Here is a 69,173-nt window from a genome sequence, read left to right on the forward strand (position 1 = left end):
GCTCCCCTCTCCCCGCGGGCCGCCGGCTCCCCTCTCCCCGCCCCGCCGGCTCCCCTCTCCCCGCGGGCCGCCGGCTCCCCTCTCCCAGCGCCGCCGGTTCCCCTCTCCCAGCGCCGCCGGCTCCCCTCTCCCAGCGCCCCGCCGGCTCCCCTCTCCCAGCGCCCCGCCGGCTCCCCTCTCCCCGCGCCCCGCCGGCTCCCCTCTCCCCGCGGGCCGCCGGCTCCCCCTCTCCCCGCGGGCCGCCGGCTCCCCTCTCCCAGAGCCCCGCGGGCCGCCTGGCGACGGGGCCGGGGCCGGCCTGGACCAAGAGCAACCGGCACCTGCGGGCAGCAGCGGTGGATTGCACGCTCCGCCTGACACAGGCCCTCGCCTTGCACACTCCGCCTGCCATGCACCCGCCTCGCACATCAGCCTGAGAGGTGGACCTGCATCGCCCATGCACCCAGATTGCACACACACCCAGATTGCACACTTAGCCTGACACACTCCTGCATCACACACAGACAGATTGCACACTCAGCCTGACACATGCACCCGGATCACACCCACACACAGGATTGCACACTAATGCTGACACACACCCCGCCTTGCACACTCTGCCCAACACACACACGCTGCATTGCACACTCAGATCAACACACTGCATCACACGCCCACATTGCACACTCAGCCTGACACACCCCCCCGCATCCCACACTCAACCCAACACACCACATTGCACACATCGGATCACACACTCAGCCCAATCCACACACACTGCATTTAGGGTGACCAGACAGCAAGTGTGAAAAATCATGCCAGGTTGGGGGGGGGCGTAACAGGTGCGTATATAAGACAAAGTCCCGAATATTGGGATTGTTCCTATAAAATGGGACATCTGGTCACCCTAACTGCATCCCACACTCAGCCCAACACTGCCCCACATGGCCCAGATATCCCTCAGCCCGACACCCACACACTGCATCCCACTCAGCCCAACATACCCAGAGCATCGCACACTTGCCCCTCACGCCTGCCCACGCAGCCCTCTCCATGACCACGGCCACCCACACATTCACCAGCGCCCCACACACATGCAGGCGAGCCCTGGGCAGCCCTCTCTTTGCCCCTGCTGGGAGAGGCAGAGGGAGGGGATGGAGGTGCTGTCGTCGTCCCCCCCCCCCAGGGGTTACTCTGAGCTGCATGTAAGGAACAGGACCAGGAGCCAGGGAAGGAGCTGGCCTGCGGTGGGGGCCTTTCTGCAGCGGCTCCAGAAGAAGGGAGGAGAGGGCTGTCACTGGATACCTTAGTGACCCGCCGAACCAGTGCTGCAGACAAACTGGACCAGCATAAAAAGCAACCCTCCTCCACTTCTCCCCCCCCCCGGCCTGGGCCACAGCGCGTCTCCTCCCCTGCCAGTCTGGAGGGCTGGGGGCTGCAATGTCTTCCCCTGCCCCCTCCCCCAGCCAGGGGCACTGGCACTGGGTGTGTCTCCCCCCTCCCTTGGCCTGGGGCCTCCCTGCCTTGCTGGTTTCTTTCCAGCTGCCTCCCTTCACACTGTGAGTTTTCCCCTTTATGAAAATTCTTGTGTCTGTCTCCTCAATTGAATTGCAGAGAGACAAGAGTCCCCCCCCCACACACACTTCCCTCCCCACACCTGACTCTGCAGGCGCTCTGGGTGGACAGACTGGGGTGAAATCTGATGTTGACATCCCCTGCACCTCCTCACCCCCGGCAAAGAGAGATCGTCTTAAGCTTTTAGCTCAACATTTGGAGAAAAACTGGAAATGCAACAGTTGCATCCAAAGACACTTTGTGGGGGTGTCTGACTAGCATAGATCTTTGCATTGTACAGAACTGTCTGTGTCGGTCCGCACAGTGTGTGCGGGAGTGTGTGCTGTGCATATGTAGCTCTGCGTGTGTGTGCGAACTCGCACACCTCATCCAAATATGATGCAAAAATGTCTTTTTCGTATTGAATGTATTAGATGCTAAGAGGTGACTATTGTCTGACCAGGACTGCACATATCAACGCGGTTTTGTTTACCAAAGTGAATCCATTTTTTAAAAAACGATTTAAAAAAAAATGAGATTTAAGGAAACTGTGTTGGATTTGCTGTGCTGTATATAAAGTGTTTATTGTAAATATAGTATTTTACCTTGTCCGGGTGATCAGTGAGGGCGTTCTACCTCAAGCGAAAGAGTGGGAGCTTGGTTTGTTTCTCTGACAATTTCTGAGTTTTACTGGCTGTTGAAGATAAATAACTAAAGTTTATAAACGTTTCCTGCTGTTTGTAAGAGGATTTAATAGTATTTAATAATTTTAATAGGTATTTTTCAATCTTTGTATAACATAATTGTATTTTTTTTTGCATTACATATTTTTGGGATATTATTTCAATGGAGCTTTTAAAAAACCAGCCAACACCACAGATTGCGAAGTGGCTCACTATTTGCGTGTGAGAGTCTGGAGGGCTGTGACTGCCAGTCCGGGGGCTGTGGCTGTGATGTCCCGGCCTGGAGGGCTTGGGGCACGTGGCTGGGCCGTGGTGTCTGTTTTGCCAAGTGTCACTGAAGTTTTTATTAAAGAATAATACTGATGCTGACGATCCTGTTGAGATTTTTATTTCTCTGTTGTCACTGTTGCTGGATGCTGCAGTGCAGATGTTCCCCAGAAGGAATCACTCAAGTGATAAACAGTTTGACCAATTATTGCAAAGGCCGTTGGTGCGTCTGGTCTTTTGGTGCTGGGGGCAGGTGGGGAGCGAGGCTTGGAAAACGACCTGATGGAGCTAGATTTGGGTCTCCCGCAGCAGCAGCAGCTTCCCTGGCTTGTTCTGCTGCCAGTGGATCCCAGCAACCCCCCAACCTTTTGGGGACCTGCCAGGGGATCTCTTGGCAGCTGGGGTGCTCGGAGCCCTCAGTCTAGGCAGAGCCCCTGGAGGAAACACAGTCTGGCCAGGGTCTCGCATATCGTGGGGTTCGAACTCTGCTGGCAACCCACATGCAAAAATACAATGTCCTTGTGTAAGAGGACTGTCCCCTGCGCACACGCCCCCGGGGCAGCTCAGGCTGCCCAGGGAACTCCAGCTGGCCGCCGGTGTTCTGTCACGGGGGGTTGTATTCGGGACGCCCTCTGAGGCTCCCCCTAACTTAGTACCCGGTACAGGACTGGCTGCCTCAGGGTGCTGCTTCGGAGCTGTAGCTGGGGCCTTTCCCCTGTAGGGGCCTGCTTGACTCCTGCCCCGTTCAGCAGAGATTAGGGGATGTCGGTGGCCCCTGTATTTGGGGGTCTCAGCTCCTGCATCACACACTGACCTCCCCCCCATGCTCTGCACTGACTGGACAGAGCCAGCAGAGAGGCCAGGCACTGCCTGGGCCATGGAGACTGAACACACCCCAGGGACCCCTCCAGGGAAGGTTCCCACCCCCTGGCAGGGCTGTGAATGGCAGGGCTTGCCCAGCTGCTGCCCTGGAGAGATGGGGGCATCCCTCACCAGGACTGCCGGTCTGATGCCTTTACTAGCATTAACCCTGCCCCCAGCCGCCCCCACCCCATGCAGGGGTCCCGTCTTGACCCTGTACCGCTGCAGGCTCTTTTAGCTCTTGGAGCTAGAGGACGTCCCTTTGCAGCACAGGGGAGGGAGTTCTACTCCCCATGTTTCCTCAGACACAAGAAAAAAGGGGGACAGGCCCATCCTGGACCAGAAAGTTCAACACCTTTATCAGAGAGAGAAAATTCCAGCTGGGGTCCCAGGCCCCCTTCAGCCCGTCCATAGCCCCCAGCAGTGAGAACCCTGTTCCCCCAGGCCCCAGGAAACACCTCAGCTGTGTAGTAGGAGACCCCACTCCAGCAGGGCCTTCCCTCAGGCCCCGAAGCGCATGGCAGTGGTCACAGGCTGCCTGGTTCCGGCCGATCCGGGCGCCAGACGGGGTTCACCAGTTCCAGACTCTGTCTGCTCAGCTGGGGCTGAAGATAAACGGCGACCCTGATTCTGTCCCCTGCACAAAGAATCCTGCTCACTGCCCTCGACTCGAGGCCCACGCCAGGAAGGCTGCTGTCCTACAGACCCTGTGCCCTGCTCCGCCGGCTTGCCCGGGGACGACGCGGAGGGCTTGTCTCAGGCTGCTAGGACCCGGCGTCCTGCTCAGTATGGCCGGTGGAAAGGTGTGTCTGTTGGGGGAACCTTTGTCTCCTCTGCCAACCCCAAAGTAAGTGCTGGCTGGCCACGGAGCCTGGGGCCCTCATCTGGGCAGGAGCCCGACCCAAGCACTTCGGTCGGCTCAGGCGCCAGGAGGCCCCACACACCCCTTGGGACTGGGGGGCTGTGAGAACGGGTGCTCAGCCGGTGGGCACGCCCTTGGCTCCGCTCGCATCGCTTGGGGGGGCTCACCTCTGGCACCCCCTGCTGGGCCCTCCCTGGAACTGCAATGGCTTTTCTCCCAGTGTCTTCTCCCAGCCATCCCCCCAGGGCCTGCTGGTGCTGGACCCTCCAGCCAAGTCACGTAAAGACAAACCCCTTCGGGGGAACAAGTCCAAAGAACTATTCAAACCAGGCTGCAAATGACCAGCCCTTGTGCCCCTTGTTACCTGAAATTGGGCCAGCTGGTAAGCTTGGGGGACTAATGACCCACCAGAGTTTGGCAGAAAGCAGCACGTTTATTATACTGATAGCTAAGCTCAAAAGAAAGGGGTGTGTGTGTGTGTGTGTCACACTCACACTCACATACTCACGCTCCCGGGACAGGCCCTGCACTGGAGATGTCAGGATCCTTCAAGGGAAGCGTCCCACAGCGCGGCGATGGGCGGGGCGATGGAGGTCAGTCTTCCCGAGGCATGATGGAGTCCATCGCGGGTGAAGACCCAAGCTTGTGAGTGCCCTGCCGAGCACATGGCCCCTTCCCCGTTTTAAGGACCTGCTCTTCATGGCCTGCGACTAGAGATGACTTGGCCGGGTCTGGCTGGTCACACTCCACCCGGGCAGTGTCCACGCATTGGGCGTGTGACCAAGCCCCAGACACCTTGTCCACCTGGGAGCTCTTCTGATCTTCCAGCTGCTGGAGCAGCTCATTCACCCCACAAGCCTTCCAGGAGGGAGGGGGAGGGGGAAAGCCACTTCACAGGTATTCAAAGGGGGAGAGGAGACCACAAAAGGAGGAGGGGGAAGGTGTAACAGATCCTTTGAACCTACAGGTTATACAGAGCATACAGATCACTGCTGCTCCTCCAACACCCCTCTCTGGCCTCGCTGTGGTTTCCTCATGGATCCTGCCTGTTAAACCCTAGCCCGGGGCTTCTCCTCTGCGTCACAGTGACCGGTCTCCTCGGCAGTCCCTCCCCAGCTCAGCTCCCCCAGCCGGTGTCCCCCGCCAGCCAGGCGGCAACTGGTTACTCACCCCTCCCGCACCCCCCGCCGGGGCAGAGCATGGCCAGCGGGTCCTTTCCTTGCCTTGCAGGGATGGGGGCACACTGAGCACTCAAAGCTTCTCTCCCCTCCCCACAACCCGCCCCGGCTCACTCCTCCCCGCCCCGCTAGAGCTGCAGCATGGTCAGGCTTCGTGGGTGCCCAGCACGGGTGGCGGGGTTAATAGGCTTTGCCTTCCCTGGCGCTGCTGCCAACCCGCTGCCGGACAACTGGGCCATGGTGGCCCCCTCCTTCCCCAAGACCCCCACCGGCTCCTCCACTCCAGCCCCCACCCTCAAGGTCCCCACTGCTCCCCGCATCCCTCCTCCTCAGGACGGGGGAGTGAGGAGCCATGTGAAGATCCCACGGCTGGAGTGAGGAGGCTCAGCCTCAAGCTGCTGGGGCCGCAGCTCGGCCTGGTGCTGGGGGGGCAATGGGTCAGGGGGACTGGCTGGGGCAGGTGGGCCAGGGCTCCTCCTGTTGGGAGGGCCCCCTGAAGGCTTTTCCTTTTATGGGGGGAAGGGCCTTGTGCAGAAGGGATGGGGCCGACGGGCTGGCCTCCCCAAAGCGGGGGTTCACCGGCTGCCCATGGTGCCCAGGCAGGGAGAGCGGGGCCGGTGGGGCCAGGACTGAGTCGTCTGGCCGCCTGAGCCTGCGGAGGGCAGCTGGGCCTGGCGCGGGGCTGTTGTTGCTTTTCTGCACGGGATGGGCTTGGCTGTGTCCGCGGCTGCAGCAGGCCCTGCCCGCCTGTCCTAAGCGCCCGATCGCACGGCCTACCTGCGAGACCGGCCCCTCCCTTTGGAGACTCGTGGGGCCCCGCTCGTGCCACGGCCTCTTGCTCCGTCGGTTCAGTTGTCGACCGAAGCCCCTTCCGCAGCGGGGAGGCGGTTGGCTCAGAGAGCTGCAGACCCTAGTCGTGGGACCCCGCTAGACGGCCTTCCATGATGGGAAAAAACGGTGACCTACCTTTCGTAACGGTTGTTCTTCGAGACGTGTGGCTCGTGTCGATTCCATTGTGCGCGGACGGTGGAGATTTCTGCCTTGGCGGAAGCCGTAGGGCCGGCTGTGTTGCCCTCCGGAGGGCCGTGCCCATGCGTCAGCCGGCGCAGTTCCTTCTTGCCGGCAACTCCGACAGAGAGGCAGGAGGGCGGGTCATGGAATGGACGTGAGCAGCACGTCTCGGAGAACAACCTTGACAGGAGGTAGGGAACTTCTTCGGCTGCTTGCTCATGTCGATGCCATTCCAGGTGCCTCACAAGCAGTCCCCAGGGAGGTGGGCCTGCGGGTCACGCTCGTGCAGCTTCCACCACTGCTCGGCCAAAGCCAGCCTCATCCCGAGCTTGCTGGGAAGCGCAAAATGAGACGCGAACGTGTGGCCAGATGACCAGGCAGTGGCCCTACAGATCTCTTGGATCGGCACCAGGCAGGCCGCAGACGATGCTTGTGCCCTGCGCGAGTGTGCCGTCACGGTCACTGGGGGAGCACCTTTGCCAGCTCGTGGCGGTAGCGGATGCAGGCCATGATCCAGGATGAAATCCTCTGAGCAGACACTGGGCGACCTTTCATCCTGGCTGCCACTGTAATGAACAACTGCGCTGACTTACGGAACGGCTTCGTTCTATCTATGTAGAAGGCCAGCGCCCTCCTGACATCCAGGGTGTGTAGCCTCCGTTCCTCATCCAACGCAAGAGGCTTTGGAAAGAAGACAGGTAAGTAAATGTCCTGGCCAATATGAAACTGGGAAATTACCTTGGGCAGAAAGGCTGGGTACGGTCGCAGCTGGACCTTATCCTGGTAGAAGACCGTATAGGGCGGCTCCGAAATAAGCGCCCTGATCTCGGACACCCTGCGGGCCGACGTTATCGCCACCAGGAACGAAACCTTCCAGGAGAGAGCAGGAAGCCAGAGGCTCAAAGGGAGGCCCCCGGAGCCTCGACAGCATGTGATTCATGTCCTGCGGGGGACGGGATCCCGGACGTGCGGGTAGAGACGCTCCAGACCTTTCAAAAACCGTGCCGTCATGTCAAGAGCGAAGCTCGACCTGCCTTGGAACGGAGGATGGAAGCTGAGATAGCGGCCGGGTGGACCTTGATCGATGACCGGGACAAACCTTGGAGTCTGAGGTGCAGCGGATAATCCAGGATCTCCTGCAGCGAGGCCAGCTCAGCCTGGATACTCCGTTCCGAAGCCCAGCACGTGAACCTTTCCCATTTGGCTAGGTAAGGCGCTCTGGTGGAGGGTTTCCTGCTACCCAGCAAGAGCTGCTGAACATGGGCCGAGCATGCCCGTTCGTCCTCACGTAGCCATGCAGTAGCCAAGCCGTCAAGCGCAGCGCCGCCTGGCTCGGGTGCAGAGGGCTGCCGTGGTTCTGGGACAGCAGATCCGGCTGTAGAGGCAGCAGCGGGGCAGATACAGAAAGGCTCAGCAACATGCCTAACCAGAGTTGGCAAGGCCACGCGGGGGCTATTAGGATAAATTTCGCCCTGTCTTGCTTGATCTTCACAAGGACCCTGTGAATCAACGGCACTGGCGGGAAGGAGTATATTAGCGCCCACGACCAAGGGATGAGAAACGCGTCTGATAGGGAGCCCTGTCCATCTCCTGCATCGAACAGAACACCTGACATTTTCTGTTCTGCCTGAATGCGAATGGGTCCACCTGGGGGGTCCCTCACCTCAGGAAGATCAGGCTGACCACCTCTGGATGGAGCGATCACTTGTGGCGAGATGAGAAGGTCCTGCTGAGGTGATCCGCCAGGACGTTCCTGGTTCCAAGCAGGTGCGTGGCTATCAGATGAATGGCATGCCACACACAAAAATCCCATAGGCGGAGAGCTTCTTGACAAAGGGCCGAAGACCTGGCACCGCCCTGCCTATTGATGTAATACATTGCGGCGGCATTGTCCGTAAGGACCTGCATCACCTTGCCCTTCAGGTGGGGCAAGGAAGCCTGGCAGGCCCGGCAAACTGCCCTGACTCCCTGACATTGATGTGGAGGGCCAGATCGTCCCACAAACAGTGGCCCTGGTGGCTGAGCTTGACCAGGTGGGCTCCCCGGCCCGGGTCCAAAGCATCAGAGACCAGGGTCAGCGACGGGGATGGGGTCGCAAAGGGTACTCCCTCCGACACCGACCCGGGGTCCAACCACCAATCCAGGGATGACCCGATGTGATCTGGCACTCTGACTACCTGGTCTAGGTTGTTCCAGTTGGGGATGTAGGTCGATGCCAGCCACGCTTGCAGAGGCCGGAGATGGAGCTGAGCATGGCTGATGACGTATGTACGTGTGGCCACGTGGTCCAACAGCCGCAGGCAGGTGTGAGCCATGGTGAGCAGGTGGTTCTATACATGGGAGATCAGGTCTGACATGGCCTGAAAATGCACCTCCAGGAGGAAGGCTCTGTCTTGCGTGGAGTCGAGAACTGCCCCAATGAACTCTATTAATGCCAATGGCATTTTGGGATGTATAAGTAGGGGCATAGCGAGCAGATCGAGGGACGTGATCGTTCCCCTCTATTCAACATTGGTGAGGCCTCATCTGGAGTACTGTGTCCAGTTTTGGGCCCCACACTACAAGAAGGATGTGGATAAATTGGAGAGAGTCCAGCGAAGGGCAACAAAAATGATTAGGGGTCTAGAACACATGACTTATGAGGAGAAGCTGAGGGAGCTGGGATTGTTTAGCCTGCAGAAGAGAAGAATGAGGGGGGATTTGATAGCTGCTTTCAACTACCTGAAAGGGGGTTCCAAAGAGGATGGCTCTAGACTGTTCTCAATGGTAGCAGATGACAGAACGAGGAGTAATGGTCTCAAGTTGCAGTGGGGGAGGTTTAGATTGGATATTAGGAAAAACTTTTTCACTAAGAGGGTGGTGAAACACTGGAATGCGTTACCTAGGGAGGTGGTAGAATCTCCTTCCTTAGAGGTTTTTAAGGTCAGGCTTGACAAAGCCCTGGCTGGGATGATTTAACTGGGAATTGGTCCTGCTTTGAGCAGGGGGTTGGACTAGATGACCTTCTGGGGTCCCTTCCAACCCTGATATTCTATGATTCTATGATTCTATGATTCTATTCGCTGGACCGGCCTTAAGGTGGATTTTTTTCGTTTATTAACTGGCCTGGGTCATGGTAGGTGGAATACACCAGATCGAGGCTCCTCTGCACTTGTTTCTGTAGGGTGGAGTTCCCTATATATGTTTATTCATGCTTACTTATGCTTGTTTCACTGTTCACATTTGAATGTACTGTATTTGTATTAAAATAATTAGGTATAAGGCATTTTGGACAATGGAATCCATCTTTTAAAATGGAGTCCAGTTTTGGTTGTTTACAACTCACTTGTGCACCTTTTTGTTTGGCAGGTGTGATGTTGCACTCCATAATGTTTTATGGAAATATGCTAATGACTGTGAATATGATGTCACTGGAATATGCTTTATGCAAAAGGTCTCCTGTAAGGTATCATTACAAAGTTTATAATCTATTGAGTGTGGTCATCCTATTTGTATGAATGTTTCACTCTTGTATCTGAAACTAGGAATATGAAATATAACTCTGGGGTCCTATTGTAATTATGAAAAGAATGGGCCATTAATGGTGGTTTGGAAGCTTGATGGCTCCCATTGACTAGGACAATTGGTTGTAAATGATCTGTTTGCTTGCAAACCTTCCTGGGTACCTGTGGCCCAGCCCTGGAAGACTGGAGGCTGGGGTCTTACGGGACATGTGAACATGTCACCTGATATTATAATTCATTTTAAACCTGGTTCTTTGCCATTTAGAAGGAGGGGTGGGGACCCAGAGAGACAAAAGATTTCTGACTTGTGCCAAAGCTATATAAGGGGGTGGAACAGAACAAAGGAGGTTCCAGTCATGAGAAATCCCCTAGCTACTACCTAAGCTGGAATAAGGACTGTACCAGGAGAAAGGATCAGGCCCAGAAGGAGTCTAGTCTGTGAAAGAAGCTTATTGGAACATCTTTGAGGGTGAGATTTAACAGTATTCAGTTTCTTAATGTATTAGGCTTAGACTTGCGTGTTTTTCCTTTATTTTGCTTGGTGACTTACTTTTTTCTGTCTGTTATTACTTAAAACTACTTAAATCCTACTTTTTATACTTAATAAAATCACTTTTGTTTATTAGTAAACCCAGAGTAAGTGATTAATACCTGTGGGAGCAAACAGCTGTGCATATCTCTCTATCAGTGTTATAGAGGGCGAACAATTTATGAGTTTACCATGTATAAGCTTTACAGAGTAAAACGGATTAATTTGGGGTTTGGATCCCATTGCGAGCTGGGTGTCTGGGTGCTGGAGATAGGTGACCTGCTGAGCAGTTTTTGGTTAAAGTCTGCAGCTCTGGGGGCATGGACCAGACCTGGGTCTGTGTTGCAAGAGACTGGCATGTCTGGCTCAACAAGGCAGGGTTCTGGAGTCCCAGGCTGACAGGGAAAACGGGCTCAGAGGTAATCTCAGCATATCAGGTGACAGTCCCAAGGGGGTCTCTGTGACCGAACTCGTCACAGCAGGAAACAGGATTTGCCGCAGGAAACAGGATTTGCCGCAGAAACTGTCTCTGAGGAGACTGGATCAGACTGGTCTGGACTAGAACTTTCACGACACAGAAGGTACAAAAGGGCTGCACACCCTGTCAGCGGGGCTGGCCATCTGAGAGGCAGCCAGTGACTGTCACATTTGTGTGGGCATGGAGGAGTTCCTTCACCATGTTACCTGATCTACCCCACCTATCCGGGTATCTTCCACCTGAATCCACTTACCTTGTTCCTGGTTCCGGTGATTGTCAACCCCAGAGGTCTCCTGGTTCCTGCTTCCAACTCAGGGAAGGTCCTGAGCTCCTCCTGTCCCCGGTAACCACTGGGTGCACAGTTGCAGGTCCAGGTCCCTAAGAACCCAAGCAACAGAGAGATTGTCCCTTAACACCCGCAGTGGATCCCACTCAAGATCCACCCTTCAAGATACGGTCCCATTCTGGGGTACCTTGGTTTAGTTTGTTTTGTTAGACGTGTAAATTGCCAAGGGTTGTATTGGGGACCAGGCTTCAGGGCCATCTGTGGGCAACCACGTTGCTAGTTTATGGTTTTAATCTGTTTTATTCTCCCCCTGCCCTCCCTGACATTGGTAGTAACCATTTTAATACATTTCTTGTTTGTTTTCAAAGAATTTCCCTCTCTAGTCTTCTGTTACCTGCCTGGTGGGCGGTGGGAAGATTTTAGTTAACTTACTCCCCACGTGATTAGATGCTTGTATCTCCAGTCAAAGAACCTGGACCTGTTACCTGAGACCATGTAAAATTCCTGAGACCTGCCCTTGATGAGCCAAGCGTCGAGATATGGGAAGACCTGGACCCCTCGATGTCTCAGGTAAGCAGCCACTGGCATCATGCATGTTGTGAACACTCTCGGGGCCGACGGGAGGAGAAAGGGCAGCGCCGTGAATTGAAAATGGCATCCGCCCACTAGGAAACGTAGGGAACGTCTGTGACCTTGGACTATGGAAATAAGCATCCCTCAGGTTGAGGGCGGTGAACCAGTCTCCTGGGTCCAGGCAGGGGCTGGCGGAGGCCAGGGAGATGATGCAAAACTTCAACTTTCTGAGAGACTTGTTGAGGCGACACTGGGGCAGGATGGTCCTGAGGCCCCCTTTAGCTTTTGGGATTAGGAAGTAGCAGGAACAGAACCCTTTCCCCTCCATGTCCCCAGGGACCCCCTCCACCGCCCCTCTGTGGGTGCGATGTCCCAGCGGGGCTTTCAGCTACTGAGTCAGGCGGGGGTGCCTTGGGGGCACTGGGGAAGGTGGGGCAGGGAAGATGGGAAGCTAGCTGTTTAAAGGGGAAAGTGAGGGCCCTGGGGGAGCTGGGCTAGCTGAGGGGTGTGACCCCCTGGTGGGGGAGGGGTAAGGCCTGGGAACCAGGGCTAAAGAGGTGTCATGATTGGAAACTGAGAAGCGACATTCGGGCTGGATCTCAGGTGAGTCCCCCTCCCTGCTCTGCTGGCCCTGCAATCCTGTCCCAAACCCCCACGGCTCAAGGAACGAGTCCCCGCTTTCATCCAGTGGCCGCTGCGTTAACCGTGCTGCAGGCCATGGGGAGGCCGCTCTGGAGCCCCCCAGGCGGGACAGGAGGGCAGCTGGCCTGCGGGGAGCAGAACAGCCGGCTGAGCGGTGTGTGTGGGCTGTGAGTGACCACCCCACCCAGCCCTGGAGAGCTGAGACTGCTCTGGGCGTCAGCCTGAATCGCCAGGGTGAGGGTGACCCCTCAACAGGGCTTCTGCTCCCCGCACCCTGCCTTGTGGGGCTGCAGACCCCCCAGACCCAGAGGCGAGGGACCACGGGCATGTTGGGAAGGGCAGGAACACGCCACCAGCCCCCCCGGTGCGATTCCCCCCCCCCCGCGCGTATTTGTACGAAAGGGCATGCGCCATGCGGTGTGACCTCGTGTGAGGTCACACACGTGGGGGCGGGGTTCCCGCAGGCTCCTGCCCTGCTCCCGGACCAATAGGGCCCCCCAACCCTGCACTGCAAGCAATGCCGTGACTGTGATGTCTGCCCCAGGGGAACCTTAACTCTGCCCCCCTGGGGCCCAGCTAGCCCGTGCCCCACGGTACTCGGGCAGCGGGGGGTCACCAGGCGTCCGGCACGAGCCCGGCTGGACACACAGTGGAGGTACAAGGGCTCTGTGCTCTCCATGGCCATCCTGCCCCCGCCCACACCACGGGCAGCGCCCCCGTCGCCCAGGCCTGACCCTGGCCTCAGCAGAGCCGAGCCTTGGCACTGGGTGTGGGCCAGGCAGCGGGAGCCCCAGCCCTGCCCCAGGGGAGCAGGGGAGCTAGCTGCTCCCCAGCATGGGCAGAGGCTGGCAGGGCGAGACCCGATGCCAGTGGCCGACCTGACGGTCGTCAGGAGAGGATGGGGCCTGTTGACCAGCTGCGCTGCAGGATGGAAACAGCCCAGGAGTCAGACACCTTCGGGGCAAAGGGCCTGCTCAGGGCAGGCCTGGCTGCTGGGGCAGTGGGAGGCAGGTACTGCAGTCCCGCCAGACGCAGTAACCCGCAGGAATGTTGTGTCTACCCCAGACACAGGTCACCCTCCTCCACCCATCCCTCCGTCCTGATCAGTGCATCCCCCCCGTCCCGTGAGTCTATCTATCCCTCCGTCCCGCACAGTGCGTCCATCCGTCCTTCCATCCCTCATAGTGCGTCCCCCGTCCCTCCCATCCATCTATCCCTCCATCCTGCATAGTGCAGCCCCCCGTCCCGTGAGTCCATCTATCCCTCCGTCCCGCACAGTGCGTCCATCCGTCCTTCCATCCCTCATAGTGCGTCCCTCATCCCTCCCCTCCAGTGAGTCCATCTATCCCTCCGTCCCGCTCAGTGCGTCCATCCATCCTTCATCCCATAAAGAGCGTCCATCCGTCCTTCTGTCCCGCACAGTGCGTCCATCCATCCTTCCATCCCTCATAGTGCGTCCCTCATCCCTCCCCTCCAGTGAGTCCATCTATCCCTCCGTCCTGATCAGTGCATCCCCCCCGTCCCGTGAGTCTATCTATCCCTCCGTCCCGCACAGTGCGTCCATCTGTCCTTCCATCCCTTATAGTGCGTTCCCCCGTCCCTCCCATCCATCTATCCCTCCGTCCCGCTCAGTGCGTCCATCCATCCTTCATCCCATACAGAGCGTCCATCCGTCCTTCCATCCCTCATAGTGCGTCCCCCGTCCCTCCCGTCCATCTATCCCTCCGTCCCGCTCAGTGCGTCCATCCATCCTTCATCCCATACAGAGCGTCCATCCGTCCTTCCATCCCTCATAGTGCGTCCCCCGTCCCTCCCGTCCATCTATCCCTCCATCCTGCATAGTGCGTCCCCCCGTCCCGTGAGTCCATCTATCCCTCCGTCCCACACAGTGCGTCCATCCATCCTTCATCCCATACAGAGCGTCCATCCGTCCTTCCATCCCTCATAGTGCGTCCCCCGTCCCTCCCGTCCATCTATCCCTCCATCCTGCATAGTGCGTCCCCCCGTCCCGTGAGTCCATCTATCCCTCCGTCCCACACAGTGCGTCCATCCGTCCTTCCATCCCTCATAGTGCATCCCCCGTCCCTCCCGTCCATCTATCCCTCCATCCTGCATAGTGCGTCCCCCCGTCCCGTGAGTCCATCTATCCCTCCGTCCCGCACAGTGCGTCCATCCGTCCTTCCATCCCTCATAGTGCGTCCCCCGTCCCTCCCATCCATCTATCCCTCCATCCTGCATAGTGCAGCCCCCCGTCCCGTGAGTCCATCTATCCCTCCGTCCCGCACAGTGCGTCCATCTGTCCTTCCATCCCTCATAGTGCGTCCCTCATCCCTCCCCTCCAGTGAGTCCATCTATCCCTCCGTCCCGCTCAGTGCGTCCATCCATCCTTCATCCCATCCAGAGCATCAATCCATCCGTCCGGCCGCCCATCCCACCAGGCACAGCCCTCCCTCAGTGCACTCCAGACAGCCCCTCCTGCCCCCGCCCCCCCCTCCTGCCCCACCGCCCCGTGGACGAGCCCCCCGAAGCTGCTGCTTCGCCCACAACACTCCCGGCTCTGGCCCTGGCCCTGGCCCTGGGTCTAGGGCGGGGGGCAGCCTGGCCCGGGCCGCGGGTGGAGCCCCGCTCCTTGCCGCCAGGGGGCGCCCATGTCCCACGCCGGCCCTGGGGGCAGGTCCCCGTCCGCCCACGGGCCTGTCCCGCGCGCCCCGGCACGTGACGGGAGCTCCCCGGCCCAGCAGTGACGTCAGCGCGCCCGGCCCAGCCTCCCGGACTACAGCTCCCGGCATGCAATGCAGCCCAGCCGCGGCCCCCGCCGGAGCGGAGCATGCTGGGAGTTGTAGTCTCCGCGGCGCTCGGGACGGGCAGGGGCCGCCCGAGTTACGGGCTGCCGGGGTTAGTGCCCCGGGGGCGCGGCCCATTGCCCCCGCCCCGCCCCCCCATCCCTGGAGGCGCGGCCCATTGCCCCGGCCCTGCCCCCCACCTCCCCAGCCCCGGGGGCGCGGCCCATTGCAGCCCCCCCCTCCCCGCCCCCGCCTCGACCCCGCCCCCTCCACCTCCTTGGGGGCGCGGCCCATTGCCCCGGCCCTGCCCCCCACCTCCCCAGGCCCGGGGGCACCGCCCATTGCAGCCCCCCCCCTCCCCGGCCCTGGGGGCGCGGCCCATTGCAGCCCCCCCGGCCCCGCCCTCGACCCCGCCCCCTCCACCTCCTTGGGGGCGCGGCCCATTGCCCCGGCCCTGCCCCCCACCTCCCCAGCCCCGGGGGCGCGGCCCATTGCAGCCCCCCCCCTCCCCGGCCCCGCCCTCGACCCCGCCCCCTCCACCTCCTTGGGGGCGCGGCCCATTGCCCCGGCCCTGCCCCCCACCTCCCCAGCCCCGGGGGCGCGGCCCATTGCAGCCCCCCCCCTCCCAGGCCCCGCCCTCGACCCCGCCCCCTCCACCTCCTTGGGGGCGCGGCCCATTGCCCCGGCCCTGCCCCCCACCTCCCCAGGCCCGGGGGCACCGCCCATTGCAGCCCCCCCTCCTCTCCCCGGCCCTGGGGGCGCGGCCCATTGCAGCCCCCCCCTCCCCGGCCCCGCCCCCGCCTCGACCCCGCCCCCTCCACCTCCTTGGGGGCGCGGCCCATTGCCCCGGCCCTGCCCCCCACCTCCCCAGCACTGGGGGCGACGCCCATTGCAGCCCCCCCCTCTCCCCGCCCCCGCCCCCGCCTCGACCCCGCCCCCTCCACCTCCTTGGGGGCGCGGCCCATTGCCCCGGCCCTGCCCCCCACCTCCCCAGCGCTGGGGGCGACGCCCATTGCCGCCCCCCCCCCTCCCCGGCTCCGGGGGCGCGGCCCATTGCCCCTGCCCCCCCTCCCCGGCCCCGCCCCCGCCCGGTCCTCGGGGTGCTGCCTCCCATTGCACCCCGCCATGGGCCTCCCACCTGCGCAGCCCTGACACTCTGCCGTGATCACTGCCATAACAACTCCGGGGTGGCGTGTGCTCGGGGCTGTCTGGGCGCCAGGAGAAAGGGGCACCGACTGCAGGGAAATCCGGGCTGCCTTGGCTCCATTCCCACCTCCGCCAGTGACTCCTGACTGGCCCGGGCTAGGTTACTGCCCCTCTGTGCCTCAGTTTCCCAGCTGTCCCTAGGGATCAGGCTCCTTGTGGCGGGAGCGGGGCTCCAGAAGGCTTAACTTGCTTTCCTGGCCTTGGCGGCTCCCAAATGGCAGATGCTGGAGCAGAGGCCCTGTCTGGCCCTTCGCAGGCTGTATTCGGGGGTGTGCGTGTGTGAACGTGTGTGTGTGTGCGTGCGTGTGTGTTTGCACACTGAGCCCCCGGGCTCCCGGAGGCCCTGCTGTTTGCCAAGCAAAGTGTCATTTGCAAGTGATGCCAGTCGTGTCCACCCCATATCTGTATGGTACAGTCAGGCCATCAAGTGGAATTTGATTAATATGCAAATGGACGAGGGGAGAAGGAGAGGGAGTAATTAATCACTCGTTAAAAGAAATTAATACCAGCAGCAGAGGTTGTCAGGAAACAGCAGCAGAGTTAATCAGCCAGAAAATTGGAGGAGGAAAGAGATGAGCGAGTGACAGGAGGGGACAGGCTGGGGATGAGGCTGTCAGATCCCTCCAGAGACAGGCAGCCCCTCCGGGCTGATCAGAGACCCCGGGGATGGGCACGGCGCAGCCGCCTGACTGCAGCAGACAAAAGGCTATAAACCTCGATCAGGTAGCTAGATGGAAGTAGGTGAGGGGGGATAAACAGGTCTATGGGTGTGTATGGGGTGTATGGGTCTAGACAGCTGGGTGTATGGGGTGCATGCAGATAGAAGCGTGTGGGGATACATGGATGTATGTGGGCTGGGTGTGGGGATAGAGGGGTGTGTGAGGAGAGGGGTATATTGGGGAGTGTGGGGATAGAGGGGTTTATGCGGGGGGTGTGGAGATAGAGGGGTGTATCAGGAAGGGGTGCACGGGGAGCACAGTCAGGGTGATGGGAGAAGGGGAGAACCAAGGACAGGGCAGAGAGGAAACACTGGGCTGGGGCGTTTCTCACCCATTCCAACCCTTAAGAGACTTCAGCTGATCCTGCCAGGCTCCACAGGCCCCGATCTGTGTGGGTCAATCCGGGCCTCCAGGCAAGGGGCCCTCACTGCCACTGGGATGCTGGCTCAGCCCCTCAGCCTCTGTCGTCCAGGGGCGCTGGTCAGGCTAGAGAGGATCTGGCACTTTGTGGGGTCTGGAAGGTAGTGGGGAGCCCCCCTGTGGACTTCTCCAAGCTGTGTTTCCTTGGGGGTGCTAAGGAGGGCCCCACCATTCAGAAGGGCGGGGTGATGTTCTCAAATGCAGCGAAGGGAGGGATTTTGGGGCAAAGCACTCACTGCATAGAGCAGCTTCCCCCATCGTCCTGGAGTGCAACTTGGGAGGCTATGTGGTTGTGGATGGTTAGTTCGGGGGGGTGGGGGTCAGGTTGGTTGCTCGGGTCTGGATGGATGGTTGGCGTGACGCTGCAGGCCAGTTGCCAGCTCATGCCGAGGTCCCCACGTCTCAGCGGAGCAGGGACAGATCCCGGGCTGGCTGCCCTGGGTGGTGGTAGACGTGCGCGGTTACTCTTCAGACTTCCCTGAGTGCTGGTGAGCTGCTGCCAGCACGAATCTCACTTGCACCGTCTGCCCCTGCCCGGCACGGCGAGAGCTGTGTGCTCGCGTTGGAGCCTCTGGAGCTGTGTAACTCATCCGGCAGGAGAGCGGGTCTCCAGCGGAAGGTGTCACGTCCAGCCTCACGAGTCCTTGTGCGAGCTGCAGCTGGAATTGCTCTGTGTGCCCACAACGAGAGAACAAAATACTTTTGTTGTCTTGCTCTCCTCCCCTGGAAGATGGGTCCTGCCGTCAGCTCTGAGCACATGGTAGGAGGGGGATAAAAACCCCACCCCAAAGAATCAAAGCATCTCTTTGCTGCTTGGACTCTGGGGGCAAGGTTTTCTAGGCATAAGCAAGGGATCCTTGTGCCCTGACACTCCATATTCATCATCGTAATATTATTATGATATGATTATGGAATAATTTTGATGCATTTTTTACAAGATGGGTCCTGTCAGGTGTCATTGGAAAAGTGATGATTTGCTGAATATGGCCAGTCTTCTATGGATTATTGTGCATGGATCATTTTTGCATCTAAAGTTCTGAATACTGACCATGTATCCACTGAATGCATCCGATGAAGTGAGCTGTAGCTCACGAAAGCTCATGCTCAGATAAATTGGTTAGTCTCTAAGGTGCCACAAGTCCTCCTGTTCTTTTTGCGAATACAGACTAACACGGCTGCTGCTCGGAAACCTGACCATGTATCTGTATTTCAAATGTAGTTACACCTGGGTAACGCCCACTAGGGAAAATGCTTCCAGCCTAGACAGCAGGTGGGGAAGGGCCTATGCAAGGGAATGGGCCATTTGGGAAAACAATAGGCCTTTGGAGAAGCTCATCCCCCACCCAGTGAGTCTTCCTGAGAATGCTCCAGACAGGCTGCTCTGACTCTGCAAGGGCATGTGACCAGACCACATGACTCTGGACTCCATTTTGGGTACCTGTATTTTTCCACAAGCTGGGCTGGGAGCTGGTTTTGGAATAAGAGGTCCCACCATATGCTAAAGCGATATAAAGCAGGGAGTGACAGCCTCTGGGGTTCTTCAGTCCCCCACAACTGAACACCTAAGAGAAGCTCCAAAAGAAAAGGACTTGGAACAGGGTGGGGAGCCCAGGCTGCAAAGCCAGTGCAGTTGTGTTGTGCCTTGAGGATCTGCAAGCCTGCTGGTATCATCCGTCAGGGTGAGAGATTGTTCATTCAAATCCTATCCTAGGACGTTAAGGTTAGTTTGCGTTGTTCTTTATTTGCTAGGTAATCTGCTTTGATCTGTTTGCTTGCCCTTATAGTAATTTAAAACCTGTCTTTCGGAGTTAATAAAAGTGTTGTTTTGCTTTATCTAACAGCAGTGTGCTTTTGACGGAAGTGCCTGGAGAAAATCTCAGCTTGGTTTAACGCACGCAGGTTGGCATCTTCCTTCCCGCATCCAGGGGAGGGTGAACTTTATGCGCTTCCATTGTACAGACCCTTGTGCAGTGCAAGATGGTTCCCTTTGGGGTTTGGGCTCCCGAGGCGGGTGCGTGCCGGGGAGCGGCGAAATGGGCTGGTGTCTGCTGGTTGCGCTCAGGGAGCCCAGTTTGGGTGAATGGCGCCACCTGCTGTCATTGTGGGTAGTAACAGGGCCTGGGTGGGGCTGGCTGCGGCCCCAACTCAGTTGTGTGCCTTAGAGGGGCGCAGCGGTTTCTCAGGGCTCCCAGACTGCACCCCAGGGGTGACAACCCATCACAATCCCCAGAGTTTAGCCTGGGCTAGCCCTGAAGGACACACAGAGGTTGCTGATTACAGACACTTCTGTTAACTTTTGGAACCTAAAATTATAACCCATTTGAGTTTTGATGGTCACCTGCTTTAACCTTGTAAATAACTCTCCAGTTTCCTCTTCCTAGTAATAAATCTGTATCTAGTTCATTACAGGACCGGCTATGAGCCTTGTCTCTGGTGTGAGATCTGAGGTGCAGTCGACCTGGGGAAAGTGACTGGTCCTTTGGACTGGGAGTAAGTGGAACGTTGCTGTGAGCCTTGGTGCAAGGGAGCAGTTGTCACACAGGCAGGCTCAGCTGGGCGGCCAGACCGATCCGAGCGCCCAAGGGGACGTCTGCGACTCCGTGGTTGGGCTGTTACGGTGCCTGAGGGGTTTACACTTATAGATTCATAGACTCATAGATACTAAGGTCAGAAGGGACCATTATGATCATCTAGTCCGACCCCCTGCACAACGCAGGCCACAGAATCTCACCCACCCACTCCTGCGAAAAACCTCTCACCTATGTCTGAGCTATTGAAGTCCTCAAATCGTGGTTTAAAGACTTCAAGGAGCAGAGAATCCTCCAGCAAGTGACCCGTGCCCCATGCTACAGAGGAAGGCAAAAACCTCCAGGGCCTCTTCCAATCTGCCCTGGAGGAAAATTCCTTCCCGACCTCCAATATGGCGATCAGCTGAACCCTGAGCATGTGGGCAAGACTCACCAGCCAGATACCCAGGAAAGAATTTTCTGTAGTAACTCAGATCCCACCCCACCTACTCAGATCCCATCCCATCACAGGCCATTGGGCCTATTTACCATGAATATTTAAAGATCAATTAATTACCTGGTTGGTGAAATCTGAGCACAGAACTCACAGCCAATGTGGAGTTTGTGCCCTGGTTCCCAACAGCCTGTCCTGAGGCTGGTTCTCAGATCTTGAGTGACTGCAAGCTGCCTTGCAGTCTGCCGTGTGGGAGGGTCTATGGGTGTGGACGTGGTGGTGTGGGTATGTGGGGTTGGGTTGGGTGGCTGTGGTTCTGGGTTGGATGTGGGGATGTGTGTGAGTATGTAGCTCTGGAACGTTGGATGTATGTGGTTGTGGGTCTGGGGGATACATGGGTGTGATTGGTTGAGTATAGTTGGTTGTGGGGGGCTGGTTGTGGTTTGGCGTGGGTGTGGTTGGTTCATTCTGAGTGTGTATGTGGGTGTGGCTGGGTGGTGGTGGATGTGATTGAGGGATCAGCGTTGGTTGTAAGTGTTGTGGGTGTGGTTGGTTGTGTGTGGTGGTGGACATGGGTAGGTGCATGTGATTCGTTGGTGGTCGGTGTGGTTGTGGGGTCCGGTTGGTAGTAGGTGTGGCTGGTTGGGGGGTAGGGATGAGTAGGTGAGTCTGGTTGGTTGGTGGTAGGTGTGGTTGCGGGTCAGGGTCGGTTGTAGGTGTGGGTGGTTGGATGTGTTGGAGGGTGCGGTTGGTTGGTGGTAGGTGTGGTTGCGGGGTCAGGGTCGGTTGTAGGTGTGGGTGGTTGGATGTGTTGGAGGGTGCGGTTGGTTGGTGGTAGGTGTGGTTGCGGGGTCAGGGTCGGTTGTAGGTGTGGGTGGTTGGATGTGTTGAGGGTGTGGTTGGTTGGTGGTAGGGGTGGTTGCGGGATCAGGGTCGGTTGTAGGTGTGGGTGGTTGGATGTGTTGGAGGGTGCGGTTGGTTGGTGGTAGGTGTGGTTGCGGGTCAGGGTCGGTTGTAGGTGTGGGTGGTTGGATGTGTTGGAGGGTGCGGTTGGTTGGTGGTAGGTGTGGTTGCGGGTCCGGGTCGGTTGTAGGTGTGGGTGGTTGGATGTGTTGAGGGTGTGGTTGGTTGGTGGTAGGTGTGGTTGCAGGTCAGGGTCGGTTGTAGGTGTGGGTGGTTGGATGTGTTGGAGGGTGTGGTTGGTTGGTGGTAGGTGTGGTTGCGGGTCAGGGTCGGTTGTAGGTGTGGGTGGTTGGATGTGTTGAGGGTGCGGTTGGTTGGTGGTAGGTGTGGTTGCGGGTCAGGGTCGGTTGTAGGTGTGGGTGGTTGGATGTGTTGGAGGGTGCGGTTGGTTGGTGGTAGGTGTGGTTGCGGGTCAGGGTCGGTTGTAGGTGTGGGTGGTTGGATGTGTTGGAGGGTGCGGTTGGTTGGTGGTAGGTGTGGTTGCGGGTCAGGGTCGGTTGTAGGTGTGGGTGGTTGGATGTGTTGGAGGGTGCGGTTGGTTGGTGGTAGGTGTGGTTGCGGGTCAGGGTCGGTTGTAGGTGTGGGTGGTTGGATGTGTTGGAGGGGGCGGTTGGTTGGTGGTGGGGGTGGTTGCGGGTCAGGGTCGGTTGTAGGTGTGGGTGGTTGGATGTGTTGGAGGGTGCGGGCGGTTGGTGGTAGGTGTGGTTGCGGGGTCAGGGTCGGTTGTAGGTGTGGGTGGTTGGATGTGTTGGAGGGTGCGGTTGGTTGGTGGTAGGTGCGGTTGCGGGGTCAGGGTCGGTTGTAGGTGTGGGTGGTTGGATGTGTTGAGGGTGTGGTTGGTTGGTGGTAGGTGCGGTTGCGGGTCCGGGTCGGTTGTAGGTGTGGGTGGTTGGATGTGTTGAGGGTGCGGTTGGTTGGTGGTAGGGGTGGTTGCGGGTCAGGGTCGGTTGCAGGTGTGGGTGGTTGGATGTGTTGAGGGTGTGGTTGGTTGGTGGTAGGGGTGGTTGCAGGTCAGGGTTGGTTGCAGGTGTGGGTGGTTGGATGTGTTGAGGGTGTGGTTGGTTGGTGGTAGGGGTGGTTGCCGGTCAGGGTCGGTTGCAGGTGTGGGTGGTTGGATGTGTTGGAGGGTGTGGTTGGTTGGTGGTAGGGGTGGTTGCGGGTCAGGTCGGTTGTAGGTGTGGGTGGTTGGATGTGTTGAGGGTGTGGTTGGTTGGTGGTAGGGGTGGTTGCGGGTCAGGTCGGTTGTAGGTGTGGGTGGTTGGATGTGTTGAGGGTGTGGTTGGTTGGTGGTAGGGGTGGTTGCGGGTCAGGGTCGGTTGTAGGTGTGGGTGGTTGGATGTGTTGGAGGGTGTGGTTGGTTGGTGGTAGGTGTGGTTGCAGGTCAGGGTCGGTTGTAGGTGTGGGTGGTTGGATGTGTTGGAGGGTGCGGTTGGTTGGTGGTAGGTGTGGTTGCGGGTCAGGGTCGGTTGTAGGTGTGGGTGGTTGGATGTGTTGAGGGTGTGGTTGGTTGGTGGTAGGGGTGGTTGCGGGATCAGGGTCGGTTGTAGGTGTGGGTGGTTGGATGTGTTGAGGGTGTGGTTGGTTGGTGGTAGGTGTGGTTGCCGGTCAGGGTCGGTTGTAGGTGTGGGTGGTTGGATGTGTTGGAGGGTGCGGTTGGTTGGTGGTAGGTGTGGTTGAGGGTCAGGTCGGTTGTAGGTGTAGGTGGTTGGATGTGTTGGAGGGTGCGGTTGGTTGGTGGTAGGTGTGGTTCCGGGTCAGGGTCGGTTGTAGGTGTGGGTGGTTGGATGTGTTGGAGGGTGTGGTTGGTTGGTGGTAGGGGTGGTTGCAGGTCAGGGTCGGTTGTAGGTGTGGGTGGTTGGATGTGTTGGAGGGTGCGGTTGGTTGGTGGTAGGTGCAGTTGTGGGGTCAGGGTCGGTTGTAGGTGTGGGTGGTTGGATGTGTTGAGGGTGTGGTTCGTTGGTGGTAGGGGTGGTTGCGGGTCAGGGTCGGTTGCAGGTGTGGGTGGTTGGATGTGTTGGAGGGTGCGGTTGGTTGGTGGTAGGTGTGGTTGCGGGTCAGGGTCGGTTGTAGGTGTGGGTGGTTGGATGTGTTGGAGGGTGCGGTTGGTTGGTGGTAGGGGTGGTTGCAGGTCAGGGTCGGTTGTAGGTGTGGGTGGTTGGATGTGTTGGAGGGTGCGGGCGGTTGGTGGTAGGTGTGGTTGCGGGGTCAGGGTTGGTTGTAGGTGTGGGTGGTTGGATGTGTTGGAGGGTGCGGTTGGTTGGTGGTAGGTGTGGTTGCGGGGTCAGGGTCGGTTGTAGGTGTGGGTGGTTGGATGTGTTGGAGGGTGCAGTTGGTTGGTGGTAGGTGCGGTTGCGGGTCAGGGTCGGTTGTAGGTGTGGGTGGTTGGATGTAGGTGCGGTTGCGGGGTCAGGGTCGGTTGTAGGTGTGGGTGTTTAGATGTGTTGGAGGGTGCAGTTGGTTGGTGGTAGGTGTGGTTGTGGGTCAGGGTCGGTTGTAGGTGTGGGTGGTTGGATGTGTTGGAGGGTGCGGTTGGTTGGTAGTGGGGTGGTTGCGGGTCAGGGTCGGTTGCAGGTGTGGGTGGTTGGATGTGTTGGAGGGTGCGGTTGGTTGGTGGTAGGTGTGGTTGCGGGTCAGGGTCGGTTGTAGGTGTGGGTGGTTGGATGTGTTGGAGGGTGCGGTTGGTTGGTGGTAGGTGTGGTTGCGGGGTCAGGGTCGGTTGTAGGTGTGGGTGGTTGGATGTGTTGGAGGGTGTGGTTGGTTGGTGGTAGGTGTGGTTGCAGGTCAGGGTCGGTTGTAGGTGTGGGTGGTTGGATGTGTTGGAGGGTGCGGTTGGTTGGTGGTAGGTGTGGTTGCGGGGTCAGGGTCGGTTGTAGGTGTGGGTGGTTGGATGTGTTGAGGGTGTGGTTGGTTGGTGGTAGGGGTGGTTGCGGGTCAGGGTCGGTTGTAGGTGTGGGTGGTTGGTGGTAGGTGTGGTTGCGGGTCAGGTCGGTTGTAGGTGTGGGTGGTTGGATGTGTTGAGGGTGTGGTTGGTTGGTGGTAGGGGTGGTTGCAGGTCAGGGTCGGTTGTAGGTGTGGGTGGTTGGATGTGTTGGAGGGTGCGGTTGGTTGGTGGTAGGTGCGGTTGCGGGGTCAGGGTCGGTTGTAGGTGTGGGTGTTTAGATGTGTTGGAGGGTGCAGTTGGTTGGTGGTAGGTGTGGTTGTGGGTCAGGGTCGGTTGTAGGTGTGGGTGGTTGGATGTGTTGGAGGGTGTGGTTGGTTGGTGGTAGGTGTGGTTGCGGGTCAGGGTCGGTTGTAGGTGTGGGTGGTTGGATGTGTTGAGGGTGCGGTTGGTTGGTGGTAGGTGTGGTTGCGGGTTAGGTCGGTTGTAGGTGTGGGTGGTTGGATGTGTTGGAGGGTGCGGGCGGTTGGTGGTAGGTGTGGTTGCGGGTCAGGGTCGGTTGTAGGTGTGGGTGGTTGGATGTGTTGGAGGGTGTGGTTGGTTGGTGGTAGGTGTGGTTGCGGGTCAGGGTCGGTTGCAGGTGTGGGTGGTTGGATGTGTTGGAGGGTGCGGTTCGTTGGTGGTAGGTGTGGTTGCGGGTCCGGGTCGGTTGTAGGTGTGGGTGGTTGGATGTGTTGGAGGGTGCGGTTGGTTGGTGGTAGGTGTGGTTGCGGGTCCGGGTCGGTTGTAGGTGTGGGTGGTTGGATGTGTTGGAGGGTGTGGTTGGTTGGTGGTAGGTGTGGTTGCGGGTCAGGGTCGGTTGCAGGTGTGGGTGGTTGGATGTGTTGGAGGGTGCGGTTCGTTGGTGGTAGGTGTGGTTGCGGGTCCGGGTCGGTTGTAGGTGTGGGTGGTTGGATGTGTTGGAGGGTGCGGTTGGTTGGTGGTAGGTGTGGTTGCGGGTCCGGGTCGGTTGTAGGTGTGGGTGGTTGGATGTGTTGGAGGGTGCGGTTGGTTGGTGGTAGGTGTGGTTGCCGGTCAGGGTCGGTTGTAGGTGTGGGTGTTTGGATGTGTTGGAGGGTGCGGTTGGTTGGTAGTGGGGTGGTTGCGGGTCAGGGTCGGTTGCAGGTGTGGGTGGTTGGATGTGTTGAGGGTGTGGTTGGTTGGTGGTAGGGGTGGTTGCGGGTCAGGGTCGGTTGTAGGTGTGGGTGGTTGGATGTGTTGGAGGGTGCGGTTGGTTGGTGGTAGGTGTGGTTGCGGGTCAGGGTCGGTTGTAGGTGTGGGTGGTTGGATGTGTTGGAGGGTGCGGTTGGTTGGTGGTAGGTGTGGTTGCGGGGTCAGGGTCGGTTGCAGGTGTGGGTGGTTGGATGTGTTGAGGGTGTGGTTGGTTGGTGGTAGGGGTGGTTGCGGGTTAGGTCGGTTGTAGGTGTGGGTGGTTGGATGTGTTGGAGGGTGCGGTTGGTTGGTGGTAGGGGTGGTTGCAGGTCAGGGTCGGTTGTAGGTGTGGGTGGTTGGATGTGTTGGAGGGTGTGGTTGGTTGGTGGTAGGGGTGGTTGCGGGTTAGGTCGGTTGTAGGTGTGGGTGGTTGGATGTGTTGGAGGGTGCGGTTGGTTGGTGGTAGGTGTGGTTGCGGGTTAGGTCGGTTGTAGGTGTGGGTGGTTGGATGTGTTGGAGGGTGCGGTTGGTTGGTGGTAGGTGTGGTTGCGGGTCAGGGTCGGTTGTAGGTGTGGGTGGTTGGATGTGGTGGAGGGTGCGGGCGGTTGGTGGTAGGTGTGGTTGCGGGTCAGGGTCGGTTGTAGGTGTGGGTGGTTGGATGTGTTGGAGGGGGCGGTTGGTTGGTGGTAGGTGTGGTTGCGGGTCCGGGTCGGTTGTAGGTGTGGGTGGTTGGATGTGTTGGAGGGTGTGGTTGGTTGGTGGTAGGGGTGGTTGCAGGTCAGGGTCGGTTGTAGGTGTGGGTGGTTGGATGTGTTGGAGGGTGCGGTTGGTTGGTGGTAGGGGTGGTTGCAGGTCAGGGTCGGTTGTAGGTGTGGGTGGTTGGATGTGTTGGAGGGTGCGGTTGTTGGTGGTAGGTGTGGTTGCGGGGTCCGGGTCGGTTGTAGGTGTGGGTGGTTGGATGTGTTGAGGGTGTGGTTGGTTGGTGGTAGGTGCGGTTGCGGGTCCGGGTCGGTTGTAGGTGTGGGTGGTTGGATGTGTTGAGGGTGTGGTTGGTTGGTGGTAGGGGTGGTTGCGGGTCAGGGTCGGTTGTAGGTGTGGGTGGTTGGTGGTAGGTGTGGTTGCGGGTCAGGTCGGTTGTAGGTGTGGGTGGTTGGATGTGTTGAGGGTGTGGTTGGTTGCTGGTAGGGGTGGTTGCGGGTCAGGGTCGGTTGTAGGTGTGGGTGGTTGGATGTGTTGGAGGGTGTGGTTGGTTGGTGGTAGGGGTGGTTGCGGGTCAGGGTCGGTTGTAGGTGTGGGTGGTTGGATGTGTTGGAGGGTGTGGTTGGTTGGTGGTAGGTGTGGTTGCGGGTCAGGGTCGGTTGTGGGTGTGGGTGGTTGGATGTGTTGAGGGTGTGGTTGGTTGGTGGTAGGGGTGGTTGCAGGTCAGGGTCGGTTGTAGGTGTGGGTGGTTGGATGTGTTGGAGGGTGCGGTTGGTTGGTGGTAGGGGTGGTTGCGGGGTCAGGGTCGGTTGTAGGTGTGGGTGGTTGGATGTGTTGGAGGGTGCGGGCGGTTGGTGGTAGGTGTGGTTGCGGGGTCAGGGTCGGTTGTAGGTGTGGGTGGTTGGATGTGTTGGAGGGTGCGGTTGGTTGGTGGTAGGTGTGGTTGCGGGTCAGGGTTGGTTGCAGGTGTGGGTGGTTGGATGTGTTGGAGGGTGTGGTTGGTTGGTGGTAGGTGTGGTTGCAGGTCAGGGTCGGTTGTAGGTGTGGGTGGTTGGATGTGTTGGAGGGTGCGGTTGGTTGGTGGTAGGTGTGGTTGCGGGGTCAGGGTCGGTTGTAGGTGTGGGTGGTTGGATGTGTTGAGGGTGCGGTTGGTTGGTGGTAGGGGTGGTTGCAGGTCAGGGTCGGTTGTAGGTGTGGGTGGTTGGATGTGTTGGAGGGTGCGGTTGTTGGTGGTAGTGGTGGTTGCGGGCTCAGGGTCGGTTGTAGGTGTGGGTGGTTGGATGTGTTGAGGGTGTGGTTGGTTGGTGGTAGGTGCGGTTGCGGGTCCGGGTCGGTTGTAGGTGTGGGTGGTTGGATGTGTTGAGGGTGTGGTTGGTTGGTGGTAGGGGTGGTTGCGGGTCAGGGTCGGTTGTAGGTGTGGGTGGTTGGTGGTAGGTGTGGTTGCGGGTCAGGTCGGTTGTAGGTGTGGGTGGTTGGATGTGTTGAGGGTGTGGTTGGTTGGTGGTAGGGGTGGTTGCGGGTCAGGGTCGGTTGTAGGTGTGGGTGGTTGGATGTGTTGGAGGGGGCGGTTGGTTGGTGGTGGGGGTGGTTGCGGGGTCAGGGTCGGTTGTAGGTGTGGGTGGTTGGATGTGTTGAGGGTGTGGTTCGTTGGTGGTAGGGGTGGTTGCGGGTCAGGGTCGGTTGCAGGTGTGGGTGGTTGGATGTGTTGGAGGGTGCGGTTGGTTGGTGGTAGGTGTGGTTGCGGGGTCAGGGTCGGTTGTAGGTGTGGGTGGTTGGATGTGTTGAGGGTGTGGTTGGTTGGTGGTAGGGGTGGTTGCGGGTCAGGGTCGGTTGCAGGTGTGGGTGGTTGGATGTGTTGAGGGTGTGGTTGGTTGGTGGTAGGGGTGGTTGCGGGTCAGGGTCGGTTGCAGGTGTGGGTGGTTGGATGTGTTGGAGGGTGCGGTTGGTTGGTGGTAGGTGTGGTTGCAGGTCAGGGTCGGTTGTAGGTGTGGGTGGTTGGATGTGTTGGAGGGTGCGGTTGGTTGGTGGTAGGTGTGGTTGCGGGGTCAGGGTCGGTTGTAGGTGTGGGTGGTTGGATGTGTTGAGGGTGTGGTTGGTTGGTGGTAGGTGCGGTTGCGGGTCCGGGTCGGTTGTAGGTGTGGGTGGTTGGATGTGTTGAGGGTGTGGTTGGTTGGTGGTAGGGGTGGTTGCGGGTCAGGGTCGGTTGCAGGTGTGGGTGGTTGGATGTGTTGAGGGTGTGGTTGGTTGGTGGTAGGGGTGGTTGCAGGTCAGGGTCGGTTGTAGGTGTGGGTGGTTGGATGTGTTGGAGGGTGCGGTTGGTTGGTGGTAGGGGTGGTTGCAGGTCAGGTCGGTTGTAGGTGTGGGTGTTTGGATGTGTTGGAGGGTGTGGTTGGTTGGTGGTAGGTGTGGTTGCGGGTCAGGGTCGGTTGTAGGTGTGGGTGGTTGGATGTGTTGGAGGGTGCGGTTGGTTGGTGGTAGTGGTGGTTGCGGGGTCAGGGTCGGTTGTAGGTGTGGGTGGTTGGATGTGTTGGAGGGTGCGGTTGGTTGGTGGTAGGTGTGGTTGCGGGTCAGGGTTGGTTGCAGGTGTGGGTGGTTGGATGTGTTGGAGGGTGTGGTTGGTTGGTGGTAGGTGTGGTTGCAGGTCAGGGTCGGTTGTAGGTGTGGGTGGTTGGATGTGTTGGAGGGTGCGGTTGGTTGGTGGTAGGTGTGGTTGCGGGGTCAGGGTCGGTTGTAGGTGTGGGTGGTTGGATGTGTTGAGGGTGCGGTTGGTTGGTGGTAGGGGTGGTTGCAGGTCAGGGTCGGTTGTAGGTGTGGGTGGTTGGATGTGTTGGAGGGTGCGGTTGTTGGTGGTAGTGGTGGTTGCGGGGTCAGGGTCGGTTGTAGGTGTGGGTGGTTGGATGTGTTGAGGGTGTGGTTGGTTGGTGGTAGGTGCGGTTGCGGGTCCGGGTCGGTTGTAGGTGTGGGTGGTTGGATGTGTTGAGGGTGTGGTTGGTTGGTGGTAGGGGTGGTTGCGGGTCAGGGTCGGTTGTAGGTGTGGGTGGTTGGTGGTAGGTGTGGTTGCAGGTCAGGTCGGTTGTAGGTGTGGGTGGTTGGATGTGTTGAGGGTGTGGTTGGTTGGTGGTAGGGGTGGTTGCGGGTCAGGGTCGGTTGTAGGTGTGGGTGGTTGGATGTGTTGGAGGGGGCGGTTGGTTGGTGGTGGGGGTGGTTGCGGGGTCAGGGTCGGTTGTAGGTGTGGGTGGTTGGATGTGTTGAGGGTGTGGTTCGTTGGTGGTAGGGGTGGTTGCGGGTCAGGGTCGGTTGCAGGTGTGGGTGGTTGGATGTGTTGGAGGGTGCGGTTGGTTGGTGGTAGGTGTGGTTGCGGGGTCAGGGTCGGTTGTAGGTGTGGGTGGTTGGATGTGTTGAGGGTGTGGTTGGTTGGTGGTAGGGGTGGTTGCGGGTCAGGGTCGGTTGCAGGTGTGGGTGGTTGGATGTGTTGAGGGTGTGGTTGGTTGGTGGTAGGGGTGGTTGCGGGTCAGGGTCGGTTGCAGGTGTGGGTGGTTGGATGTGTTGGAGGGTGCGGTTGGTTGGTGGTAGGTGTGGTTGCAGGTCAGGGTCGGTTGTAGGTGTGGGTGGTTGGATGTGTTGGAGGGTGCGGTTGGTTGGTGGTAGGTGTGGTTGCGGGGTCAGGGTCGGTTGTAGGTGTGGGTGGTTGGATGTGTTGAGGGTGTGGTTGGTTGGTGGTAGGTGCGGTTGCGGGTCCGGGTCGGTTGTAGGTGTGGGTGGTTGGATGTGTTGGAGGGTGCGGTTGGTTGGTGGTAGGGGTGGTTGCAGGTCAGGGTCGGTTGTAGGTGTGGGTGGTTGGATGTGTTGAGGGTGTGGTTGGTTGGTGGTAGGGGTGGTTGCGGGTCAGGGTCGGTTGCAGGTGTGGGTGGTTGGATGTGTTGAGGGTGTGGTTGGTTGGTGGTAGGGGTGGTTGCAGGTCAGGGTCGGTTGTAGGTGTGGGTGGTTGGATGTGTTGGAGGGTGCGGTTGGTTGGTGGTAGGGGTGGTTGCAGGTCAGGTCGGTTGTAGGTGTGGGTGTTTGGATGTGTTGGAGGGTGTGGTTGGTTGGTGGTAGGTGTGGTTGCGGGTCAGGGTCGGTTGTAGGTGTGGGTGGTTGGATGTGTTGGAGGGTGCGGTTGGTTGGTGGTAGTGGTGGTTGCGGGGTCAGGGTCGGTTGTAGGTGTGGGTGGTTGGATGTGTTGGAGGGTGCGGTTGGTTGGTGGTAGGTGTGGTTGCGGGTCAGGGTTGGTTGCAGGTGTGGGTGGTTGGATGTGTTGAGGGTGCGGTTGGTTGGTGGTAGGGGTGGTTGCAGGTCAGGGTCGGTTGTAGGTGTGGGTGGTTGGATGTGTTGAGGGTGTGGTTGGTTGGTGGTAGGTGCGGTTGCGGGTCCGGGTCGGTTGTAGGTGTGGGTGGTTGGATGTGTTGAGGGTGTGGTTGGTTGGTGGTAGGGGTGGTTGCGGGTCAGGGTCGGTTGTAGGTGTGGGTGGTTGGTGGTAGGTGTGGTTGCGGGTCAGGTCGGTTGTAGGTGTGGGTGGTTGGATGTGTTGAGGGTGTGGTTGGTTGGTGGTAGGGGTGGTTGCGGGTCAGGGTCGGTTGTAGGTGTGGGTGGTTGGATGTGTTGGAGGGTGCGGTTCGTTGGTGGTAGGGGTGGTTGCGGGTCAGGGTCGGTTGCAGGTGTGGGTGGTTGGATGTGTTGGAGGGTGCGGTTGGTTGGTGGTAGGTGTGGTTGCGGGGTCAGGGTCGGTTGTAGGTGTGGGTGGTTGGATGTGTTGAGGGTGTGGTTGGTTGGTGGTAGGGGTGGTTGCAGGTCAGGGTCGGTTGTAGGTGTGGGTGGTTGGATGTGTTGGAGGGTGCGGTTGGTTGGTGGTAGGGGTGGTTGCAGGTCAGGTCGGTTGTAGGTGTGGGTGTTTGGATGTGTTGGAGGGTGTGGTTGGTTGGTGGTAGGTGCGGTTGCGGGTCCGGGTCGGTTGTAGGTGTGGGTGGTTGGATGTGTTGGAGGGTGTGGTTGGTTGGTGGTAGGTGTGGTTGCGGGTCAGGGTCGGTTGCAGGTGTGGGTGGTTGGATGTGTTGGAGGGTGCGGTTGGTTGGTGGTAGGGGTGGTTGCGGGGTCAGGGTCGGTTGCAGGTGTGGGTGGTTGGATGTGTTGGAGGGTGTGGTTGGTTGGTGGTAGGTGTGGTTGCGGGTCAGGGTCGGTTGTAGGTGTGGGTGGTTGGATGTGTTGGAGGGTGCGGTTGGTTGGTGGTAGTGGTGGTTGCGGGGTCAGGGTCGGTTGTAGGTGTGGGTGGTTGGATGTGTTGGAGGGTGCGGTTGGTTGGTGGTAGGTGTGGTTGCGGGTCAGGGTTGGTTGCAGGTGTGGGTGGTTGGATGTGTTGGAGGGTGTGGTTGGTTGGTGGTAGGTGTGGTTGCAGGTCAGGGTCGGTTGTAGGTGTGGGTGGTTGGATGTGTTGGAGGGTGCGGTTGGTTGGTGGTAGGTGTGGTTGCGGGGTCAGGGTCGGTTGTAGGTGTGGGTGGTTGGATGTGTTGAGGGTGCGGTTGGTTGGTGGTAGGGGTGGTTGCAGGTCAGGGTCGGTTGTAGGTGTGGGTGGTTGGATGTGTTGGAGGGTGCGGTTGTTGGTGGTAGTGGTGGTTGCGGGGTCAGGGTCGGTTGTAGGTGTGGGTGGTTGGATGTGTTGAGGGTGTGGTTGGTTGGTGGTAGGTGCGGTTGCGGGTCCGGGTCGGTTGTAGGTGTGGGTGGTTGGATGTGTTGAGGGTGTGGTTGGTTGGTGGTAGGGGTGGTTGCGGGTCAGGGTCGGTTGTAGGTGTGGGTGGTTGGTGGTAGGTGTGGTTGCGGGTCAGGTCGGTTGTAGGTGTGGGTGGTTGGATGTGTTGAGGGTGTGGTTGGTTGGTGGTAGGGGTGGTTGCGGGTCAGGGTCGGTTGTAGGTGTGGGTGGTTGGATGTGTTGGAGGGGGCGGTTGGTTGGTGGTGGGGGTGGTTGCGGGGTCAGGGTCGGTTGTAGGTGTGGGTGGTTGGATGTGTTGAGGGTGTGGTTCGTTGGTGGTAGGGGTGGTTGCGGGTCAGGGTCGGTTGCAGGTGTGGGTGGTTGGATGTGTTGGAGGGTGCGGTTGGTTGGTGGTAGGTGTGGTTGCGGGGTCAGGGTCGGTTGTAGGTGTGGGTGGTTGGATGTGTTGAGGGTGTGGTTGGTTGGTGGTAGGGGTGGTTGCGGGTCAGGGTCGGTTGCAGGTGTGGGTGGTTGGATGTGTTGAGGGTGTGGTTGGTTGGTGGTAGGGGTGGTTGCGGGTCAGGGTCGGTTGCAGGTGTGGGTGGTTGGATGTGTTGGAGGGTGCGGTTGGTTGGTGGTAGGTGTGGTTGCAGGTCAGGGTCGGTTGTAGGTGTGGGTGGTTGGATGTGTTGGAGGGTGCGGTTGGTTGGTGGTAGGTGTGGTTGCGGGGTCAGGGTCGGTTGTAGGTGTGGGTGGTTGGATGTGTTGAGGGTGTGGTTGGTTGGTGGTAGGTGCGGTTGCGGGTCCGGGTCGGTTGTAGGTGTGGGTGGTTGGATGTGTTGGAGGGTGCGGTTGGTTGGTGGTAGGGGTGGTTGCAGGTCAGGGTCGGTTGTAGGTGTGGGTGGTTGGATGTGTTGAGGGTGTGGTTGGTTGGTGGTAGGGGTGGTTGCGGGTCAGGGTCGGTTGCAGGTGTGGGTGGTTGGATGTGTTGAGGGTGTGGTTGGTTGTTGGTAGGGGTGGTTGCAGGTCAGGGTCGGTTGTAGGTGTGGGTGGTTGGATGTGTTGGAGGGTGCGGTTGGTTGGTGGTAGGGGTGGTTGCAGGTCAGGTCGGTTGTAGGTGTGGGTGTTTGGATGTGTTGGAGGGTGTGGTTGGTTGGTGGTAGGTGTGGTTGCGGGTCAGGGTCGGTTGTAGGTGTGGGTGGTTGGATGTGTTGGAGGGTGCGGTTGGTTGGTGGTAGTGGTGGTTGCGGGGTCAGGGTCGGTTGTAGGTGTGGGTGGTTGGATGTGTTGGAGGGTGCGGTTGGTTGGTGGTAGGTGTGGTTGCGGGTCAGGGTTGGTTGCAGGTGTGGGTGGTTGGATGTGTTGGAGGGTGTGGTTGGTTGGTGGTAGGTGTGGTTGCAGGTCAGGGTTGGTTGCAGGTGTGGGTGGTTGGATGTGTTGAGGGTGCGGTTGGTTGGTGGTAGGGGTGGTTGCAGGTCAGGGTCGGTTGTAGGTGTGGGTGGTTGGATGTGTTGAGGGTGTGGTTGGTTGGTGGTAGGTGCGGTTGCGGGTCCGGGTCGGTTGTAGGTGTGGGTGGTTGGATGTGTTGAGGGTGTGGTTGGTTGGTGGTAGGGGTGGTTGCGGGTCAGGGTCGGTTGTAGGTGTGGGTGGTTGGTGGTAGGTGTGGTTGCGGGTCAGGTCGGTTGTAGGTGTGGGTGGTTGGATGTGTTGAGGGTGTGGTTGGTTGGTGGTAGGGGTGGTTGCGGGTCAGGGTCGGTTGTAGGTGTGGGTGGTTGGATGTGTTGAGGGTGTGGTTGGTTGGTGGTAGGGGTGGTTGCGGGTCAGGGTCGGTTGCAGGTGTGGGTGGTTGGATGTGTTGAGGGTGTGGTTGGTTGGTGGTAGGGGTGGTTGCAGGTCAGGGTCGGTTGTAGGTGTGGGTGGTTGGATGTGTTGGAGGGTGCGGTTCGTTGGTGGTAGGGGTGGTTGCGGGTCAGGGTCGGTTGCAGGTGTGGGTGGTTGGATGTGTTGGAGGGTGCGGTTGGTTGGTGGTAGGTGTGGTTGCGGGGTCAGGGTCGGTTGTAGGTGTGGGTGGTTGGATGTGTTGAGGGTGTGGTTGGTTGGTGGTAGGGGTGGTTGCGGGTCAGGGTCGGTTGCAGGTGTGGGTGGTTGGATGTGTTGAGGGTGTGGTTGGTTGGTGGTAGGGGTGGTTGCAGGTCAGGGTCGGTTGTAGGTGTGGGTGGTTGGATGTGTTGGAGGGTGCGGTTCGTTGGTGGTAGGGGTGGTTGCGGGTCAGGGTCGGTTGCAGGTGTGGGTGGTTGGATGTGTTGGAGGGTGCGGTTGGTTGGTGGTAGGTGTGGTTGCGGGGTCAGGGTCGGTTGTAGGTGTGGGTGGTTGGATGTGTTGAGGGTGTGGTTGGTTGGTGGTAGGGGTGGTTGCGGGTCAGGGTCGGTTGCAGGTGTGGGTGGTTGGATGTGTTGAGGGTGTGGTTCGTTGGTGGTAGGGGTGGTTGCGGGTCAGGGTCGGTTGCAGGTGTGGGTGGTTGGATGTGTTGGAGGGTGCGGTTGGTTGGTGGTAGGTGTGGTTGCAGGTCAGGGTCGGTTGTAGGTGTGGGTGGTTGGATGTGTTGGAGGGTGCGGTTGGTTGGTGGTAGGTGTGGTTGCGGGGTCAGGGTCGGTTGTAGGTGTGGGTGGTTGGATGTGTTGAGGGTGTGGTTGGTTGGTGGTAGGTGCGGTTGCGGGTCCGGGTCGGTTGCAGGTGTGGGTGGTTGGATGTGTTGAGGGTGTGGTTGGTTGGTGGTAGGGGTGGTTGCAGGTCAGGGTCGGTTGTAGGTGTGACCGTGGCTGTGGCCTCTCTGTCCCTCTCTGGATCTCTCACCTTGGCCCTGCAATGCCGACTCCCCACCCCACGCTCTGAGGCTTTGTTTGCCGACTGGCTTCGTGGTTCCCCTGCAGTAGTGGATGGGAGAGGCCTCGGCCCACCTGTCCCAGTACCGCAGCAGGTGCCCACTTTCCCACTTCTGCTGCAAAGACGGCAGGGTCCTACTCACAGCAGCCTCCTTCCCTGCGCAGCCATGACTGCGCCCCAGAGCAGGACCAGCCTGTGCGCAGCGAGCCGGGTGCTGTGGGGAATTCAGCGCGCCAGCAGGTCCTTACGCCTGGTGGCGTCTCCCAGACGCTTCCTGGCTGGGCTCAGGCTACACGGGCCCCATTGTGGCAGCATTTCCTACCTGCGGAGGGGTTGAGTTTGCCCCACCTCTCCCCAAGGCTGCTCTGTCCCCCCATTGGGGCGGAGAGGGGCCTGTGTTCTGCCTAGACAGGGGAACGGGGGCGGCGCACAGAGCCCGGTGCCAGGGATCAGTGTTTTCATCCCAGCACCAAATAAAACAAATGCAGCAGCAGCCCTGTGATGTTGCACTCCATATGATTTTATGAAAATATGCCAATGAGTGTGAATATAATGTAACTGGAATATGCTTCATGCAAAAGGTCTCTTGTAAGGTATCATTACAGATCTTATAATCTACTGAGTGTATGCATGTATCTACTATTTGTATGAATGTATCATTCTTGTATCTGAAACTAGGAATATGAAATATAACTCTGGGGTCCTATTGTAATTATGCAAAGTGTGGGCCATGAATGGTGGTTTGGAATCTTGATGGGTCCCATCCCATAGCTACCACCTGGGCTGGAACAAGGACTATACCAGGGGCAAGGTCGGGCCCAGACTAGGAAGGAGTCTAGTCTGTGAAAGAAGCTTATTGGAACATCTCTGAGGGTGAGATTTTATCTGTAATCAGTGTCTTAATGTATTAGGCTTAGACTTGCCTGTTTTTGTTTTATTTTGCTGGGTAATTTGTTCTGTCTGTTATTACTTGGAACCACTTAAATCCTACTTGTTATACTTAATAAAATCACTTTTGTTTATTAATGAACCCAGAGTAAGTGAGTAATACCTGGGGGACCAAACAGCTGTGCATATCTCTCTATCAGTGTTCTAGAGGGTGAACAATTTATGGGTTTACCTGTATAAGCTTTATACAGAGTAAAACAGATTTATTTGGGGTTTGGACCCCATTGAGGACTGGGTATCTGGGTGTTGGAGACGGGAGCACTTCTTAAGCTGTTTTCAGTTAAGTCTGCAGCTCTGGGGATGTGGTTCAGACCTGGGTCTGTGTTGCAGCAGGCTAGTGTGTCTGGCTCAACCAGGCAGGGTTCTGGAGGCCCAGGCTGGCAGGGAAAACAGGCTGAGAGGTAATCTCAGTGCCATCAGGTGACAGTCCCAAGGGGGTCTCTGTGATCGAACCTGTCACAACCCCTCCCCAGTTATCCACGATCTGCTGCTTCCTAGCTCCCAAACCAGTTACACCAGAGCCCCAGCCCTCCGTCGATTGTGCATGTGAACACACACACATTCCTCCCCACTGAGGTGCACACTCACGGCACACTCGGTGCACACACACTCACGGCACACACATGGTGCACGCACATGCTCTCGCACACACGCACACACTACTGCACGCTTGTACCCGGTCATTGCTGGCTCCGTCCGCAGCACTTTGCCTGGGCCCGGCGGTGGGGGCTGGCCAGCCTGCGAGGAGCTGCCGGCGCGCGGGGCTTGTTTCTATCATGCTAATACAAGCAAGCAGCTGGAGGAGTCGCCCTTCCTCTGTGGTGCTGGGGGTATCTCAGCGCCTCCGCCAGGCTGGTGTTGCTCCCGCCTTCTCTTTCTAGTTCTTAGTGCTGGACGGGCCCCATCCGCCCACCCAGCAGGCCCCTCCCGCCTGCTTCCCACGGGGTCCCACCCCAGCGCCCCGGGGGCAATTCCCTGTCTCCTTGCCAGGGGTCACCCCTTGGATCTGGGCAGGGAGAGGCAGCGCGGGACAGTAGATAGCGCAGCGGTGCCGGCTGGCTCCAGGCCTGGTGCTGAGGACAAGGTGCCGCGTGGCCGCACGGGCGCCTTTCCTCCCTCTGCAGCTCTGCGCCCACTGGGAACGCCGCTGGCCTGGGTGTGGAGGCGGTGCTCTGCAGGGGTGCAAGAGGAGGCAGCGTGGTCTGGGGCCTGGGACTCCTGGGTTTTATTCCCAGCTCTGCCACTGTCACTGGGTGACCTTGGGCAGGTCTCCACCCCAACAGAAGCCTCAGTTTCCCCCTCCCCCTGGTGAAATGGGGAGAATAGTCCCGCATGAAGGCTCGGGGGTCCCTAGCTGGAAAGCTCCTGGCTGCTTAGTGCTGGATGGATTGTGGGGCCTTCTCCCCTGCGGGGTCGTGTCTGTTCAGCTCCCTAGCTTCCTCCCCTGGAGCCTGGCTCTCTGCTCTCCAGAGCCCCCCTTCCCTCTCCCCACCACCCCCGCAATGCCAGCCCCTTCCCATGCGCAGAGCTGTAGCCGTGGGGAGGAAGCGACTGCAGGGCTGGGCAGTGTCTCCCGGCTAGCGTGGGCCTGGAGTCAGAGCCCCGAGTCCCAGATGTTATTTCACTGATAGATGGTCCAGGCGCTGGGAAAGCTGCCAGGAACAACGCTCCCCCGTGCCAGTTCCCATAGCCGGCAGGCCCCTGGGAAAGAGCAGCCCCACGGAGCTACCCGCCTCCTCACAGCCGTCCCGGTGCCCAGGGACGCACCTACACACACTCAGCGACACACGGCCACAACTACAAACCCAAATGATAAACACACACGTGTGTACAGTCACAATCACACACACACACAAGTATAAACACAAGTCACAAAGTTATACCCACACACAACCACTTACTAGAGCCACAAATGCACAGCCCAAAGCTAACACATGACACTTTACAGAGACAAATAGAAACAGCTATAACACAGCGACACACAGCTACGGCCACACTTAGCCTGGCCTGAACACACACAACTGTCTGGCTGCAGACGTGCGATTCCAGCACCTGTCTTGCCACAGGAGGTATTTCCCTGGAAGCCCCAGCTACTGGAGTCCTGTGATTAGGGCTTAGCTCTCACTTCCCTGACCCAGGCAGCCTCTTGCTCGCTTGGCTGGGGACGGAAGCTGGGAATGTGACCCCATCTGGCTGGGCACTGGGAGGAGCTTTGGATATCGGACAAAAAACACACCCACAACCAACCCCACACCCCATAACCATATCCGCAACCAGCCCCCTGCCACCAGCCAACCCCCCACAACCAATCATATCCCTAACCAACCAACCACACTTCAAACATCCATAACCAACCTCCCCACAACCAACCACACACCTCATAACCACCCCCACAATCAGCCCCCTGCAACCAGCTCCCCCACACCTACAGCCAGCCCCACACCTCATCACCATATCTGCAACCAGCCCCCGCCACCAATCAACCCCCCACCCCCAGAGCCAGCCCCCTGCCACCAGCCAACCCCCCACACCTACAGCCAGCCCCACACCTCATCACCACCCCCAGAGCCAGCCCCCTGCCACCAGCCAACCCCCCACACCTACAGCCAGCCCCACACCTCATCACCATATCTGCAACCAGCCCCCGCCACCAATCAACCCCCCACACCCAGAGCCAGCCCCATACCCCATAACCACCCCCAGAGCCAGCCCCCTGCCACCAACCAACCCCCCACAACCAATTACACCCACAACCAACCACACACCCCACAACCGTGCCCATATCCCTCTGAACCAACCAACCCCCTACAAACACACCCCCAATCACCTCCCCACCCCCCAGAACTAACCATGCTGCTCCCGAGAGTTGCTGAGGAGCCAGCGGATGCTGCTGGAGGAGCCTAGATCCGAGGGGCCGGAAAGAGCCCCACAGCCACAGAGCATCCCCTGCCCAGCTCCTGCCCCTGGGACTGCTGGGCGGCCACTTGGCCGGCACCAGGAGGAGGGACGAGGGAGTCCTGCGACTTTGGGGGCCACAGAAGAGGTCTGCAGCTGCAAGGGGGCAGCAGTGCAGCCGGGAACCCCGGTGAGAAGTTCAGGAGGAGGCTGCAGCCTGACGCCCTCGGCATGGACTGGGCCAGTGTCTCCCTCTCGCTGCGCAAGGGGCAGGTGCCGGGAGGCGCCGTAAACCGCACAGACCAGTGGGACCAGAGTGGGGCATAGGCTGGCCCACGGGTTCCCAGCAATCCGCGGTGGGAGCAGATCCGGCCGCGCGTGTCTAGGTGTTCTCGGGAACCAGCCGGCCAGCCTGCTTGGGAGGCAGCGGGGGGCTCCCAGGCCAGCCCCAGCGTTCAGGTTGTTTGGGCCATGGAGCCGCTCTGGGGCTGGGGCGGGGGGCAGGGGCTGGCTGGGGAGGACAGGTTTGCAATGCTGCCCAGCGAATCGGAGTCTCTCTGCGCCCCTGCCCCAGAGTCCTGCGTGACGTCACCCAGCCACCAGCCCAGACGCTGGCCGGGTGGGTGCTACCGGGGCGCTGCTTGTTTTCTGGGCGCCTGACGTGGGACCCGAGGTCGGATCTGCAGCCGTGCTGAGCACTCGCAGCTGTGCGCTGAACAGACAAAGGGCTCGCTCCTGCCAAGCCCTTGGAAAGGCCAGGGGTCAGAGGTGGGGTTCCCCGACGTAGTGGCTACTTTTGACCTTAATCTCTCTGTACCTTAGTGCCCAGCTGTGAAGGGGGGTAACAGCCTGGCCTGACCCCCACAGCCAGACTCTGCAGTGACGTGCGCCCCAGGAAAGCCCAGGAGGGACTCACTAACTCTGCCTTCAGAGCGGGGCGGGGCAGTGGGCGTAGATGAGGCTGGGGCCGCACACTGACCAGCAGGGAGATCACAGACTAGTGAGCGTGCCCCCGTCCCCCCGCCCCCGTGGGCCGAATGAGGCAGGGGCCTGTGGGAGAATGAGACTGATCAGGTCCCACATGGGCATAAGGGGCTGACTCAAGGGTGCCCAGACACCCCTAATTCTGCTGTTTCCTGACCTGAAGGCTGGACTTTGCAGCCTGCGCACTGGGCTGCCGCTGTAGTTTGTGGCTGTAACACGCTCAATAGGATGGATCCATCCAGTTGTTTAGCCCCCCTGGCCCCCATTGCCGGGGCCCTGGGCGCTGCCCCCCCGTCCTGCAGGAGTGATGCGACTCACACGTGCCCTGTGTGGACGGAGCCCTGAGGCAGAGGCCCTGACTGGAGAGACGTGGCCAGGCTGGCGCGGGAGTAGCACCTGGGTCCGGAGCTCCTGGCCTGCTGGAGAGCCTGGCAGCAGGGAGAGGGACACCCCGGCGCAGAGAGCTGTACAGGGGGCAGGGACCTGGGAGGAAGCCCTGGAGGCTGCAGTACTTCCAGTGAGCCCAGGGTGGGGGGAATACGGGGAGAGCCCGGGAGCCCTCCTGGCTGCAGGGCGTGTGAGATGAGGAACAGCCTGGGGGCCCTGTGGGCAGGGGAGCCCGAACCCCTGGACTTGGGGTGCCCGTGTGACTAATGCCCTGTCATGGGCTCATTCCGCAGCCTGAGTGTGTGTTGAAGTGTCTGGGGAGCCCTGAGACAGGGAAACCAAGCGGGGCTCTGAGATGGTCCCTCGTGTCTGGAAGCGAGGGGGGGGGGGGCTCTGAGATGGGCACCCTGCTCTGTGCAGCGGGTGGGGGGGGCTGGCCCTTAGTTCCTGGGGGCTCATTCCGTAGCGTGGCACCGGCCTGCGACACACCTGGGGTTCCAGCACGCACGCTTGCCCTCATGTGGAGACTTCCACTGGAGCACGGGACGGGAGCTGCTGCCCCCGGGCTCGCCCTCGGGCGTTCGGCTCTTTTTAGCTACCCTGGGCTCAGGCTTCTCAGGGACACGGAGAGGCTGAAGCCAGTGCTGGTCCCCAGAGCTGGCTGCCTCTGCCGGGGGAAGGGCTTGCCCTTTGGGGGTCCCGGCACCATAGCCCCCTGCCACAACCCCGCTTCCCCCCCACCAGCCGAGCCGCCTCACACAGTCACAGCATTCGGGCCTGCAGAGGGCAGCACTGTGCGAGACTCACCCCGGGGGGTCTTACCCGGCCTGACCTGCCGGGTGCACAAGGGCTGAGACCCCCCACCCCGAGCAGGCAGAGAAGGGATCTCGGGGGGGCAGGGAGCTCAGCTGGTGAGCCAGGCTGGGATGGGGGTCAGAGAGCTGTGGGTGGTTGGTCACGGAGTGCAGCCCCCCCAGCCCAGCCCAGAACCACGGCTAAGGCTTGGCCAGGGACAGGCCAGGGCAGGTTACGGCTGACAACACAGACGCTCTTCCACCGTGGAGCCATGGCCCAGAGCCCATGGAGCTGGCACTGCTCACGCCAGCCCTGATGCCGGCCGCGCTGCGGTTGGGGGAGGGCAGGGGTGGGGCTGGCAGGGCCCGTGCACCTCGGTGTCACTGTGGGGCTGAAGGGGGCCGAAAGCAGCCTGGGCCTGGGGAGGATTTCGCCCGCTGGGCAGGCAGGACGGCCAGGCCTGGGGCAGGGGGAGGCTACGAGTCCAGCTGTGCGCTTGGTCCCCAGCGCGGGGGCAGCCGCTGACATCTCTCCTGTGGCTCATTCCCAGCAGCGGGGGACATGCGCGGTTAATTCTGGAGCCGCTGGGGAGCTGGGGCAAAATCCTCCCCTTGAGCTCCCCAGTGACGTGAGGGCAGCGTTCACCTTCAAGGGCCTGTTGGCCGTTTGCCCACGTTACAAACCACAGGCAGGGCTGGAGCCTGGGCACTGGAGCAGCCGGAGGCTGTGGGCCAGGATTAAGGGGCGTCACTGCAACTGGGGGGTGGGGCCGCCCAGGGGGTGGTGCTGTGTGTCGGGACACAACACCCAGGGGCACTAGGAAGGTTTGAAGCGAGACATCCAGGTCCATCATCGTAGCTGGTGAGGCACTGGGCAGCGGGGGCAGGGCTCGCTTTCCACCCTCCCGGTCCTGGGAGGAAGTTAGAGCAGCGTCAGGGCTTCTCCCACTGGTGCCTGAAGCCACTGTGCTCTGCCCCCGCAAGCCTGCACCCCAGACCGGGAGGGCGGGGATGGGTGCGTGCAGTGCCAGCCCTTACCCACTCACCAGTCCCCCAGCGCACCGGTGCTCTGTGAAGGGGTGGGACTTAGTCATAATATGTTGAATGAATGTTGTGTGTGCCTCAGTTTCCCCTAGTACTGCATAATTACTAGATGTGGAGGAAAAGGGTGTTTACTCTGTGCAGAGATCCAGGTGTGACTGTGCCTGGCTGGCTGGGCCCCAGGCCCACGGACAGTCCCAGAAGACAATGGCCAGCCCAATTGCCCGGACATTTGGCACCTGGCAACTAACAACCCTGGATGCCCCCCGCCCCCTTAGGAGGCTGGCCAGGTGTGAGCAGCTGGAGGACAAATGACTTAGGTGTGGCCAGGTGGGGTGGTTCCGTGGGGGCTGCTGGAGGCAGGGGAGATGCTCCTGGACTGGGACTGGTCAGGGGGGTCTGGACTGACCCTGCTGGACTCAGGGGTGACCAAACTTACTGGACCTCCGAGCAGCATACGACAAAAGTTCAGGAACCAGGGCGCGCCTGCTGGGTCTCAAGGCGTCAGCCCTGCAGGGAGGGGTTCTCGGGGCTTCAGCCCTGCAGGGAGGGGGGTCTCGGGGCTTCAGCCCTGCTTCTGCTGATGCCCCGAGCCCGCACTCCCTGTTGGGCAGAAGCCAGAGGTATCACATGGGGAGGCATGTGGGGGCCAGGTGCCCTCCCTCCCCCTCTTTTTGCCAGGGTTTGCTGACCCCACTCGGTCACATGGTGCTGCCGGGCCCCCTCGCTGCATCAGCTGCTGGAGCCGCCAAGCTGGGAGATTCAGGGAGGGGCTGCTGAGGGTAAGCGGGGGTGCCGGGGGGGGGGCCGTGCTCAAGCTATTGTGGGGGGGGATGAACCTTTAAATTGTGCCCCTGCACGCTCAGCGGGCACCAGTCGTCTCTGGCAGAAGCTCCTAGAGCAGGGGTGGGCAAACTTTTTGGCCCGAGGGCCACATCTGGGTAGGGAAATTGCATGCAGGGCCATGAATGTAGGGCTGGGGCAGGGAGTTGGGGTGTGGGAGGGGGTGCGGTGTACAGGAAGGGACTCAGGGCAAGGCGTTGGGGCAGAGGAGTAGTGCAGGGTGTACGAGGGGGCTCAGGGAAGGGGGGGTGCAGGAGGGGGTGCACAGTGCAGGAGGGGTGTGATGAGTGGCAGGAGGCTCAGGGCACAGAGCTGGGGTGCAGGAGGGGTGCGGGGTGCAGCAGGGCACTGGGGTGCAGGCAGGGGGCTCAGGGCAGGGAGTTGGGGTGCAGGGTACAGGAGGGGTTTGGGGTGCAGGCTCCAGCCTGGCCCTGGCCCTGGCCCTGGCCCTGGCCCCGCTCTGCTCTGGAAGCAGCCGGCACCACGTCCCTGCGGCCCCTGGGGGAGGGGGCCTGAGGGCCCCTCGCGCTGCCCTTGCCTGTGGGTACCTCCCCTGAAGCTCCCATTGGCCACGGTTCCCTGTTCCCGGCCAATGGGGGCTGCGGGGCAGGTACCCACAGGCAAGGGCAGCGCACTGAGCCCTCTGTCCCGTCCCCCCCGCCCCCTGGGCTGTAGCGACCTGGTGCTGGCTGCTTCCTGGAGCAGCGTGGGACCCGTGGGGCCACGGGGGTGGCAATCCCATGGGCTGGATCCAAAGCCCTGAGAGGCTGGATCCAGCCCGTGGGCTGTAGTTTGCCCACCCCTGCCCTAGACCCACTGTCCTGCATCAGGGCAGAAGCCCTGAGTCCCCGCCCCCAGTCTGGTAGATGGGACCTTGGGGGGAAGAGGCCACGCTGGGGTGGGATCTTGGGGTGGGGCGTGGAGGGGAAGAGACCAAGCGGGGGTGGCGCCATGGTCCAGGTACTGGGGCCCACAAAAGATTAATCCGGCCCTGGGTTTGGCCATCCCTAGCCCAGCTGTAACTTGCTGCTCTCTGTGGTAGCCAAGGCCTGGCTACGCCGTGGTCCAGGCACCGGCCCTGCCGACGGGTGGGGACACAGGGACACTGGCCGCGGGGCTCGCAGCGCGCGGGGTGGTGCCGGCGGGGCCAAGGCTGCCAGGCCAGCATGCGGAAGCCCTGGCCGTGCAGGAAGAGCGTGTCCAGCAGGGCCGGTGCAGTGCCTCCCAAATGTCAGGCAAACCTTCCTAGCGGGCCCATTGACTCTTCTGCCCTGGGCAGGGCCATTCCTGGGGAAGGGTGAATCGGGGCGACCGCACTGGGCCCCACGCTTTGGGGGGCCCTGTGGGCTGGCGTGATCGGCCAGTGCGCTCCGTCCAGGAAGTGACACATTCGTCACTTCCGCTCTGGGCCCCGCACCCCCCCGGCGCTGCCTGGTTATCCGGTGGGGGGAAGGGTTGTTTCGCTTCGCAGAGATCCAGGGGTGACTGCACCTGGCTGGGGCCTGGGGACGAAGACAATGGCCTGGACGTTGGGTACCTGGCAACTGTCCCTGGATGGTCCCCCCACCATGGGAGCCGGCCGGGTGTGAGCAGCTAGAGGACAAAGGGCTGAGGAGGGGCCCGGTGGGGTGGTTCCACGGGGGCGGCTGCAGGCAGGAGAGAGTTTCTGCACCCCACGGGGACTAAAGGGGTCGGGGGCTCGGGGCTAGACCAGCTCCCATGTCACCAGCAGAATTGGTAGCTAGGGTCTGCCAGGCAGGACACCTGTGCCAGGCATACTGCCTCCCGGCTCTGCCCTCCGGGACACTGGTGCAGCCCCACTGAGGCCTGGCACGGGGCCTACGGTTGGGGTGAATTTAGCCCGGGCCCGCGGCTAAGCCGGTTCCAGGCTGGCTTGTTGCAGGGCCCGGGCGCGTGCACGGCACCTGGCTCTCCAAGGCCTCACACCTGTCACATTAAACCCGATTCCCTGCAGCGGCTGGTCAAAGGCACTTTCAGAGCGAAATCTCATTGCTCAGCCCCCAGCTGTTCCCACTGCAGGGCTCAGGCGGAGTGGAGGCGGGCGGAGAATTCAATTAAAACCAAGCAAATCCTGGCAGAGGCTTGGCTCTGTTTGAACGCTCACGCCTGGGGAATTCCGCAAGGGGCATTGCTAGCCTCCAGCCTGGGCGGGGACACGGTGCCAGGCCGCGCCCTGCGCTTTGGTGGGTACCCAGCGCCCAGCCGAAGGGTGAGGTCTGCCCAGCGCCATGGACCTGAGCAGCCCTGGGGTCACATCGCCAGCCAAGTCCCCCGTGGGTTACTGGCCTCTCCGGCACCCCTCCCTTAGCCAGCCTGCTCGAGGAGGGGTCGCATGGGCGTCCTCAGGGACCTGTGCAGGGCTTGGCGTGATCACTGCCAGCCAGCCCGCCGGGTGTCCCCAGGCCCCTGCCGGGGCAGAGCAGCTGAGGGAGGGGGCACCCCAGTGGCCGCAGTGCGTGGGAGGGGCCTGCTGGAGCGCACATGTGTATTGCATAAGGGCTCCGGGCTCCCAATTCAATTGAAATCACTTTTTTGGCATGACAAGATAGAAACGGTGCCAGATTTAATCCATCACGCGAGGCTGGAACGTGGCCCTCTGCCCCCCATGCTGCAGTAATGCGGTTACCCTAACGCGTCGCCCAGAAACCGGCTCCCCGCCCCGCCTTCCACCCGTGGCACGCAGAGGGCCACAGGAGCGTCTGCTGCAGGTCCAGGGACACACACGGACACACAGGGACACACACGGACACACTCACACACAGCCACACACACACGGACACACACACGGACACACTCACACACAGCCACACACACACGGACACACATGCACTCGGACACACTCACACACAGCCACACGCACACGGACACACTCACACACAGCCACACACACACGGACACAAACGCACTCGGACACACTCACACACAGCCACACACACATGGACACACTCACACACAGCCACACGCACACGGACACACACACGGACACACTCACACACAGCCACACACATGCACTCTGATGCACATTCACTGACACAGACACCGAGGCACACACACTAATACACCGCCACTCACACGGACACACACGCACTCGGACACATACACTCACTGACACACACATTGACACAGACACACTGACATGCACACGTGCACACTGTGACACACACACACACACACATACACTGACACACACCTGGACACACATGCAGTCTGACAGAGACACACACAGACGCGCACACACACTGACACATGCCCTCTGACACAATCACACTCAGTGACACACATTGAAACACACACAGAGATACACACATGCCTTGACACACACAGACTGTCACACATGCACTTTGACACACCCAGACTCACTGACACACCCAGACACACAGGCACTGACACACACTCTGACACAATCACATTCAGTAACACACATGAACTCTGACACACTCACGTTCACTTACACACCCAGACACACTGACACACACACTGAGACACACACACACTGAGACACACACTCCAGCACACACACTGACAGACACTGACACACACAGGCACTGACGCACACACTGACCCGCACGCTCACACACACCCGCACGCTCACACACACGCTAGTGTGTTGGGAAGAGCTGCGCTTCCTGTGGAGGAAAGAGGACTCCCTGCCTGGAGAAGCCCCCAGAAGGGGGACGGGGAGGGAACAGAGCAGGAAGGGGGAGCTAGAGCCCCCCAAGCCCAGGGCCTCCTGGGGCCTTGTCCTGCGGCCAGTGGCCGGCCCAGATGCCAGCTCCTGCCACGCTGCTCTGCTTTGAGGTCACTCAGTTCACTCAGCAGCAGCCTCAGTTTCCCCCGGGCTGCCCGCGGAGCCTGGGGTGACTCCTGGCGGCTGGGGCCAGCCTGAGGCCTGTTGTCCTCTGTCCAGTTCGCCCCCCCGCTCCGAGCCGGGGCTGGCTGAGGCCAGTGGGTTGGGGCTCCCTGGCGCGCCCCCATCCCGCTGGCCACGTGTGAGTCCCACGGGCCATTGGTCACCCACCCAGCCATGAGAGCCCAGACATGGCCCTGCCAGCACCGCCTGCCCCATGGCCTGGCCACCAAGCGGCGGGGGTCGGGGGGGGGCTCTCCTGGGCCAGGGGAGCAGAGAAGGAGCTCGGTTAGCGGAGCCCAGCAACAGAGCCAGAGAGAACAAAGGGGCTGGAGCCATGACAGCCAGAAAGAGAAACAATAGGAAAGGGACGGTCACGTCAGGGCGGGGGCGGGGGGGGCGGAGCAACAGGAATCGGAGGGGGAGGGGGATCCTTCCCTCCTAGGCAGGGGCCCATGGTCAAGTGACATGGGGGGAGGCTGAGCGCCCTGATCTCCGGGGGGGGGCGGCCCCAGGGTGCTCTGGTCTGGGGGGGCTCTGATATGGGGAGGAAGGGCTCTGATCTCGGTGGGGAGCCTCTGATCTCCGGGGGAGCCGCCCCAGGGCGCTCTGATCCCCTCCCGGGGGGGGGCCCGCGAAGCTTGGCCGAGGCCCCCCGCTCCCCCTGCCGCGAGGGGCGAACAAAGGGCCTTGACACCCCCGCTGCCTGCGCCCCCCCCAACAGCCTCTGCGAAGTACTACCCATGGGCCGCGGCTGGAGAAAGGCGGGGGGAGCCCGTGGTGGGTCCACAGATACCCCCGCAGGCCCGGGGCCGGCCGCAGATGCTGGGGGGTGGGCAGCTGCGCCCCCCCGGATTAATCACCCGCCTGGCGGGGCTGCGGGGACTCGCAAACCATATGGAGCCTGGCCGGCTCCTAATCGAACCGCTGAGGGAGCCGACACGCCTGGAGAGGAGGCCGCGGCCCGACGCCGCGGGGGAGGGTCCGACCCGGCCATGGGGGGCCGCCCCCGCTCCGCACGGTCACCCCGGTCCGAAAGTGCCTCTCGCCCGGCAGCAATAAGGCCCGCAGCCGGCTGTGAATAAGGTGTCTCCATTTATTCAAACTATATACACCCAAAAGGGGGGGCGGGCCCAGGCCCACTCACCCTCCCCGGGGGGAGAGCCAGGAGCAGGGGCCGGAACTGCGGACCACGGAGGGGGGCCGGGCGCCCCCCTGGTTCCTTTCACCGACTCCCAGAGCCCCCCGTTCTCACTGAGCCGCTCCCCCCAGGCCAGCCCCCCCCCCCAGCCCGCGGCAGGGAGCAGCCCAGAGATAGGGACACACCCGACGGGATCAGACGACACTATAAAATAAAATAAAATAAAATAAAATAAAATAAAATAAAATTGCACCAATTCCCCCGCGAGGGCGACTGGAGGGGGCGGGGGCCAGGGCAGGTCTGGGGAGGTGGGTACCCCCCGCCCGGGGAGGAGGCAAGGCGGGGTGGGGAGGAGGAGGGAGTAGGTGGGGTGTACCCTTGCGCGGGGGTGAGGAGAAGGGGGTAGGTAGGAAAGGCGGTTTGGTGTGGGTGGGTACCCCACGCCTGGGGGGGGGAAGAGAAGGAGAGGTAGGCAGGGGTACTCGTTCCCGGGGGTGGGCACGCAGGGGGGGGTGTGGCTAGGGTACGGTAGGGACGGATGGGGTCGGGGAAGGGTATCCCGCGCCCCGGGGGAGGGGGCAAGAGGAGGGGAAGGCAGGAGGAAGGGTACCCGCGCCTGGGGGCGGGGGAAAGAGGGGGTTGGCGGGGGTGGTAGAAAAGTACCAGGCCCCTGGAGAAGGAGGAAGGGGTGGGGGTGGGGAAGGATACCCCGGGCCCTGAGCTGGGAAAGAGGTGGGGGTAGGCGGGGGAAGGGTATCCCGGCCCCGGTGGGGTAGGCGAGGGAAGGAGGGGGTAGGCGGGGGAAGGGTATCCCGGCCCCGGTGGGGTAGGCGAGGGAAGGAGGGGGCAGGCGGGGGGGAGGGTACCCGCCAGAAGGGGGGAAGAGGTGGGGGGAAGGAGCGGGGAAGGATATCCCGGGCCCAGAGGGGGGGAAGCCCTGCGGGGAAGCGGGGGGCAGGTGGGACGAAGGGTACCGTTCCCCGAGGGGGGAAGGGGTGGGGGTAGGCGGGGGAAGGAGGGGGCAGGCGGGGGGAAGGGTTCCCGCGCCCTGGGGGGGGTAGGCACAGGGGGCTCCCCCCTCAGTGAGGTGTATTTGGTAAGTCCTAGGCTCTCAGTACAGAGGGGCGCAGGCAGGGGGCCCGGCCCGGCCCCCCAAACCGGCTGCCTGGAGGGTCCCCGCCGCGGGCCCCGGGCGCTCGGCCCCTGCCCCTAGTCGTCCACCTCGATCTCCTCCTCAGAGCAGGGCTCGGGGCCCGGGGGCTCGCCGAGCTCGGCCATGCCCGCCAGGCTCTCCAGGGCGGCCGGCGGCAGCTTCTTGAGCGACTCCACGTCGGCCTTCATCTCCTCCAGGTCCCGCTTGAGCTTGGCGCGGCGGTTCTGGAACCAGGTGATCACCTGCGCGTTGCTCAGCCCCAGCTGCTGCGCCAGGTGGTCGCGGTCGGCCGGCGCCAGGTACTTCTGGTAGAGGAAGCGCCGCTCCAGCTCGTGGAGCTGGTGGCTGGTGAAGGCCGTGCGCGACTTGCGCCGCTTCTTGGAGGCCGGCCGCGGCCCGAAGGCGCCCAGCGGGTCGCGACCTGCGAGGGGAGAGGGAGAGGCGGTCAGGGCGGCTGCTGGCCGGGGGCACCTTCCCTGCACCCGCCCCCAGCCGGGGCCTTTTCCTCGGCGCCCCGCGGCCATGGGGACGCGGCTCCGGCTCCCTGTGGCGCGGCCTGCGAGCCCCCCACACGCTGCTCTGGGCCCTCGGCCCCAGATACGGCACCTCGCAGCCCGGGCTCATTTCGGCTGGGGGGGGGGAGAAGAAACCCCCTCCCCCGCTCTGTGGGGAACAAAGAAATCCGGGGCCCGGGAAAGCAGCTGAGATGGGGGCAGCGGGGCGGGAGGGAGAACTGGGGCAGGGCCCCGCCGGCGCTGGGGTCTCGCACCCACGGCCTCCCTCTGCCCGTTTGCGGCGGACCCAGCGCGTCTGCCCTTCTCCCCCTGCAGCCCCGAGGCCTGTCCATGAACCCCGCGGCCCCGGGGAGCGGCCCCGTTCCGTAGCGCTGGGGGCTGTGCCCCGCACCCGCTGCCAGGGGCAGAGCCGGCTGCTGTGACTTGTCCCGCTCCCTGGACTTCACCGGGGCTGGGGCAGCTCGCAGCAGCGGCGGATCTGGCCCTGCGGGCAGCCCGCGGATTGTCCTTCGGGCTGAGGCCGGGCCAGCGGCGAGGGGCCGCGGACAACTGGAGACAAACTAGGCGAAGACACTGGAGTGACCCGAAATCTCCCGGCCCGGCCCAGACTGACACAGACGCTCCCGGCCTCGGCGAAACTCTCTTCTCCGCGCGGATTCATGTCCAGGCGCCGCAGCCCTGTAGCCCGGACCCAGGCAGGGCGCGGGTGCAATGCGGGGAGCGAGCCGGGGCTGGGGGTTGCGGGGACAGGGGCCGGCGGCCAATCTCGCTCTAACACACCGCGGTCGCTGCGCTGGTTACAATCCGTGCGTGTATTCGCCGACTCTGAAACGAAAATCCCCTGGCTTAGAGACCCAGGCCGGTTTAAAACAGCCCGCACGTTTCCTCCTCTTTCTTCCGTTTTAGAAATCCGGGCGCGTTTACTTGGGAAGTAAAATCTCCCCGAGGAGACCGCTGCGGTGGCTTCTGCCCCGGACCGTCCCCGGGCGCCCGACAGAGTAACGGGCCCCGGCTGACGATCTGAGACGCGTTTGTGCAGAAGACCGAATATTGGGTCTTTCTGTCGGCTAGCAAGGCGTCTGTCCCGACACCGCGCTCCAGCGGGTACGAAACAGACCCGCTGGGGAGACCGGAGACCGGTGTGCGGGGACCGGATTGTCTGAAAAGGTCGGGCACGTTCGAGTCTCTTCCTGAACTTTCGGAGGGGCGCGCAGGGGGATTTCTCGGCAGTAATGTGCTGGCTCCGATACAGTGAATACACCCCGCTCTGCCTGTAAACCCGCAAGCGGGAAAATACAGCAGGACTCAGCGGGTTCGTATGAGCTTAAGGGGTCCTGCGGAAGAAACGATTTTAGACACCCCTTGGCCGGTGTCTGCCAGTGGATTGGGTAGTTTCAGCGCACCCCGCGAGCTGAGTCGAATCACACATTTCCCGGGACCCGGGTCGATTGGGTGTGCCAGGTAGAAAGTCCGAAATAAACTAGACGATGCGGGTTAGCGCGGGATTTCTCGCGTCCCGCAGTCTATTTGCTGCAGCTCCTTGGCGGCGCATCCCTGGCTGCTCGTGCGGCGAGTTACGCCGGGCTCTGTTCGGAATACAGACGTGTGCGTGAGTCTCAGAAAAACGAAAACGTGGTGGAATACGCGGGGCTCTGACCGCAAATTCAGAGCCCGCGTTTCGCACCGCTCGGCCCGGGAGAGCGGACTCCAGCGCGCGTTAGTGTAAATCTCGGTGTTCTCACGCGGGCTGCGGAACAAAACTTTGTCCCAGCGACACGCGGAGTATGTATTTAACCGGTCCAGTTATTGTAACGACGTCTGTGTAAACCGAAACGGGAACCTGCCGCTCATTCCTTCGCGTTGGGAGGGTGCAGCCCCGCGGAGAAGCGCTCGGCAGCTGCACGGACATCGCTGGGATCCGTCTGCCGGGGTCGGTCTGTCTGGTTGTCCGTGGGTCGGTCTGTCTAGGAAGCGGGGAAGGAGTCTTCCACGCAGACAAGCCCCGGCGCAAGCTAAGGCAGCGGCTCGCGCCCTTTCCCGGCCGCGGAGCCGCTCCGGAGTCTGATCTGTCTGGGGCACCCCAAATCCCAAAGCCAGAGCTAAGGATACAGAAGCGTCCCTGCTCACCGGCACCGAACAATGGCTGCCTTCCTCATTGTTACCACGGAATTACAAAATAAATCCGTTGGACTAGAAATAGGGCGCTTACATTTCAGCCTACAGCGGCAAAAGCAAGCCATTGTCTGGAGGAAATGTTCGGTTGTCCTGGCTTCGCTGGTGCTTTTGTTGTCCCTGTTGGACAACTAGGCAAATCTCTAGAGAGTTGCTGTCCCCCTGGCAGACCCCTGCGTACCCCCGGGGTACACGAACCACCCGGCTGAGGATCTCGAAAACTCAGCCCCGTCTCTCTAGCTTCCCCGCTCCAAGCGCGCAGGCCCCGGTCCCTGCGACTTTCCCCTGCTCGACTTTCCCCAGGGCTGCATTTCGTTCCCTGGCCGCTCTGGCTGCAGCCCCAGCCCGGCCCGGTTTCACCCTTACCGGCCGTTGCAGGAACTCCCCTGCCCCGGGCGCTTTCGCTTTCTCCGGGACCGAAGTGTCCCAGGCCCCGGGCTGGAGCGCCGCGGGGCCGCCAGGGTCCCGGAAAGAGCCCGGTGCGATTCGGGGTCGCCTCCCCTTCCCTTCTCCCAGGGATCGGCCGGGTCACCGCGGTGCTCCCCGCCTGGCAGCCAGGGTCGGCAAGGCCCGGCTGGGGAGCGGGCAGGGCCAGGAGCCCAGGGGGGGCTGCCCTGGCCCTGCTTTCCCCGGGCCCCTGTCCCGCCCCGGCCGCGCCCCGGTACCTTCCGCAGCCTGCAGCACGTTCACCTCCAGCCCCTGGAAAGTTTTGCTGGCCAGCTCCTCCAGGGCGCAGAGCGGGGAGGACGGGGCAGGCACGCCGTTCCGGGGCGCTCCGGAGTCGGCCGCTTTGTCCAGCAGCCGAGGCGAGGGGGCGCAGGGCGCTTTCCGCACCGACGGCTTGCTCAGGATGTCCTCGATGCTGAACGGGGTCAGCGGCTTGTTGGAGTTGGCCGGGGGCGGCAGCTGGTCCAGCGGGCTCCTCCGCCTCTCCTGGCCGGAGGGATACAAGAGGGGGCCCGCCGCCTTCCCTTCCTTGGCGGAGGTCATGGCCCCAAAAGAGGGGTGCGCCCGCCAGCCCCCGGGCTCCTGGCTCCGCGTCCTCCGCCGGGCAGGGGCTCAACAGCCCCCCCGGGCCATGGGGCCGGGTCCCCCCTAGGAGACTCCGCTCCTGGGCTCCCAGCCTCCGCCCCACTCCAGCTGCTGCCAACTCTCACACTTCCCCGAGTCCCCCCGGCGCGGGCCTAGGAGCGAGGGCGGCGCGGGGCCCGGCGCGCCGGGCTCCCAGCTCCGGGGCTCCCCCCAGCTCCCCGCTAACGAGTCACTGCTGATTCGGAGAGATCAGTTCTCGCCAAAGCTTCCCCCTGGCTGGCCCGGCGCTGGAGCCTTAAAGGGACAGGGCCAGAGTCACTAATTGGGCACCGGGGTAGGAGGAGCCTCAGCTGGAGTGTTAGCAAAGTTTGGGAGTGGGAGGGGGACCCCCCTTACAAGGCCCCGCTGCGGGGGGGTCCCCGAGGCTCAGGCCCCGCTGCGGGGGGGTCCCCGAGGCTCAGGCCCTGCGGGGAGGGGGGCGGTCCCGAGGACCAGGCCCAAGAAGCCCTTTGCAGACACAAGCGGCCCAGTTGGTCGGGAGCCCGAACCCGCGGCCTCTTGACCTGGGATCCCCGCAGAGCTCACGGCCCCCCCTCCACGGCGGTACCGCCGGCCAGAGCTCACGGCGCGGCTGGGGTTAGGGAGCCGCAAAGCGGCCTGGCCCAGGCCCTTCGGCTCTGTCCGGCTGAGCCCCACTAGGTGCCGGGAGCTCGGTCTGGCGGCTTGTGGGAGGCCTCGCTTTCCGGGCCCCCGGGGACCCGCTGCCCCGGGCCTCGCTCTGCACACGCCCAGCGCCTGAGCACTCCGGGCCGGCTCCGGCGGCGGGATGGGAGCTGTGCTCGGGCCCCCGGAGCTCTGCGGGCAGCGGTTCCCAGCGCGCCCGGCTGCGCTGCTGGCCTCGGGGTCAAGGAGGCTCTTGCGGGGGCGACCGTCCCTGTCCTGGGAGCCAGCGCGGGCGGGGCGGGCCGGGCCGACCCTGGCTGGTGGCCACTGCTGTTCTCGGGCCGTTACCGACAAATCGGCGAGCGGAGCCGGGCTGGGCCAGGCGCCCCGCGGACCCTAGCGTCCAGGGGCGGGATCGGGGCCGTTTGGGCTCAGGCGCTCGCCCCTTCGCCGCAGCGGCTTTGTCCGGAGGCTCCTGGCAGCCGCTCTCCGCCTCGCTCCGGCGGGGCCCTGGCTCGGCCTCCGCCGGGGTTAGCTGCACGCGGGGCTCCCGGCTGTTGGCGGGTTAGTGCCGGGGCTCCGGGTCCTTGTCAGCCTCCCCGGTGGTGGCGCGTCTGACCCGGGCCCGGGGGCGACCCGGGGCGGCCCGGGCTCTGCCCGTAGCTGCCCTGCGGCTGTCGCGAGTGGGACTTGGGTCGTGTGGACCCCATGAGCGACCGAGCCGTCCCTGCTCGCCGCCTGCCCCTTCCAGCCCTCGGGTGGGAGCCGCGGCTGCAGCCTGCCGAGCCCCAGGCCCGGGCCCAGCCTCCCCCGGCGCCCCGGCCTCTCCAGCCCGCTCGCTAATGCAAGGCAGACCCGGCCCCAGCCATATAAAAGGCGAGCGATAAAAGGCGAGCGATAAAAGGCTTTTCCTGGACTATCGTAAAGAGCTTTTCAAAGTTCCTGCGGCCGGCGGGCCCGGGCCATGTGCGGCGCGTCTGGGCCGCGCCTCCCCTCCCCACTGCAGCCGGGTGCTCGGCTCCCTCCTGCGGCCCTTCACCCCGGCTTCCCCGTCCCCCCTGCGGGGCTTCTGCCGTCCCAGAAATTTATTAGCTCCCTTGCTCTAAATGCCCCATAAAAGCGCAGGGGCCGCCGCGTCTGGCAGTGATTAGGGCTCCGGGCCCGGGGCTCTGCGCTGGTTTTGGGTTTCAGTGAGCGGCCCGGCTATAAACCCGCTTACAAATAGCTTTATGATCCAGCGCACTTGTAAACCCCCCTGCGCTGCGCCAGCTGGGCCGGCAGCCGGGGACCCGCGGCCAGGCTGTCTGGGGCCGGGACACACACAGAGCGCGCCCGGGACAGGTGAGCGCCCTTCTCGGCCCCCGGGGCGGACAGGGAGAGTGCCCCGCGCCCCGGCCAGCCCGGGCCCAGCTGCGATGCTGGGTTCAGAGCGGCACTGGGAGACAGCCCCCCCGCCCCCGTCCCCGCCCCCGCGTGCAGGGTCTCTCCGCGGGGCTGGAGCAAACCCGCTGAGCAAGGATCATCCTGCACCCAGCGACCCAGGGAACCCGCCATCGACCCCCGCCCGCGTCTCAGTGCACTGACCCCCAGCCAGACCCCCTCCGGCTGCACGGCTGCCCCGCACCCCCCCACACACTGCTACAGACACCGCGATCTCCCCTATTCCCTAGACGGGTTGTGTTTGCTGCGCACTCCTGCGTCTGCCCAGCGCGCACGGAGACACACACACAGACCCAGACAGACAGACAGACAGACCCAGACAGACAGACAGACACAGACAGACACACACAGACCCAGACAGACAGACACAGACAGACAGACACACACACACACACACAGACCCAGACAGACAGACACACACAGACACACACAGACCCAGACAGACAGACCCAGACAGACAGACAGACACACACAGACCCAGACACACAGACCCAGACAGACACACACACAGACAGACCCAGACCCAGACAGACACACACAGAGACTCAGACAGACCCAGACAGACACACAAAGACCCAGACAGACAGACACAATCACTGCTATTCCCTACACGCGCAGAAGCACAGATAAATGTTAATGATCTCTCTAGCAGTCCGATACACATCGATCCATCCCCATAGACACCCGTCGGTCCCATCGGTCTGTCATGTCCCGTACACATCTCCGAGCTACCTTCTATCCCCAGCCACCCCCTTTATCTACCTACCTACCTGCCTGTCTGTCTAGTGAGCTGTAGCTCACGGAAGCTCATGCTCAAATAAATTGGTTCGTCTCTAAGGGGCCACAAGTCCTCCTTTTCTTTTTATCTATCCCCAGCCACCCCCTGTATCTATCTCTCTATCGATCTCTGTCTGTCTGTCCGTCTGTCTCGGTGTCTCGTTCCCTTTCTCCGTTCCGGGCTGGACACGGCTCCGTTCTTTGGTGAGCCCGGGTTTTTCAGGCCGGGCCGGGCCTGGCGGGATAAAGGCGAAGCCGCAGCAGGGAGCTCCCGGGTTTTCTCTCTGGTGCCTCCAGTCTGGACGCAGCAGCCGCTGGGCCGGGGACAGGACCCTCCCGGGCAGGGTGCTGGGCAGCCCCCGGGCTGCGGGGTCGGGGAGGCAGGCCCCAGCGGTGTCCGGAGGGCTGGCGGAGAAGCGCCCTCCCGCAGAGCGGAGCCGAGGCCAGCGGGACGGGTCCCGGGACCGGCGCTAGCGGTTGTTGGCCCAGGCAGGGGCCGGGCAGGCAGCGCGGGCGCGGCTGTCGGTCCCGGTGCTCGTGCCTGCAGATCTGAGGCCCGGCGGGTCTGGCCCTGGAGCCCGGGCCCCGCTCCTTCCGCGCCGGCTGCTCTAGCCGGGGAGACTCGGACACTGGGCCGCACCTGGCCTCCACGGAGTGGACTCGTGTCCGGCCTGGGGGTTGCAGGCCGAGGCGGGGCTGGGCTCTCAGGTCTACAGCGCAGGGAGCCCCCAGTGCCTGGCAGGGGCCGGGAAGCCCCCAGCCCGGTGGGGCGCAGCGGGGTTCAGCGCCCGGCGCGGCAGGAGCTGAGGGACAGACAGACACCCGGAGAGACGTGCCCGGCCCCGCGGTCGCCGGGATGCCGTCCGGCCACAGCCCCCGGGGGCGCACGGCTGCAGGGGCCGCTGGTGACGTTTGATCTTGAGCACCCGGGGAGCGGGGCTGGGGCCCCGCGTGGCAGCCCCCGCCGGGCCCGGTTGGGAGACCGGGACCCCACCCGGGACCGTGCGGGCCGGAGAACGGCCGCCGCGGACGCCAGGGACAGAGCCACCGCCCCGGGCGTGGCTGGCTCCGGCCTCCCCCCGGTCCCATCGGCGGGGAGAGGGGGAGCGGAGCCGCTGGGGCCCGAGCTGCGCCCCGCGGTCTGGCGGTGAAGGGGTTAAAAGCTGCCGGCACTCAGCCGGGCCGCGGCCCCGCTCCCCCGCCCCCGGGGCTCGGAGGCTCGGATAGACGGGGCCGTTCACACGGGCCATTGGGGGCGGCTGGGTCCTTCCGCAGCGCGCGGGGGGAGCCGCGCCATATGGTGACAGCGGTGCGGCCCCGCCGGGGAGCGGGACAGACAGGAGCAGCCGGGGGAGAGGGGGTGTGTATACACACACACACACACACACACACAGAGACAGCCTGGGGGTGTGTATACACACACACACAGACACACAGAGACAGCCCAGGGGTGTACACACACACACACACAGAGACAGCCTGGGGGTATATACACACACACAGACACACACACACAGACAGCCCAGGGGTGTGTATACACACACACACACACACACACACACACACACACAGAGACAGCCTGGGGGTGTGTATACACACACACAGACACACACATACAGAGCCCAGGGGTGTACACACACACACACACACACACACACACACACAGAGCCTGGAGGTACACACACACACACACAGACACACACACACAGCCTGGGGGTATATACACACACACATACAGAGCCCAGGGGTGTACACACACACACAGACACACACACACAGCCCAGGGGTGTACACACACACACACACAGACACACAGAGACAGCCTGGGGGTATATACACACACACAGACACACACACACAGACAGCCCAGGGGTGTGTATACACACACACACACACACACACACAGAGACAGCCTGGGGGTGTGTATACACACACATACAGAGCCCAGGGGTGTACACACACACACACACACAGACACACACACACAGACAGCCCAGGGGTGTACACACACACACACACACAGACACACACAGCCCAGGGGTGTACACACACACACAGACACACACACACAGACAGACAGAGACAGCCCAGGGGGGTACACACACACACACACAGACACACAAACACACACACAGCCCAGGGGTGTACACACACACACACACACACACAGAGACAGCCCAGGGGTGTACACACACACACACACAGACACACAAACACACACACAGCCCAGGGGTGTACACACACACACACACACACACACAGACAGCCCAGGGGTGTACACACACACACACACACACACACACACAGAGACAGCCTGGGGGTGTGTATACACACACATACAGAGCCCAGGGGTGTACACACACACACACACACACAGACACACACACACAGACAGCCCAGGGGTGTACACACACACACAGACACACACACACAGACAGACAGAGACAGCCTGGGGGTACACACACACAGACACACACAGCCCAGGGGTGTACACACACACACACACACAGACAGAGACAGCCTGGGGGTACACACACACAGACACACACAGCCCAGGGGTGTACACACACACACAGACACACAAACACACACACAGCCCAGGGGTGTACACACACACACAGACACACACACACAGACAGACAGAGACAGCCTGGGGGTACACACACACAGACACACACAGCCCAGGGGTGTACACACACACACACACACAGACAGAGACAGCCTGGGGGTACACACACACAGACACACACAGCCCAGGGGTGTACACACACACACAGACACACAAACACACACACAGCCCAGGGGTGTACACACACACACAGACACACACACACAGACAGACAGAGACAGCCTGGGGGTACACACACACACACACAGACACACAAACACACACACAGCCCAGGGGTGTGTATACACACACACACACACACACACACACAGACACACACACACAGCCTGGGGGTATATACACACACAGACACACACAGCCCAGGGGTGTACACACACACACACACACACAGACACACACACACACACACACAATGCAGGCCCAGCTAGCCCCAGAGCCTGCTCTGCCCCCATGGCCAGGGCGCTGTTGCAGGCCTCCTGGCAGGGTGGCACCCAGGCCCCAAACCATGCAGGCCTCAGGCACCGCCTGCCCCAAGGAGCTCACCGCCAGCAGAGGGGTGGGGCACGCACGGGCGCAGGGTGGGGCAGGGTGCTCGGCGGCCCAGGGAGTGGGGTTGGCAGGGCGGAGTGTGGCGGGGCGGGCGGGGTCCTTGCGGGGTCGGGGTGGCCTGGGCCCAGTGCAAGGGGCCGGGGAGAAGCGGGGCCTGGTACAGCAAAGGGTGCAGGTGGCATCATGAGCTGAGATCAGTGTGTGGGGCGGCCTCACCTCCTTGGCACAACCCCTGAGTGCCTAGACCCCCACCCATGGAGTACAGCGTGCAGCACACCCAGACACACACATCACACCTCATGCCACACACATCACACCCAGACATGCACAGCACACCCCAGCACACACCTTGTATCACACCATGTCACACATATCACACCCAGACACGCAAATCACACCCAACACACACATCACACACAACACACACCTCGTGTCACACACATCACACCCCAGCACACACACTTCACACCATGTCACACACATCAGACCCTGTCAGACACACATTATACCCCAGCAGAGTCCCCCCATGTCACATGCACGTCACACCCCAGCACACACAGCCATGTCATGCACACCACAACCCAATAAACATGTCACTCCCGACACACACACCTCACACTGTGTCATGCATATCACACCCAGACACACACATCACACCCAAGCAGACACCCCCATGTCACACAGACACACACACACAGAGCACCCCAACAGACACACATCACACCCTGAGAGACACACATCATGCACATCACACCAGGCACACGTTACACCCCAAAAGACACCCGCCCATATCACGCAATCGCACTCTCAACAGACACACATCACACCATGTCTCACACACCCAGACACACATCACAGGATGTCACACACATCATACCAAACTGAGTACACCTCACATCACACCATGTCACTTACACACACACACACACACACACACACAGCATTGTATCATGCCTCACTTCCAAGCCGCAGAGTGAGGAGTGCTGTGTAAAACCCTGTCTGGAATAGAATGGAACAGGTTCGACCAGAACACCACAGAGAGTGCCCCCCCCGTAACTCCCCCCCTGACCCCCCACAACTCCCCCGCCTTATGGGATACGCTGGAAGCCAAGCGCAGAGGGGTTCGTTTGCATTGTCCCTTTGGAAGGAGCCGCCATCTCGGATGTATCAGCTGGACAGAACCGGAGTGGAGCAGCCGGGTGCAGTGGCTTCTCAGGCGCAAAGGTCTGACCTGCCGGAGCTCAGAGACCCCCTGCCAGACTCTCTGGGGTGCTGAGCCGCACTGGGGGAAGGATCCCCACCACCCGCCACCTCCCATGTGCAGCTGCGTTTCCAGAGCTCCCTGGGGGAGCTGAATGCCGGCTGCGGGGGAGCGTCTCTTGGAGGGCCAAGGCTCACAGGAGGCGTGAGGGGGGTGTTGATACCTGCCCCCACCGGCAGCCTCGTGACCTTCAGTGGCTTGGGAACTGGGCTCAGGGGTGGTGGGTTTGAATCCAGACCCTGCCAGGGCCTGCTGGGCAGCTGGGACAAGTCACTCCCCTGTCTGGGCCTCTCCCTGGCCGTGCTCCCTGGGAGCCCTTTGGGGTCGAGCTGTCTTTGGTTTGGCAACAGCAAAACGGCCTGGCCCGTTGCAGCAAGGGGACGGTAGCACCAACCCAGACAGCCACGGCCATTGTCGCGCTCCAGCCACGCGCCCTGGTTCAGGCGAGGAGTGCGGCCCAGGCGAGCAGGAGACCGAGGCCTCAGGCCCACAGCTGGGGCTGCGTGAGGATCAAAGGGGGTCGTGAACCCAGGGAAATTCCCCTGCATGCCCAGTCGGGCGAAGATCAGGCATTGTGGTTTGAACCTATGTTAGCGGCTTGAGGCAAACCCATGCCCCCCTCCCCGGCACACACACAGCCGTGCCTGGCTACTCACCCACCCCTCAGCCAAGGCAGGCCCACAGCCCGAGAGCAACCCCCCGCTCTGGCTCCGTTAATGCCAGGCTGAGGCCTGCACCAGGAAATTGCAGCTCCTGGCACTGATCAGGGCTTGCCGGGCCCTGGGCAACGCCAGCTGGTCTGGTGGCCAGGAATGGAGCCTGCAAAGAAAGGGAGCCGGGCACAGAGAGTGTCCCTGCACAGGGCAGGGCAGAGGCTCCCACCTAGGCCTGTGGCGGGGGGCAATGGGGGTCAGGGATTGAGGAGACAGGAATGGAAACACAGCGAACAAAGGGGATGGGAGGAGAAGGGGAACGTGACCGGCGGGGAGAGGCAGGTGCCAGGTGGGAGCTGGCTGCAGAGCAGGTCTGGCATGGCCCTTAGAGCTCTCCTGGCCCAGCCTGCAGTCCCCTCCCTGGCCCGGGCAGCCCTTTGCCCTCTCCACTGGGGCAGGAAGATGCTCCCATGGCAAAGGGGCTGCAGCTGGGTCTGGGAGTGCAGCACTGTAGCTGGTCTCTGCCCCATGGAGAGAGGCTGGGGGGTGGGGTGGGAGAGGCTGCGGCCCCATGGAGTGTGGTTGGGGGGCAGGGTGAGAGAAGCCCTGTGGAGCGTGGCTGGGGGCGGGCTGGGAGAGGCTGCGGCCCCATGGAGCGTGGCTGGGGGGGTCATGCCCCCTTGAGCAGGGCAGGGGACTGGAGGTGGTAGCTCCCATCTGCCTCCCCCGCCCCACTGCACCATGGCACTGGCCTGGTGACGGACAGCACAGCTGTTTGCTTCCCTTTGGAATCCAGCTGGCTGCGAGCGTCCCTCCCCTGGCTGCGAGCGTCCCTCCCCTGCCACCAGCAGGACCCGTGGCCAGAGCCAGGCAGCAGCCCGAGGCCCTCTCACCCCCAGCCCTCCCGCGCAGGCCAAGCTGCTCCTGGACGTCCTGCCCACGTGGGCACCCGCTGTCCCCCCGCATTCCCGTGCACTCAGGGGAGTGGGAGTGACACACCCAGGGCTGGGCAAGGGATGCTGACACACCCAGGGCTGGGCAGGGCGTGTTGACACACCCAGGGCTGGGCAAGGGGTGCTGATGTAACACCAACAGACCCTGGTTGTGGGCAGGCGGGATCGAACCTGGGGCCTCTGGACCTTGGTGCGTGAGCCTCTACTGCGTGAGCTAAAAGCCAGATGCTCCTTAGCTAAGGACGTAGCAGACTCATAATCTCTCTCTCTCTAAGTGGTCTCGGTGCCACTGGATGGGACAGAGCCCCACACCCAGGAGGTGCGTGAGTTACACCGACACACCCAGGAGGTGCGTGGGTTACACTGACACATGCAGGAGGTGCGTGAGTTACACTGACACACCCAGGAGGTGCGTGAGTTACACTGACACACGCAGGAGGTGTGTGGGTTACACTGACACACCCAGGAGGTGCGTGGGTTACACTGACACACCCAGGAGGTGCGTGGGTTACACTGACACACGCAGGGCAGGGCAGGGCTGGGGGTGCTGACACATGGGCAGGGTAGGGAGTGCTGACACACCCAGGGCATGGCAGGGGGTGATCCTGCCCCATGGCCGGGGCCCACACCCCTCAGGGGAGGTCAGCATGAAGCTCAGAGTGCCATGGGGGATGGAGTGTGTGTGTGTGAGGGGAGCCCTGGGACAGGGACTGACCTGGGGCTCACCCCCCACCCGCCACATGTGCCCCACCTGGGGAAGGGCGAACCTGCCCTGAGGGAGCCTGGGGAGGGGGCTGGCTCCCTATTACCATCTGGTAGCTCGGGCATCACATGCCAGCCCAGCAACGCCTCCGTGAGATGAACTGAGTGGGAGTGGCTGAGCGTGAGGAGGGGTGTGAGGGGCAGTGGATGGATGGGGGATTGTGGCCCATCTTGCTGGGGCTCCATGGCTGGGCCCTTCCCAAAGGGAACCCCAACTTACATCGTTCACATACCTTTGGGAGTTGTTTTCTGTGTGGAGAGATAACCTGGCCATGGCTGAGCCCCCTGTGGGGCTCCCTCCAGCAGAGCTGTTCAGCGCAGACCCACTGGGGCCATCCAGGATTTCCCCAGAACTGTGTGAATTTTAAAGATTCATTGGTGTCTAGCTACATGCCAACTGGGAGCTCTGAGACAGTGGCAGGAGACAGATACATACAGGCCTGTGAATCGTCATCCCATTCCTGTCCCTATAGTAATTGTAGAAAATTGATAAGGGAAGCCAAGGGACACAAGGAGAAATCTTTGGCCAGCAGAATTAAAAACAATAAGAAAGCGTTTTTTTAAATGTAAGGGACAAAAAGAATCTTAACAATGGTATTGGTCCATGACTAGATGGAAATGGTTGACGTATCAATAATAATGCAGAAAAGGCAGAAGTCTTCAATAAATATTTCTGTTCTGTATTTGCGGGAAAAGAGACGATGTAGTCATTTCATATGATAATCTTTCAATTCTACTAGTATATCTGGAGGATGCTAAACAGCATCTACTGAAGTTAAGAGATTTTTGAATCAGCAGGTCCAGTTAACTTGCACCCAAGAGTTTTAAGGAGCAGGCTGAGGAGCTCCCTGGACCATTCATGTTGATTTCAATAAGTCCTGAAGCACTGGAGAAGTTCTAGAGGACTGGAAGAAAGTGAATGTTGTGCCAACATTTAAAAAGAGTAAAGGGTATGATCCAGGTAATTATAGGTCTGGAAGTCTGACACCGATTCTGGGCGAGATAATGAGCAGCTGATATGGGACTCAATTAATAAAGAACTCAAGGAAAGTGATGTAATTAATGTGGGTTTATGGACGATAGATCCTGAATAACTTGCTATCTTGTTCTGATGAGATTACAGGTTTGGCTGATAAAGGTAACAGCTTTGATGTAATGTACTTAGACTTTTGTATGGTGTTTGACTTGGTGCTAGATAACATTTTGATTAAAAAACTAGAATGATATAAAATTAACATGGCACACATGAAATGGATTAAAAACTAGCTAACTGATTATGTCTCAAAATGTGATTATAAACAGGGAATGATCATTGAGTGGGTCTGTTTCTAGTGAGGTCCCACAGGGATCGGTTCTTGAAGAAAAGAAAAGAAAGTTTGCTGATGACACAAAGACAGGTGTGTTTGTGTGTAATAATGAAGAGGACAGGTCACTGATGCAGAGCAATCTGGATGTGTTTCAATACAGCTAAATGTAAACGTACACCTAGGAACAGAGCCCACAGGCCGTCCCTACAGGCTGGGGGCTCTATCCTGGCAAGCAGCAACGCTGACAAAAATTTGGTGGATAATCAGTTGAACATGAGCTCCCAGTGCGACGCTGGGGCCAAAGAGCTAATGGGATCCTGGGCTGGATGAACAGGGGAATCTCGAGGAGCAGTGGAGACGTGATTTTCCCTCTGTATCTGGCACTGGGGCAACTACAGCTGGGATCTAGTGCCCAGGTCTGGGGCCTGAAATTCCAGAAGGATGTTGATTAACTGGAGCGGGGTCAGAGCGAACCACGGGAATGATGAGAGGGTTAGAAACCTGCCTTGTAATGACAGACTCACGGAGCTCAGTCTGTTTAGCTGAACAAAGAGCAGGTTACGGGGTGACTTGATCCCCATCTATAGGTACCTAGGTGGGGAACAAATATTTAATAACGGGCTCTTCAATCCAGCAGACAAAGGTCTAACCCGATCCAAAGGCTGGAAGTTGAAGCTAGACAAATTCAGCCCAGAAATAAGGCATATATTTTTGATAGGGAGGGGAATTAACCGTTGAAACAGGTTACCCAGGATCGTGGGGGATTCTCCATCCCTGACAATTTTTTAATCAAGACTGGACGTTTTCTAAATAACCTGCTCTTGGAATAATATTGGGGCCGGCCTCTGGCCTGTACTATATGGGGGATCAGACTATATTATCACAACGGTTCCTGCTGGCCTTGGGATGTCTGAATCCCATGTCCTGTGCCCTCTGCCCGTAACCCCGTCCTGTGCTTGTCCCCAGACCTGGTGCTTTCACCCTGCACCATCCCCATCTTTGAGCCATATTGGCTGGAGGAGGCAGGGACCAGGGATCCAATGCCCAAGTGCTCCCAGGGCAGAGGAGTTTGGCTCAGGCCCTACCCTGGGCCCGTCTCAGCTGCTTGGATGGGGAATCCCACCGTTCGAGGTGCGCTCGCTCTGCTGTGCATCCCCCGTGTCGGTGTAAAGCGATTAGCAGGGTGGGAAGGAGCAGCCAAGCGCTTTAATGTGCTTATGCCAATGTCTCGCTTTCTGCCCCTTATATATTATTTAGCGAATCCATCTCAATAATGCCGGCTCTGCGCAGATCCGCCTGGCAGTAATTGAATTAGGGGCGCTCCCAGCCCCACACAGGGCTCAGAAATGCAGAGCAGTTTGCACATGAAAATTGCTTGCAAATGAATTTTCCTTTAATAAGGAGAATAGCTCAGCGCAAAATTAAACTGTCAATAGAGGAAAAAAGTGGGGCACTCACCAAAGGAGCAACCGGGAGCGGCTGCATCTGCACACACAGGGCCTGGCACAGCCCCCGAGCCAGGGCCCCCCCGTCGCTGGGGATCCGGGGGACCCCAGTTATTACAGCTCTGCAGGGCGGGGCGCGGGGCACGTAATGCGATTACCATCACCTCCCGGCTGCGCTGGGCCCTGGGGAGGGGTCTGGCCAGCCAGCCGTGGCAGGCAGAGGTGTTACTGGCAAATGATCTATTCATTAACACAGCGCTGCCCTCGCTGGCGTGCACAAGTGCCGGGCTGACCCCCTGTTTAATTAAGCGGAGAGGAGGACGATTATTATCTTGTTATTTTCAGCTGCTCTGGCCCTCCCCCTGCCAGGGCTGGTGCAGCGGAGGCAGGCCTGGGGGCTGCAGGGCTGGGAGCTAATTGCTCAGAAGGGTCCCCGGGGAAGAAGAAATGAACAACCGCACTTGTTTCCTGTGATTATTATTTCAGCTCAGCCGGGGGGGCAGCAAACAGGCCGTCCACAGAGGGGCCTGGGGCCAGGTCCTCTGGCAGCGCAGGGCCTATGGCACACAGACAAGCATGGCTGAGCCAGCAGGGGGCACCCTCTGGTTTGTGACCAGGACTGTGCCCATAGGGCCGACCTGGCAGAGCCCAGGGCAGGCCGAAGCAGGGGAAGATCTTGCTGGGGACAGGGGTGGATCTGGCTGGGAAGTGCTGGGAGTCCCAGCTCCAGTGACTGCGGGGAGCCCAGGGGACAGGCAGAGGGGCAGGATTGTCCCTCTCCAGCCAACAGAGAGCGGGAATCCAGCCGGGTTTCCCACAGAAAAAGGGCCCCTCTGCCCCCCTCCCGCAGTGCAGCCTCCAAATGGGCCAGGGCCAAACTCCCAGCCAAATGGGGTGGTGGGATTTGCATTTCAAAGGCGCTGGCTGTGAGCAAACAGGGCAGCTCCCCTCCCCCCTCCACACCTCCTGCCAAGGGGGAGGGACCATTGACCTTGGCATGGGAGCTACAGGGCAGGCGTGTAAGGGGGGCGGGACTCCCAGCAGCTTGTGGGGGTCCCTCTGCCCTGCCCTGGCCTCACGGTGCTCGCCCACTGCCAGCCATGCACCCCAGGGATGCAGCCCCCTCTGGGCTGGAGGGCAGCAGCTAGGGGGCACCAGGGCAAACCCTGACCCCCCTGCACAGTACCCATGGGGCAGCCAAGAGCTCTGCCCCACCCAAGGCAGCTCCAGGGCAGGAGGAATTGGAGTCCTGAGCCTTGCTTAGCTTCGTCCGCACCATGGAGTGGCCCAGATTAAGGTCCCTGGGTGGGGCTGAGGGTCTGTCCCCCCCCGATAGTGAATGGCAGGGGGACGTCTCCCCCCAGCTGGGTGACTCGGGCTCCCTCATGTCCCCCAGCATCCCCTCCCCCACAAACACTCAGGGGCAACCTCCACTGATGGGCTTACCCAGAGAAAAGCTCTCCCCATATCCCGCCATCCCCTGCACCCTCTATCCCTATAGCGCCCCCAGCCCCCTATATCCTCCTTAGCATCCTGTATCCTTATACCACTTTGTATCCCCCTGCACGCCCTATCCCCCATATCTCCCCATATCACTCATATCTCCCCTATCCCCCTGCACCCCCCATCCCCATAGCCCCCTTTCCCCCCATCCCCACAGCCCCCTGCAGCCCATCCCCCTACCCACCCAATCCCCCCCATCCGCCATAGCACCCCATACCCATATCACTACATATCTCCCATTGCACCCCATATCCCTCATACCACTCCGTATCCCTCTGCATCCCATAGCCCCCATAGCCCCCTGCACCCCAGCCCCAATCACCCCATTGCCCTCTATCCCCCTGCACCCCATATCTCCCCATATTTCCTTGCACCCCTGTATTCCCCATATCTCCCTCATACAGTATCCCTATGTCCCCCTGAACCCCATATCCCTCTGCACCCCATATCCCCATATAGAGTTGCAGTGGGGGAGGTTTAGATTGGATATTAGGAAAAACTTTTTCACTAAGAGGGTGGTGAAACACTGGAATGCGTTACCTAGGGAGGTGGTAGAATCTCCTTCCTTAGAGGTTTTTAAGGTCAGGCTTGACAAAGCCCTGGCTGGGATGATTTAACTGGGAATTGGTCCTGCTTTGAGCAGGGGGTTGGACTAGATGACCTTCTGGGGTCCCTTCCAACCCTGATATTCTATGATTCTATGATTCCCCCTCACACAGTACCCCTATGTCCCCCTGAACCCCATGTCTCTCTGCACCCCATATCCCCCTTACATAGTACCCCCATGTCCCCCTGAACCCCATGTCTCTCTGCACCCCATATCCCCCTTACATAGTACCCCCATGTCCCCCTGAACCCCATGTCTCTCTGCACCCCATATCCCCCTCACACAGTACCCCCATGTCCCCCTGAACCCCATGTGCCCCTGTAGTTCTAATAGTACCTGTATCTCCCTGAACCCCATTTCGTGCATATCTCGTGTAACCCCCCTGGACCCCATGTCCCCCTGCACCCAGTATCCCCTACATCTGCCATGTCCCCCTGCACCCTGTATCCCCCATATAGTACCCCCATGTCCCCCTGTACCCCCTGTCTCTCTGCACCCCATATCCCCCTCACACAGTACCCACATGTCCCCCTGTACCCCATATCCCCCTCATACAGTACTCCTATGTCCCCCTGCACCCCATGTCTCTCTGCACCCCATATCCCCCTCACACAGCACCCCCATGTCCCCCTGCACCCCATGTCTCTCTGCACCCCATATCCCCCTCACACAGCACCCCCATGTCCCCCTGCGCCCCATGTCTCTCTGCACCCCATATCCCCCTCTCACAGTACCCCCATGTCCCCCTGCACCCCATGTCTCTCTGCACCCCATATCCCCCTTACATAGTACCCCCATGTCCCCCTGCACCCCATGTCTCTCTGCACCCCATATCCCCCTCACACAGTACCCCCATGTCCCCCTGCACCCCATGTCTCTCTGCACCCCATATCCCCCTCACACAGCACCCCCATGTCCCCCTGCACTCCATATCCCCCTCATACAGTGCTCCCATGTCCCCCTGCACCCTGTATCTCCCTGGCTCTTTAAGGGGTGATGGGTCCAGCTGCTCCCAGGTGGAGAGACCTGTGGCAGGCTGGCCATGTGGCTAGCACAGGCCTTCTGGGAGGGTGATAGAAACAGAAGCTGGGAGCCAAGGGCACAGGCTGCTCCATTCCCACTAGGCTAGTAGCTGTGTGTGTGTGGGGGGGGCACGCTCCCTCCCCTCCCTTCCCATTCTTCACCCCCGGATGGCCTGGCCCTTGTGCCGCAGCATCACGTGCGGGTGAGGGTCAAGTCCTGCCTGTTGCTGCTGTCCCCGGCAGCGCTGCAGCCCCTGGGGCCCGGGGCAGTGTCTCCATCTGGCTGCATTAAGAGGCAGTTTGTTGGGTTGTGGCTAGTTCCCAGGGCTTGCAGACCACCAGCCTCTCCGCCGCGTTAGTCACCACTCCACCAGCCTGCAGACTTTCCCGGCTGGATCCCTGACGCAATCAAAGCCAGCACCGGACCGAGAACCAGGCCCTGGGGGGCGTGCTCGAGATGGCTTCCCTCGCTGACGTCTCCCCAATAACAGCCACACGGTGAGACCTGGCGGGGAGCTGAGGGGTACCCTGCTAGAGCCATGTGATGCCAGCTGGTCCATCACAATGCCCTGTGGTACTTGGCCACGTGCCATGGAGAATCCAGGTAACAGCTCCCTCTAGCGACAGAGGCCTGCACTCTTGGGCGGTCCCGTCCCATGCACCAGCCCGCGTACGTGGAGCCAAGGAGCCCAGCCCGGGGGTTGCTGCCTGTGATGAAGTGGGACTTTCCTCTGAATAGTGTGGGGGTGCCTCAGTTTCCCCTAGGCAATTCTTAAGTATCTAGGTGGTGGGGTAAGGGTGTATGATCGTTGCAGAGCCCTAGAGGGCAGGTGTGTGCAGGAGTCTGGACACAGAGAATGGCCGACACCCTGTTTCCTGGCAACTGATGGCCTGGGCCCTTCCCCCCTGCAAGGTGAGAGCTAAAGGGTTGGAGAACAAAGGAATCAGGTGACCTCCTGGCCCGGGAAAGGGACAAAGCCCAGAGGAGGGGGGGCTGGAGA

At 60.8% G+C, this 69,173-nt stretch overlaps 1 protein-coding gene and 1 long non-coding RNA gene across 2 annotated transcripts; one reads left to right on the forward strand and one right to left on the reverse strand.

Moving 5' to 3' along the window:
• The first annotated feature begins 18,999 nt into the window (after positions 1-18,999).
• On the forward strand, positions 19,000-21,128 carry LOC144930471 (uncharacterized). Its single transcript, XR_013635648.1, has 3 exons — positions 19,000-19,254; positions 19,376-19,433; positions 19,934-21,128. It is a non-coding gene; the product is annotated as an uncharacterized LOC144930471 (long non-coding RNA).
• Positions 21,129-48,938: 27,810 nt separating this feature from the next.
• LBX2 (ladybird homeobox 2) lies at positions 48,939-52,559 on the reverse strand. Its single transcript, XM_073343215.1, has 2 exons — positions 52,235-52,559; positions 48,939-49,303 (listed from the first exon to the last, which is right to left on the reverse strand). The coding sequence occupies exons 1-2, from the start codon at positions 52,557-52,559 to the stop codon at positions 48,939-48,941; spliced, it is 690 nt and encodes a 229-aa protein (XP_073199316.1).
• Between the last annotated feature and the right edge of the window lie 16,614 nt (positions 52,560-69,173).

This window comes from Lepidochelys kempii, chromosome 4 (assembly GCF_965140285.1).
Source record: "Lepidochelys kempii isolate rLepKem1 chromosome 4, rLepKem1.hap1, whole genome shotgun sequence".
Classification (NCBI taxonomy): Eukaryota; Metazoa; Chordata; order Testudines; family Cheloniidae; genus Lepidochelys; species Lepidochelys kempii.

What these genes read in the sequence shown, in the direction of transcription:
- LBX2 (XM_073343215.1), bottom strand. Translation starts at nt 52,559, where the DNA reads ATGACCTCCGCCAAGGAAGGGAAGGCGGCGGGCCCCCTCTTGTATCCC. An exon ending in CGTGCTGCAGGCTGCGGAAG is followed by an intron (nt 49,304 to 52,234) that starts GTACCGGGGCGC and finishes CTCCCCTCGCAG; the next exon opens with GTCGCGACCCGCTGGGCGCC.